This window comes from Oncorhynchus kisutch, unplaced genomic scaffold (assembly GCF_002021735.2).
Source record: "Oncorhynchus kisutch isolate 150728-3 unplaced genomic scaffold, Okis_V2 scaffold3655, whole genome shotgun sequence".
Classification (NCBI taxonomy): Eukaryota; Metazoa; Chordata; class Actinopteri; order Salmoniformes; family Salmonidae; genus Oncorhynchus; species Oncorhynchus kisutch.
The window spans coordinates 346,154-407,101 of record NW_022265600.1 but is presented as its reverse complement, the minus strand read 5'-3'; the positions used below and the strand labels follow the sequence as shown (position 1 = coordinate 407,101).

Genomic DNA, 60,948 nt, shown 5'->3' with positions numbered 1-60,948 from the left:
ATGTAAACAAGATGCAGTAGATGGTATAGAGTACAGTATATACATATGAGATGAGTAATGTAGGGTATGTAAACAAGATGCAGTAGATGGTATAGAGTACAGTATATACATATGAGATGAGTAATGTAGGGTATGTAAACAAGATGCAGTAGATGGTATAGAGTACAGTATATACATATGAGATGAGTAATGTAGGGTATGTAAACAAGATGCAGTAGATGGTATAGAGTACAGTATATACATATGAGATGAGTAATGTAGGGTATGTAAACAAGATGCAGTAGATGGTATAGAGTACAGTATATACATATGAGATGAGTAATGTAGGGTATGTAAACAAGATGCAGTAGATGGTATAGAGTACAGTATATACATATGAGATGAGTAATGTAGGGTATGTAAACAAGATGCAGTAGATGGTATAGAGTACAGTATCTACATATGAGATGAGTAATGTAGGGTATGTAAACAAGATGCAGTAGATGGTATAGAGTACAGTATATACATATGAGATGAGTAATGTAGGGTATGTAAACAAGATGCAGTAGATGGTATAGAGTACACTATATACATATGAGATGAGTAATGTAGGGTATGTAAACAAGATGCAGTAGATGGTATAGAGTACAGTATATACATATGAGATGAGTAATGTAGGGTATGTAAACAAGATGCAGTAGATGGTATAGAGTACAGTATATACATATGAGATGAGTAATGTAGGGTATGTAAACAAGATGCAGTAGATGGTATAGAGTACAGTATATACATATGAGATGAGTAATGTAGGGTATGTAAACAAGATGCAGTAGATGGTATAGAGTACAGTATATACATATGAGATGAGTAATGTAGGGTATGTAAACAAGATGCAGTAGATGGTATAGAGTACAGTATATACATATGAGATGAGTAATGTAGGGTATGTAAACAAGATGCAGTAGATGGTATAGAGTACAGTATATACATATGAGATGAGTAATGTAGGGTATGTAAACAAGATGCAGTAGATGGTATAGAGTACAGTATATACATATGAGATGAGTAATGTAGGGTATGTAAACAAGATGCAGTAGATGGTATAGAGTACAGTATATACATATGAGATGAGTAATGTAGGGTATGTAAACAAGATGCAGTAGATGGTATAGAGTACAGTATATGCATATGAGATGAGTAATGTAGGGTATGTAAACAAGATGCAGTAGATGGTATAGAGTACAGTATATACATATGAGATGAGTAATGTAGGGTATGTAAACAAGATGCAGTAGATGGTATAGAGTACAGTATATACATATGAGATGAGTAATGTAGGGTATGTAAACAAGATGCAGTAGATGGTATAGAGTACAGTATATACATATGAGATGAGTAATGTAGGGTATGTAAACAAGATGCAGTAGATGGTATAGAGTACAGTATATACATATGAGATGAGTAATGTAGGGTATGTAAACAAGATGCAGTAGATGGTATAGAGTACAGTATAAACATATGAGATGAGTAATGTAGGGTATGTAAACAAGATGCAGTAGATGGTATAGAGTACCGTATATACATATGAGATGAGTAATGTAGGGTATGTAAACAAGATGCAGTAGATGGTATAGAGTACCGTATATACATATGAGATGAGTAATGTAGGGTATGTAAACAAGATGCAGTAGATGGTATAGAGTACCGTATATACATATGAGATGAGTAATGTAGGGTATGTAAACAAGATGCAGTAGATGGTATAGAGTACCGTATATACATATGAGATGAGTAATGTAGGGTATGTAAACAAGATGCAGTAGATGGTATAGAGTACAGTATATACATATGAGATGAGTAATGTAGGGTATGTAAACAAGATGCAGTAGATGGTATAGAGTACAGTATATACATATGAGATGAGTAATGTAGGGTATGTAAACAAGATGCAGTAGATGGTATAGAGTACAGTATATACATATGAGATGAGTAATGTAGGGTATGTAAACAAGATGCAGTAGATGGTATAGAGTACAGTATCTACATATGAGATGAGTAATGTAGGGTATGTAAACAAGATGCAGTAGATGGTATAGAGTACAGTATATACATATGAGATGAGTAATGTAGGGTATGTAAACAAGATGCAGTAGATGGTATAGAGTACAGTATCTACATATGAGATGAGTAATGTAGGGTATGTAAACAAGATGCAGTAGATGGTATAGAGTACAGTATATACATATGAGATGAGTAATGTAGGGTATGTAAACAAGATGCAGTAGATGGTATAGAGTACAGTATATACATATGAGATGAGTAATGTAGGGTATGTAAACAAGATGCAGTAGATGGTATAGAGTACAGTATATACATATGAGATGAGTAATGTAGGGTATGTAAACAAGATGCAGTAGATGGTATAGAGTACAGTATATACATATGAGATGAGTAATGTAGGGTATGTAAACAAGATGCAGTAGATGGTATAGAGTACAGTATATACATATGAGATGAGTAATGTAGGGTATGTAAACAAGATGCAGTAGATGGTATAGAGTACAGTATATACATATGAGATGAGTAATGTAGGGTATGTAAACAAGATGCAGTAGATGGTATAGAGTACAGTATATACATATGAGATGAGTAATGTAGGGTATGTAAACAAGATGCAGTAGATGGTATAGAGTACAGTATATACATATGAGATGAGTAATGTAGGGTATGTAAACATTATTAAAGTGACTAGTGATACCTTTATTAAATCCATTTATTAAAGTGGAGATTTGAGTCTTTAAGTTGACAGCAGCCTCTCTATGTTAGTGATGGCTGTTTAACAGTCTAATGGCCTTGAGATATAAGTTGTTTTTCATTCTCTCGGTCCCTGCTTTGATGCACCTGTACTGACCTCGCCTTCTGGATGATAGCGGGGTGAACAGGCAGTGGCTCGGGTGGTTGTTGTCCTTGATGATCTTTTTGGCCTTCCTGTGACATCGGGTGGTGTAGGTGTCCTGGAGGGCAGGTAGTTTGCCCCCGATGACACATTGTGCAGACCGCACTACGCTCTGGAGAGCCTTGTGGTTGAGGGTGGTGCAGTTACTGTCCCAGGCAGTGATACAGCCCGACAGGATGCTCTCGATTGTGCATCTGTAAAGATTTTAAGGGTTTTAGGTGACAAGTTAAATGTCTTCAGTCTCCTGAGTTTGAAGAGGCGCTGTTGCGCCTTCGTCACCATGCTGTCTGTGAGGGTGGACCATTTCAGTTCACCCTTGTGGGGCCACAGTGTTGAGGATCAGTGAAGTAGAGATGTTGTTTCCTACCTTCACCGCCTGGGGGCGACCTGTCAGAATGTCCAGGACCCAATTGCACAGGGCGGGGTTGAGACCCAGGGCCTTAAGCTTAGTGATGAGCTTGGAGGGTACTATAGTGTTGAATGCTGAGCTGTAGTCAATGAACAGCAGTCTTACATGGGTATTCCTCTTGTCCAGATGGGACAGGGCATGTGCAGTGTGATGGCGATTGCATAGTCTGTGGACCTGTTGGGGCGGTATGGAAACTGAAGTGGGTCTAGGGTGGAAGGTAAGGTGGAGGTGATATAATCCTTAACTAGTCTCTCAAAGCACTTCATGATGACAGAAGTGAGTGCTACGGGGCGATAGTCATTTAGTTCAGTTACCTTAGCTTTCTTGGGAACAGGAACAATGGTGGCTATCTTGAAGCACGTGGGGACAGCAGACTGGGATAGGGATTGATTGAATGTATCCGTAAACCCCCAGCCAGCTGGTCTGTCCATGCTCTGAGGACGCGGCTGGGGATGCCGTCTGGGCCAGCAGCCTAGCGAGGGTTAACCCGTTTAAATGTCTTACTCATGTTGGCCAAGGAGAAGGAGAGGGGGGGGCCCGCAGTCCTTGGTAACGAGCCGCATAAGTGGCATTGTATTATCCTCAAAGCGGGCGAAGAAGGTGTTTAGCTTGTCTGGAAGCAAGACGTCGGTGTCTCAAGATGTCGGTGTCTGTGATGTGGCTGGTTTTCTTTTTGTAATCCGTGATGGCCTGAAGACCCTGCCACAGACGTCTCGTGTCTGGGCCGTTCAATTGCAACTATACCGACATTTAGCTAACATATAACATATACATATACATTAACATATACCGTTCTTGACTGACTTGCCGAGTTAAATATAATAAAAATGTTTTTTTAAATATACCACCGCAGACAGATGCTGCCACTTAAACCACTCAGTGAGCTGAATACCACCACAGACAGATGCTGGCACTTAAACCACTCAGTGAGCTGAATACCACCACAGACAGATGCTGGCACTTAAACCACTCTGTGAGCTGAATACCACCGCAGACAGATGCTGGCACTTAAACCACTCAGTGAGCTGAATACCACCACAGACAGATGCTGGCACTTAAACCACTCAGTGAGCTGAATACCACCACAGACAGATGCTGGCACTTAAACCACTCAGTGAGCTGAATACCACCACAGACAGATGCTGGCACTTAAACCACTCAGTGAGCTGAATACCACCACAGACAGATGCTGGCACTTAAACCACTCAGTGAGCTGAATACCACCGTAGACAGATGCTGGCACTTAAACCACTCAGTGAGCTGAATACCACCACAGACAGATGCTGGCACCTAAACCACTCAGTGAGCTGAATACCACCACAGACAGATGCTGGCACTTAAACCACTCAGTGAGCTGAATACCACCACAGACAGATGCTGGCACTTAAACCACTCAGTGAGCTGAATACCACCGTAGACAGATGCTGGCACTTAAACCACACAGTGAGCTGAATACCACCACAGACAGATGCTGGCACTTAAACCACTCAGTGAGCTGAATACCACCACAGACAGATGCTGGCACTTAAACCACTCAGTGAGCTGAATACCACCACAGACAGGTGCTGGCACTTAAACCACTCAGTGAGCTGAATACCACCACAGACAGATGCTGGCACTTAAACCACTCAGTGAGCTGAATACCACCACAGACAGATGCTGGCACTTAAACCACTCAGTGAGCTGAATACCACCGTAGACAGATGCTGGCACTTAAACCACACAGTGAGCTGAATACCACCACAGACAGATGCTGGCACTTAAACCACTCAGTGAGCTGAATACCACCACAGACAGATGCTGGTACTTAAACCACTCAGTGAGCTGAATACCACCGTAAGCAAACAGGAAACCGCTCATCCAGAGGTGTTCCTAATGGCCGGGGATGCAGGGAAACTCAAATCACTTTTACCTCATTTCTACCAGCATGTTAAAAACTGTAGACCCCCTTTCCTCCACACACAGAGACGCGTACAAAGCTCTCCCTCTAGACCCCCTTTCCTCCACACACAGAGACGTCTACAAAGCTCTCCCTCTAGACCCCCTTTCCTCCACACACAGAGACGCGCACAAAGCTCTCCCTCTAGACCCCCTTTCCTCCACACACAGAGACGCGTACAAAGCTCTCCCTCTAGACCCCATTTCCTCCACACACAGAGACGCGTACAAAGCTCTCCCTCTAGACCCCCTTTCCTCCACACACAGAGACGTCTACAAAGCTCTCCCTCTAGACCCCCTTTCCTCCACACACAGAGATGCGTACAAAGCTCTCCCTCTAGACCCCCTTTCCTCCACACACAGAGACGCGTACAAAGCTCTCCCTCTAGACCCCCTTTCCTCCACACACAGAGACGCGTACAAAGCTCTCCCTCTAGACCCCCTTTCCTCCACACACAGAGACGCGCACAAAGCTCTCCCTCTAGACCCCCTTTCCTCCACACACAGAGACGCGTACAAAGCTCTCCCTCTAGACCCCCTTTCCTCCACACACAGAGACGCGTACAAAGCTCTCCCTCTAGACCCCCTTTCCTCCACACACAGAGACGCGTACAAAGCTCTCCCTCCAGACCCCCTTTCCTCCACACACAGAGACGCGTACAAAGCTCTCCCTCTAGACCCCCTTTCCTCCACACACAGAGACGCGTACAAAGCTCTCCCTCTAGACCCCCTTTCCTCCACACACAGAGACGCGTACAAAGCTCTCCCTCTAGACCCCCTTTCCTCCACACACAGAGACGCGTACAAAGCTCTCCCTCTAGACCCCCTTTCCTCCACACACAGAGACGCGTACAAAGCTCTCCCTCTAGACCCCCTTTCCTCCACACACAGAGACGTCTACAAAGCTCTCCCTCTAGACCCCCTTTCCTCCACACACAGAGACGCGTACAAAGCTCTCCCTCTAGACCCCCTTTCCTCCACACACAGAGACGCGTACAAAGCTCTCCCTCTAGACCCCCTTTCCTCCACACACAGAGACGCGTACAAAGCTCTCCCTCTAGACCCCCTTTCCTCCACACACAGAGACGCGTACAAAGCTCTCCCTCTAGACCCCCCTTTCCTCCACACACAGAGACGCGTACAAAGCTCTCCCTCTAGACCCCCTTTCCTCCACACACAGAGACGCGTACAAAGCTCTCCCTCTAGACCCCCTTTCCTCCACACACAGAGACGTCTACAAAGCTCTCCCTCTAGACCCCCTTTCCTCCACACACAGAGACGCGTACAAAGCTCTCCCTCTAGACCCCCTTTCCTCCACACACAGAGACGCGTACAAAGCTCTCCCTCTAGACCCCCTTTCCTCCACACACAGAGACGCGTACAAAGCTCTCCCTCTAGACCCCCTTTCCTCCACACACAGAGACGTCTACAAAGCTCTCCCTCTAGACCCCCTTTCCTCCACACACAGAGACGTCTACAAAGCTCTCCCTCTAGACCCCCTTTCCTCCACACACAGAGATGTCTACAAAGCTCTCCCTCTAGACCCCCTTTCCTCCACACACAGAGACGCGTACAAAGCTCTCCCTCGCCCTCCATTTGGCAAATCTGACCATCATTCTAACCTCCTGTTTGCTGCTTACAAGCAGGAAGCACAAGTGACTGGGTCAGTACAGAACATCACTGGGGCCAAGCTTCCTGCCATCCAGGACCTCTATATCTGGCGGTATCAGAGGAAGCTCCTAAATATTGTCAAAGACTCCAGCCACCCTAGTCATAGACTGTTCTCTCTGCTTACTGAAGGGTTCAAGTTGATTCTGGGGGTCTTCTAAAGACCCCCACCATGATTATGTTGTTATTCATTTGCTTACGAGTCATTGTACTTATACTCACTGTATAGCTGAATACTGAGGACTCTCTGTGTGTAGCTCTCTGCCAAAACCGCAGACCCGTGTCTGTGAGAAGAGAAAAGGGCCTGTGGATGACAGCGAGACACAGAGAGACAGTGCCTGTTTTTCTCTGAAACCAGGGCAGATTTACATCCCGCTGAGACAGGTTCTCAGAAACCTTGTGTTTAGAATAACCGGGTCTTTAAACTGCACATGCAGGGTTTGACACCATGAGGTTTCATCTATAGAAGATCCTGTCTTTCTTTTGTTCACATCTTAGGAGAGACATCAGTTGTATGTTGATCGTTGACTTCTATCTACGGCTGTATTCTAATTAAAATATCAGAATTTTATATATTCACATTTTGATTATTCCTTATTTGTTAAGTAAGCAACAAACCAACACTACCACTCACCAAGCGGTACCGGAGCGCCAAGTCGAGGTCCAAAAGGCAGCTCAACAGCATAAGACTCCTGAACAGCTAATCAAAGGGCTTCCCAGACCTCTTTTACACTACCAGTACCCCCTGTATAAAGCTTCCACATTGACTCTGTACCGGTACCCCCTGCATAAAGCCTCCACATTTACTCTGTACCGGTACCCCTGTTTAAAGCCTCCACATTGACTCTGTACTGGTACCCCCTGTATATAGCCTCCACATTGACTCTGTACCAGTACCCCTGTATATAGCCTCCACATTGACTCTGTACCGGTACCCCCTGTATATAGCCTCCACATTGACTCTGTACCGGTACCCCCTGTATATAGCCTCCACATTGACTCTGTACTGTTACCCCTGTATAAAGCCTCCACATTGACTCTGTACCAGTACCCCCTGTATATAGCCTCCACATTGACTCTGTACCAGTACCCCCTGAATATAGCCTCCACATTGACTCTGTACCAGTACCCCCTGTATATAGCCTCCACATTGACTCTGTACCAGTACCCCTGTATATAGCCTCCACATTGACTCTGTACCCCCTGTATAAAGCCTCCACATTGACTCTGTACTGGTACCCCCTGTATATAGCCTCCACATTGACTCTGTACCAGTACCCCCTGTATAAAGCCTCCACATTGACTCTGTACCTGTACCCCCCTGTATATAGCCTCCACATTGACTCTGTACCGGTACCCCCTGTATATAGCCTCCACATTGACTCTGTACCGGTACCCCCTGTATATAGCCTCCACATTGACTCTGTACTGTTACCCCTGTATAAAGCCTCCACATTGACTCTGTACCTGTACCCCCCTGTATATAGCCTCCACATTGACTCTGTACCGGTACCCCCTGTATATAGCCTCCACATTGACTCTGTACCGGTACCCCCTGTATATAGCCTCCACATTGACTCTGTACCGGTACCCCTGTATATAGCCTCCACATTGACTCTGTACCAGTACCCCCTGTATATAGCCTCCACATTGACTCTGTACTGTTACCCCTGTATAAAGCCTCCACATTGACTCTGTACCTGTACCCCCCTGTATATAGCCTCCACATTGACTCTGTACCGGTACCCCCTGTATATAGCCTCCACATTGACTCTGTACCGGTACCCCCTGTATATAGCCTCCACATTGACTCTGTACCGGTACCCCTGTATATAGCCTCCACATTGACTCTGTACCAGTACCCCCTGTATATAGCCTCCACATTGACTCTGTACCAGTACCCCCTGTATAAAGCCTCCACATTGACTCTGTACCAGTACCCCCTGTATAAAGCCTCCACATTGACTCTGTACCAGTACCCCCTGTATATAGCCTCCACATTGACTCTGTACCAGTACCCCTGTATATAGCCTCCACATTGACTCTGTACCAGTACCCCTGTATATAGCCTCCACATTGACTCTGTACCAGTACCCCCTGTATATAGCCTCCACATTGACTCTGTACCAGTACCCCCTGTATATAGCCTCCACATTGACTCTGTACCAGTACCCCCTGTATATAGCCTCCACATTGACTCTGTACCGGTACCCCTGTATAAAGCCTCCACATTGACTCTGTACCGGTACCCCTGTATATAGCCTCCACATTGACTCTGTACCAGTACCCCCTGTATAAAGCCTCCACATTGACTCTGTACCAGTACCCCCTGTATATAGCCTCCACATTGACTCTGTACCGGTACCCCTGTATATAGCCTCCACATTGACTCTGTACCAGTACCCCCTGTATATAGCCTTCACATTCTCCTGCTCTAACATGAGACCTCATCAGTACTCATTTTGGGTGCTGGTACTGTTTATATTTAGGTGCTGGAACATTAAGCCAATATTCTATAAGAGGTGAACTCAATCAGTAGAAAGTTAGAGGTGATATTATAGGACACACAAAGTATGATCTTTGTCCCTTTTGGAGCAGTGGCTTCTTCCTTGCTGAGCGGCCTTTCAGGTTATGTCGATATAGGACTCATTTTTACTGTGGATATAGATACTTTTGTACCTGTTTCCTCCAGCATCTTCACAAGGTAATTTGCTGTTATTCTGGGATTGATTCGCACTTCTCGCACCAAAGTACGTTTATCTCTAGGAGACACGTCTCCTTCCTGAGCAGTATGACGGCTGCGTGGTCCCATGGTGTTTATACTTGCGTACTATTGTTTGTACAGATGAACGTGGTACCTTCAGGCGTTTGGAAATTGCTTCCAAGGATGAACCAGACTTGTGGAGGTCTACATTTTCCCATTATGTCAAGCAAAGAAGGACTGAGGTTGAAGGTAGGCCTTGAAATACATCAACAGGTACACCTCCAATTGACTCAAATTATGTCAATTAGCCTATCAGAAGCTTCTAAAGCCATGACATCATTTTCTGGAAATGTCCAAGCTGTTTAAAGGCACAGTCAACTTAGTGTATGTAATCTTCTGACCCACTGGAATTGTGATACAGTGAATTATAAGTGAAATAATCTCCGTAAACAATTGTTGGAAGAATTACCTGTGTCATGCACAAAGTAGATGTACTTACCGACTTGCCAAAACTGTAGTTTGTTAACAAGAGATTTGTGGAGTGGTTGAAAAATGTGTTTTAATGACTTCAACCTAAGTGTATGTAAACTTCCAACTACAACTGTATGTGAAACTTTGCTGCTCTGCCAGCAGTTTCCTGTGGGGTTTTCAGAACAGATCAGTTTGCTGTATTTAGCTGAGTTCAACCACTGATCTGAGACAAGTTTTTCACACCATTGAAATAAGGAAGTAATGAGAGACGAGTCAAAAAGCCGAGCAGCTCGTTCCACTCTTCAGTCCTCTCTACATTACAGTAGACTGTACAGCTCAGTGGAGCTCCAGTTAGAGACAGATATGATACCTGCAGTGGTACTGATGACCCTGTTGTGGAGCACAGGTAGGATGCTGTTATGTTGATAGACACTTGTGACAGTTACTGAGATATGATTTGATATTGTAAGATATATTATAATTTGCAGGGTTAGTAAAATAACATGCAACTGGAAGCAGACAGTAAAAATGTGTCTCAAAGCAGGACAATGATGTGATCACCTGTAAATGTACTTTACTGTAGTCTAACTGTCCATCTGGGGACAGGCACTAATGTCAGTTAAGTTGTGATGGTGTCCTGCATCTGACTGTTGTATATTCAGTGTGTCAATGATTGATTGTATCTGTCTCTATGTAAATGAATGAGAGTATATATGATGTATTATATATTATATTGGTGTTATGTTAGAGTAGGAGAAGGGAGGGGTGTAGATGATAGAGGTCTATGAGCTGAGTCAAGCTCAACAGGCCTGATGCTACATGTCAGGAAGAGAGAGAGAATGAGAGATAGAGGAAGGAGGAGGGGAGGAGACAGAGTATAGCTGAGGGAAGGAGGGGGTGGGGAGGGCAGAGGAGAGAGAGAGGAGGGGGTGGGGAGGGCAGAGGAGAGAGAGAGAGGGGAGGAGACAGAGTATAGCTGAGGGAAGGAGGCATGATGAGGGTGCTGCAGCTCCCCCACAAAAATAAAACAAAACACAAATATGTCATTTATAATTTTTTGTAAACTTCCGGGAACATTTTTTCACCCTAGTGGTCCAGTACTGTATCAGCGGTTTGATACAGCCTTCTGTTGGGAGCCAAAAATACACTTTTTGCTTATAGGGGCGGCAGGTAGCCTAGTGGTTAAAGTGTTGGGCCAGTAACTGAAAGGTTGCTAGATAGAATCCCTGAGCTGACAAGGTAGAAATCTGTTGTTCTGCCCATGAATAAGGTAGTTAACCCACTGTTCCTAGTCTGTCAATGTAAATATGAATTTGTTCTTAGCTGACTTGCCTAGTTAAATAAAACAATAGGACGACATCATCATCCTCTGTCTACATCCTCATCCCTACCTGTAGTCTACCTACCTCTGGTATAATGCATTTCTACCTCTCACTCCATCAGTGTTGCTCTGTCTGCATCCTAATCCCTACCTGTAGTCTACCTACCTCTGGTATAATGCATTTCCACCTCTCACTCCATCAGTGTTGCTTGTCCAGATCAATATTGTTGGCATAACATCATTAAATATTGCTAAGTTATTTATCTATAGTGTGGATGTAGGGCTGTTTTTAGTATGTAATGAGCACCCAGATGCTGCGTATTCAACACAATAATATCAGACAGACCAGCTGGCCCGTGCTGCCTCCGTGTTGACTACTATGTTGCAATGTGATTATTATCAGAGTTGTCTTGTTGGTACTAAATGTTTCAGTTTCTCCGAGCCGCCTCGTTCATTTATACAATGTTTCAATATTATCAGAGCCACCTTGTTGATGCAATTCTTCAGTGTTCACAGAATGTTTCCTTTCCCTGGAGAATAATGCAGACAGGCAAATACAACATGATCTGGGTGCAGACATCATTAGGAACATCTCTGAATGCAGAGCAACAATGTAGGTGGGAAGAACATGAGACAATGACACTGTCATAGTCCACTATAGGAACCGCTCCACAAGGGTGACTTCATATACATTATAGCAGGGGGTCAACAACGTTTTTCATGAGTGACAATTTACAATTGATCCTACAATTTCTAAAGACCTGCGTGACTGTAATTATTTCCATATTATTTTATGATACTCAACCGAGCCCAAATTTTTTTAACTGCCCACAAACTGAATATTTCTAGCTGGCTACTACTTTCAGCTTTAACTTACAGTTAAATAATTAATGTCTGGGGACATTTCTGTTAGTTTTTGCTCTTCTCCAAATACTACTTTCGAGTTTATAGTAAATTAGCTTCAACTGGTGGAGGGATTCGACACACCCCATTTAGCCATACCCTAGGTTTAGCTGTATTTCTACACACCCCATTTAGCCATACCCTAGGTTTATCTGTATTTCTACACACCCCATTTAGCCATACCCTAGGTTTATCTGTATTTCTACACACCCCATTTAGCCATACCCTAGGTTTAGCTGTATTTCTACACACCCCATTTAGCCATACCCTAGGTGTATCTGTATTTATACAGCTAGGCAACTATACTGATGCAGGTACCCTTTACACAGCTAGGCAACTATACTGATGCAGGTACCTTTTACACAGCTAGGCAACTATACTGATGCAGGTACCTTTTACACAGCTAGGCAACTATACTGATGCAGGTCCCTTTTACACAGCTAGGCAACTATACTGATGCAGGTACCTTTTACACAGCTAGGCAACTATACTGATGCAGGTACCATTTTACACAGCTAGGCAACTATACTGATGCAGGTCCCTTTTACACAGCTAGGCAACTATACTGATGCAGGTACCTTTTACACAGCTAGGCAACTATACTGATGCAGGTACCTTTTACACAGCTAGGCAACTATACTGATGCAGGTACCTTTTACACAGCTAGGCAACTATACTGATGCAGGTACCCTTTACACAGCTAGGCAACTATACTGATGCAGGTACCTTTTACACAGCTAGGCAACTATACTGATGCAGGTACCTTTTACACAGCTAGGCAACTATACTGATGCAGGTACCTTTTACACAGCTAGGCAACTATACTGATGCAGGTCCCTTTTACACAGCTAGGCAACTATACTGATGCAGGTACCTTTTACACAGCTAGGCAACTATACTGATGCAGGTACCATTTTACACAGCTAGGCAACTATACTGATGCAGGTCCCTTTTACACAGCTAGGCAACTATACTGATGCAGGTACCTTTTACACAGCTAGGCAACTATACTGATGCAGGTACCATTTTACACAGCTAGGCAACTATACTGATGCAGGTACCTTTTACACAGCTAGGCAACTATACTGATGCAGGTACCCTTTACACAGCTAGGCAACTATACTGATGCAGGTACCTTTTACACAGCTAGGCAACTATACTGATGCAGGTACCTTTTACACAGCTAGGCAACTATACTGATGCAGGTACCATTTTACACAGCTAGGCAACTATACTGATGCAGGTACCTTTTACACAGCTAGGCAACTATACTGATGCAGGTACCTTTTACACAGCTAGGCAACTATACTGATGCAGGTACCTTTTACACAGCTAGGCAACTATACTGATGCAGGTCCCTTTTACACAGCTAGGCAACTATACTGATGCAGGTACCTTTTACACAGCTAGGCAACTATACTGATGCAGGTACCATTTTACACAGCTAGGCAACTATACTGATGCAGGTCACTTTTACACAGCTAGGCAACTATACTGATGCAGGTACCTTTTACACAGCTAGGCAACTATACTGATGCAGGTACCTTTTACACAGCTAGGCAACTATACTGATGCAGGTACCTTTTACACAGCTAGGCAACTATACTGATGCAGGTACCCTTTACACAGCTAGGCAACTATACTGATGCAGGTACCTTTTACACAGCTAGGCAACTATACTGATGCAGGTACCTTTTACACAGCTAGGCAACTGTACTGATGCAGGTACCTTTTACACAGCTAGGCAACTATACTGATGCAGGTACCTTTTTACACAGCTAGGCAACTATACTGATGCAGGTCCCTTTTACACAGCTAGGCAACTATACTGATGCAGGTACCTTTTACACAGCTAGGCAACTATACTGATGCAGGTACCTTTTGCAGGTGGTCGCATGCGGTTGGACACATGAAGGAGAGAATCATTTTCTCAGTTTCCTCAAAACCGTGTCTTTTTGAAACAACTGCTGACAGCTACAGGGACATAAACACAAACAATGCTGCCTGGAGACAAGTGTCCATGATAGTAGGATTGCCAGGTCAGTTTAGTCGTGAGCTTGTGCTAAATGTGGCTAGTTAGCTAGCTTGCTATCCTAGCCAATGAGGTGTGTGTGAAATACATTTTCAAATAGGTTATGCTAGTTACTACTAGTTAAATGTGGCTAGTTAGCTAGCTTGCTAACCTAGCCAATGAGGTGTGTGTGAAATACATTTTCAAATAGGTTATGCTAGTTACTACTAGTTAAATGTGGCTAGTTAGCTAGCTTGCTAACCTAGCCAATGAGGTGTGTGTGAAATACATTTTCAAATAGGTTATGCTAGTTACTACTAGTTAAATGTGGCTAGTTAGCTAGCTTGCTAACCTAGCCAATGAGGTGTGTGTGAAATACATTTTCAAATAGGTTATGCTAGTTACTACTAGTTAAATGTGGCTAGTTAGCTAGCTAGCTAACCTAGCCAATGAGGTGTGTGTGAAAGATGCTAGTTACTACCCCTGATAACTTTCCCAAATAATAATGTTTAAAAGAGTGTGAGTGTGTATGCTAGATAAATAGTAATGGAAATGGTAGATACTACTTTATACATTTTTCACTGAGACATCATGGCGTGTCCATCAATTTAAATCCCAACTTGTAATGAAAGTATAAATATGAAAAAAATCCACAATGTATTGGACAGAACTATGAGGTCTAAAGGTCTGGCTTTCCAAGACATTCTGTTCATCTGCAAGCAGACCTGATGATTGTAGATGGAGGGAGAACCTGTTATTTAAAATGGAAGAATATAACTTACTGTAGCCTATATAATGTAACAATGACAATAATCCCTTCATATATACTGTAGTTGAAGGTTAATTTAGTGTCGTAAAAAGTGTTCATTAAAACAAATCAGGATGTTTGGTGGATGGATTCAGTGTAGATGTTCTGCTGTGTATCGAGGTGTTTATATGAAAGTGGTAGATTTGTAATTCTTTACCAGAGAAAGTTCTGGATTACTTGTCTTTGGGTGACCTCAGTCTTTGACAATTCAGCTACTTTGTTAACAGTCCTACTGTAATGGTCTGGGTGTAGCTGGTGCAGAGGAGTCAGGACAGTAGAGATGAGTAACACATGTAACTTACTCAAATATTCCAATAACGTGTCGTAAATACCGAGCCCACAGTAACAGACCAAACATACATAAAACAATCCCGCACAAAAACCATGGGGAAAACAGAGGGTTAAATAATGAACATGTCATTTGGAATTGGAACCAGGCATGTAAACGAAAGACAAAACAAATGGAAAATGAAAAGTGGATTGGCGATGGCTAGAAGGCCGGTGGCGATGGCTAGAAGGCCGGTGACGTCGCTGCCCGAACAAGGAATGGGACCGACTTCTGTGGAAGTTGTAACAGTACCCCCCCCTTGACGCGCAGGGCGATCCGGATGGAGACGGTGGAACTCCCACAGCAACAAAGGGTCCAAAACGTCCTCCACCGACACCCAGCATCTCTCCTCCGGACCGTACCCCTCCCACTCCATGAGGTACTGAAGGCCTTTCGCCCGATGCCTCGAGTCCATTATGGCTCAAACAGCATACGCCGGGCCCCCCTCGATGTCCAGAGGGGGTGGAGGAACCACCTGCACCTCAGACTCCTGGAGTGGACCAGCCACCACCAGCCTGAGGAGAGACACATGGAACGAGGGGTTAATACGGTAATCGGGGGGAAGCTGTAACCTGTAGCAAACCTCGTTCAGTCTCCTCAGGACTTTGAATGGCCCCACAATCCGCGGGCCCAGCTTCCCTCAGGGCAGGCGGAGGGGCAGGTTCAGTCTCCTCAGGACTTTGAACCGCAGTCCCAGCTTTCGGAGCCAAACCGGGGCCTCACTGCGGTGGCGGAGGTGAAAACCAGAGGTAAGGCTGACCGAGACCCCCAGACGTTCCATAAACGCCCTCCAGACCCTTGACGTGAACTGGGGACCTCGATCAGACACTATAACCTCTGGCACCCCATAGTGCCGGAAGACGTGTGTAAACAGGGCCTCCTCAGTCTGTAGGGCCGTAGGGAGACTGGGAAAAGGAAGGCGACGGCAGGACTTAGAGAACTGATCCACAACGACCAGGACCGTGAGGGAGGAAGATCCTTGAGGAAGTCCACCGACAGGTGAGACCACGGTCGTTGTGGAATTGCTAAGGACTGTAACATCCCTCTGGGCAGGTTGAGGGGAGTGGGCTCTGTACGTAACGCCCGCTCGATGGCCGCGTCCAGCTCCCACACTACCGGTGCCACCAGGCAAGAGGCCGGAAGTTCGGGAGTGTGATCTATGGACCGCTCCTCTGATCTATGATCAGTGATCTATGGACCGCTCCGTCTCCTCGCTGCCCGGATGTACTCCAGATTGCGGTGGTCAGTCCAGATGAGAAAAGGGTGTTTAGCCCTCTCAAGCCAATGTCTCCACACCTTCAGAGCCTTGACAACAGCCAACAGCTCCCGTTCCCCACATCATAGTTTCGCTCCGCCGGGCTGAGCTTCTTCGAAAAGAAAGTACAGGGGCAGAGCTTTAGTGGCGTACCCGAGCGCTGAGGGAGCACGGCTCCTATCCCAGATCCGGATGAGCCAGCAGGGGAGCCGAGGTAAATAGAGCCCTCAGGTGACCAAAAGCCCTGTCCGCCTCAGCCGTCCACTGCAGTCACACCGGTCCCCCCTTCAGCAGTGAGGTAATGGGAGTCGGTACCTGAACAAAACCCTGGATAAACCTCCGGTAGTAGTTGGCTACCTGATTAAAGCCCTGGATAAACCTCCGGTAGTAGTTGGCTACCTGACCAAAGCCCTGGATAAACCTCCGGTAGTAGTTGGCTACCTGACCAAAACCCTGGATAAACCTGAGGTGGTACTAAATGACGTCTTCCACTCGTCCCCCTCCCGGATACTCACCAGGTTGTAAGCGCTCCTGAGATCCAATTTTGTGAAGAAGCCCTGTGCATTGCCTCTATCGCACTGGATATGAGAGGCAGCAGGTAGCTGTACCTCACAGTGATTTGGTTGATACCTCGATAGTCAAGGCACGGGCGCAGACCGCCATCCTTCTTCACCGCCAGAACAAGGACAGGGACCGACTTCGGCGGAAGTCGTGACACCTACAACTGTCACCTTATGTAACAACTGATTTACTTAACTAAAGGCACATCTCAATATGTGGTCCAGGTGTCTTAGTGTTCCTATAGAAACCTGTGTCCAAACACAGCATTAAATAGCATCTAATCAGAATAGTGTACAGAGCTAAGTTATTACAGCTATTTAAATGTAATGTGTTTTTTAGTGTTTATTCTGTGTCATTAATAAAATCACTGTTGCCTATTAGATCAATATCAGTGTGAACACATCTGATTGGACTAGATCCATGTTGAGGTGAGACACGTCTGATTGGACTAGATCCATGTTGAGGTGAGACACGTCTGATTGGACTAGATCCATGTTGAGGTGAGACATGTCTGATTGGACTAGATCCATGTTGAGGTGAGACCATTCCATGTCTTTATTGGTTTGTGTGAGAAGGCAGTTTGGGAGAAGGTGGTGGACCGTTTGAGGAGGCTACAGTTCCCCTGGTGGAGGTTCTTGGAACACTGATATTTAAGTCTGAGGTTGAAGAAAACAAATTTGGTGCTGCAATGTTGTGTGTTATCTTGAATACCAGGCAGATGTTGGAGTACAGAATGAAATGGAGAGGAGAGGGGAGGGGAGGAGAAGAGAGGGGGAGAAGAGGAGAAGAGAGGAAAGGAGAGGAGAAGGAGAAGCGAGGGGGAGTAGAGGAGAGGAGAAGGGGAGGAGAGGAGAAGCGAGGGGGAGTAGAGGAGAGGAGAAGCGAGGGGGAGTAGAGGAGAAGAGAGGAGAGGGGGAGAAGGGCAGAGGGGGATAAGAGGGGGGAGAAGAGGAGAGGGGGAGATGAGGGGGAAGAGAGGGGGAGATGAGGGGGAAGAGAGGGGGAGAAGAGGACAAGAGAGGGGGATAAGAGGAGAAGTGGAGAGAGAGGAGGGGAAGGATGGGAGGGGAGGGGAAGAAGAGGAGAGGGGGAGGAGAGGAGAAGGGGGAGAAGAGGAGAGGAGAAGAGAGGGGGAGAAGAGAGATTGGGAGAAGAGGAGAAGAGAGAGGAGAAGAGAGAAGGGGAGAGAAGAGGAAAGGGGGAGAAGAGTAGAGGGGGAGAAGAGTAGAGGGGGAGAAGAGTAGAGGGGGGGAAGAGTAGAGGGGGGAGAAGAGAGGGGGAGAATAGGACAGGGGGAGGGCAGGGGAAGAAGAGTAGAGGGGGGAAGAGTAGAGGGGGGAGAAGAGGACAGGGGAAGAAGAGGAGAAGAGGGAGGGGAAGATGAAGAGAGGGGGGGAGGAGAGGAGAGGGGGAGAATAGGGGAGGGGTAGGAGAAGAGAGACTGGTAAATGAGTAGAGGAGAATAGAGGGACAGAAGAGGAGAGGGGGAGAAGAGGAGAGGAGAAAAGGGGGGTGAAGAGGAGAATAGAGACTGGGAGACGAAGAAAGGAGAGGAAACGAGGGGAAGAAGAGGAGAGGGGAGAAGAGGAGAGGGGAGGAGAGGGGGAGGAGAAGAGAGGGGGGGATAAGGCGAGTGGGGAGGAGAGAGGAGAGGAGGAGAAAAGGAGAGAGGAGAGGAGAAGAGGAAAGGGGGAGAGGAGGAGAGGGGTGAAAAGGAGAAGAGAGGGGAGAGGAGGAGAAGATCAGAGGTGGGAGGGGAGGGGAAGAAGAGGAGAGGGGGGAGGGGGGAAGAGGAGAAGAGAGGTTGAGAAGAGAAGAGGAGAGGGGGAGAAGAGAAGAGAGTGGGAGAAGAGGAGAGGGAGGGGTAGAATTGGGGAGAAGAGGAGAAGAGAGGAGGAGAGAAGAGGGGGGAAGAGAGGAGAAGAGTAGAAGAGAGGGGGTTAAGAGGGGGAAAAGAGTAGAGGGGGAAAAAGAGGAGAGGGGGAGAAGATGAAGAGAGAGGGGGGAGAAGAGGAGAGGGGGGAGAAGGGGGAGAAGAGGAAAGGGGGGAGAAGATGAAGAGAGAGGGGGGAGAAGAGGAGAGGGGGGAGAAGATGAAGAGAGAAGGGGAGAAGGGGGAGAAGAGGAAAGGGGGGGATAAGATGAAGAGGAGAGGGGAGAAGAGGGGGAGAAGGGGAGAAGAGAGGGGGAGAAGGGGGAGAAGAGAAGAGAGGGGTTGAAGAGGAGTAGAGAAGGGAGGAGAGGGGAGAAGAGGAGGAGAGAGGGGTTGAAGCGGAGGAGAGAGGAGGAGAGGGGCGAGGAGTGGAGAGGGGAAGAGAGAAGAAGAGTAGAGGTGGGAGGAGAGGGGAGAAGAGGAGAAGAGTAGAGGAGAGGGGCGAAGAGGAGAGGAGAGGGGAGAAGAGGAGAAGAGAGGGGGAGAAGAGTAGAGGTGGGAGGAGAGGGGAGGAGAGGGGGAGTTTATTAACTCAATTCTACTGACAATGTTTGTCTATGGAGATTGCATGGCTGAGTGCTTGATTTTATACATCTGTCAGGAAGGGGTGTGGCTGAAATAGAGTCCACTAATTTGAAGGGGTGTCCACATACCTTTGTATATATAGTGTATGTACACATGGGTGTTGTTGCACCATACCAACGATAAGCCTGTCTTCCCCATCACATCATGAAAGGTCATGTTGATGTTCATTTAACCTCTGTCTCTCTCTTCCTCTGACTCCTCCCTTTCTCCTTTGTTTCTCTCTGTCTCTCTGTCTCTTTCTCCTCTGTCTCTCTCTTTCTCCTCTGTCTCTCTCTCCTCTGTCTCTCTCTTTCTCCTCTGTCTCTCTCTTTCTCCTCAGATCTCCAGACTCAAAGTGTCAGTCCACCAGGTAGGTAGAGTATAAATCTACAGTGATTATAGCAGTTCAATATTAGTCAACTTTATTATCCCACATGGAGAAATTCATGTGTCCATACAAACCATTCTAAACCCCAATAACAAGTAGTGTTTTATGGAACTACTAATACTTGTCAACCACAAAGCATCACTGCTGTTAGAATAACAGAATCACTGTCATCATCTGTCCTCACCACTGTGTTTTCCTCTCTGCTGTTTACAGCTGAACTCTCAGTCAGACTGGTGGATGGGACCACTTCCTGTTCTGGGACAGTGGAAGTCTTCTACAGAGGAGAGTGGTTGGGTCTATGTACTACCTGGTGGAGCATGATAAAAGAGACTACGATTATGTGTAGAGAGATGGACTGTGGGAATGTTGTAGCTGAATCTAGAGGACCTCTGATTGAAGATGGAAGAAGAGGAGTCAGACTATATAGTTGCAGGGGAAATGAGTCTTCTATTAGGCAGTGTGACATCAGAAGAGGACCTGGTTTCTGTAATGGTGTATATTATCATCATGTGACCTGTTCAGGTAAGAGACTGGTCATATTGAGAGATTTATTTATACATTATACAATATTACCATGTATCATGTTTTATGTGTTTTTATTTCATTTAAATAGAGGGAGAGATGTCAGATGTATTTAAACATTATATTTGTGTTTGTCATATTGGTTTATGGGAGATGTTCATGGGCAGATCATTGTAGATCAGATGTTACTGAAGTGAAGCTGCCTGATGGATGTCCAGCTGTTTATTTTCTATAAAGTGAAGTGAACTTATTCCTGTCTCCTGCCTGCATTATTCCCAACCCTATCCTGAGTGACTAAGAACCCATTTCTACCTCTTACAGTATCAAACATAGCAAACTACTATCTTTTATCCAACATATTTGTGTTTAGTCCTTGACAGTGTCATCAACAAAACTGATTGAATGTTCAACCAACTCTTTTTCTCCAGAGTCTGTGCGTCTTGTTGATGGAGCTGGTCTCTGCTCTGGGAGAGTGGAGGTGAAGTCCAATCAGTCCTGGGCCTCAGTGTGTGACGCTGACTTTGACCGGCAGGATGCAGAGGTAGTCTGTGGGGAGCTTGGCTGTGGGGCTCCTGCAGCTCTACAGGGGGGGCTCTATGGAGAAGGTGAGGGTCAGACCTGGGATAAAGAGTTCCAGTGTAAAGGCAAAGAGTCCCTTCTCCTGGACTGTGACACCTCAGACAGAGAGAACAACACCTGCCTACCTGGTAATGCTGTTGGACTCACCTGCTCAGGTAAGAAACAGTTTGTCAGTCAGTCAACATTGTTTCTCACCTGGAGTGAAGAATATGAGAGACAATATACAGTGGGGCAAAAAAGTACTTAGTCAGCCACCAATTGTGCAAGTTCTCCCACTTAAAAGATGAGAGAGGCCTCTAATTTTCATCATAGGTACACTTCAACTATTACAGACAAAATTAGATTTTTTTTTTCTCCAGAAAAACACATTGTAGGATTTTTATTGAATTTATTTGCAAATTATGGTGGAAAATAAGTATTTGGTCACCTACAATCAAGCAAGATTTCTGGCTCTCACAGACCTGTAACTTCTTCTTTAAGAGGCTCCCCTGTCCTCCACTCGTTACCTGTATTAATGGCACCTGTTTGAACTTGTTATCAGTATAAAAGACACCTGTCTACAACCTCAAATAGTCACACTCCAAACTCCGCTATGGCCAAGACCAAAGAGCTGTCAAAGGACACCAGAAACAAAATTGTAGACCTGCACCAGGCTGGGAAGACTGAATCTGCAATAGGTAAGCAGATTGGTTTGAAGAAATCAACTGTGGGAGCAATTATTAGGAAATGGAAGACATACAAGACCCCTGATAATGTCCCTCAATCTGGGGCTCCATGCAAAATCTCACCCCGTGGGGTCAAAATGATCACAAGAACGGTGAGCAAAAATCCCAGAACCACATGTGGGGACCTAGTGAATGACCTGCAGAGAGCTGGGACCAAATGAACAAAGCCTACCATCAGTAACACACTACGCCGCCAGGGACTCAAATCCTGCAGTGCCAGATGTGTCCCCCTGCTTAAGCCAGTACATGTCCAGGCCCGTCTGAAGTTTGCTAGAGAGCATTTGGATGATCCAGAACAAGATTGGGAGAATGTCATATGGTCAGATGAAACCAAAATATTTGTAAAAACTCAACTCGTCGTGTTTGGAGGACAAAGAATGCTGAGTTGCATCCAAAGAACACCATACCTACTGTGAAGCATGGGGGTAGAAACATCATGCTTTGGGGCTGTTTTTCTGCAAAGGGACCAGGACGACTGATCCATGTAAAGGAAAGAATGAATGGGCCATGTATCGTGAGATTTTGAGTGAAAAGCTCCTTCCATCAGCAAGGGCATTGAAGATGAAACGTGGCTGGGTCTTTCAGCATGACAATGATCCCAAACACACCGCCCGGGCAACGAAGGAGTGGCTTCGTAAGAAGCATTTCAAGGTCCTGGAGTGGCCTAGCCAGTCTCCAGATCTCAACCCCATAGAAAATCTTTGGAGGGTGTTGAAAGTCCCCGTTGCCCAGCAACAGCCCCAAAACATCACTGCTCTAGAAGAGATCTGCATGGAGGAATGGGCCAAAATACCAGCAACAGTGTGTGAAAACCTTGTGAAGACTTACAGAAAATGTTTGACCTCTGTCATTGCCAACAAAGGGTATATAACAAAGTATTGAGATAAACTTTTGTTATTTACCAAATACTTATTTTCCACCATATTTTGCAAATAAATACATTTAAAATCCTGTGATTATGTGATGTTCTGGATTTTTTTTCCTCATTTTGTCTGTAATAGTTTAAGTGTATCTATGATGAAAATTACAGGCCTCTCTCGTATTTTTAAGTGGGAGAACTTGCACAATTGGTGGCTGACTAAATACTTTTTTGCCCCACTGTAGGTGTGTTTTAGTGAGAAAATAGTAAGATTACTGTCTCTCTCTCTTCTTTTCTCAGAGCCTGATGATGTGAGGCTGGTGGGAGGAGGCAGTCGCTGTGCTGGTGGAGTGGAGTGGTACGACCAGGGAGAGTGGAGGATTGTGGGATCTTTCTCTGACGTGAAGGCTGTAGCTGCAGTCGTGTGTAGACAGCTGGGTTGTGGCTCCACTGTTTCAGTACTATCTGGATACACCACTAAAGGGTTCAGAGTTCACTGTTCTGGGTCTGAGCGTGCACTGAGAGAGTGTTCCAGAAGCTATGATCACCTTCCTGGACTAACAGTGATCTGCTCAGGTAATAACAAGATACACTATATGGCCAAATGTATGTGGACATTATTTTATTTGGCTATTTCAGCCACACCTTTTGCTGACAGGTGTATAAAATCGAGCACACAGCCATGCAATCTCCATAGACAAACACTGTCAGTAAAATGTTCTTACTGAAGATCTCAGTTCTTCCGATTAGGGGGCAGCATTTTCACTTTGGATAAATAGCGTGCCCAAATTCAACTCCCTGCTGCTCATCCCCAGAATATACGATATGCATATTATTAGTAGATTTGGATAGAAAACACTCTGAAGTTTCTAAAACTGTTTGAATCATATCTTTGAGTATAACAGAACTTATGTAGCAGGAAAAACCCAGAGGACAAAGCATTCAGAATTCCTTTTTTTTTGAGGCCACTGTCTATTCAATGACTTTTCATTGGGACACTCGATTTCTAAGGAACTTGTTTGCAGTTCCTACCGCTTCCACTGGATGTCACCAGTCTATAGAAATTGGTTGAGGTTATTCCTTTGTGTAATGAAGAAGTACGGCCATCTTGAATTTGGGTCATTTGAAGTGTACTTTTTGAGAAGGCGCATGACTCGAAAAGTTGTGTGAGTTTATTGTCTTCCTGTATTGAACACAGATTGTCCCGTCTACAATTTGATCGATTATTAACGTTTAAAATACCTAAAGTTGTATTACAAAAGTAGTTTGAAATATTTTGGCAAAGTTTACAGGTAACTTTTGAGATATTTTGTAGTGATGTTGCGCAAATTGGAAGCTGTTTTTTTCTGGATCAAACGCGCCAAATAAATGGACATTTTGGAAATATATCGTAGAGGGGGGGAAGAGTAGAGGGGGGAGAAGAGAGGGGGAGAATAGGACAGGGGGAGGGCAGGGGAAGAAGAGTAGAGGGGGGAAGAGTAGAGGGGGGAGAAGAGGACAGGGGAAGAAGAGGAGAAGAGGGAGGGGAAGATGAAGAGAGGGGGGGAGGAGAGGAGAGGGGGAGAATAGGGGAGGGGTAGGAGAAGAGAGACTGGTAAATGAGTAGAGGAGAATAGAGGGACAGAAGAGGAGAGGGGGAGAAGAGGAGAGAAGAAAAGGGGGGTGAAGAGGAGAATAGAGACTGGGAGACGAAGAAAGGAGAGGAAACGAGGGGAAGAAGAGGAGAGGGGAGAAGAGGAGAGGGGAGGAGAGGGGGAGGAGAAGAGAGGGGGGGATAAGGCGAGTGGGGAGGAGAGAGGAGAGGAGGAGAAAAGGAGAGAGGAGAGGAGAAGAGGAAAGGGGGAGAGGAGGAGAGGGGTGAAAAGGAGAAGAGAGGGAGAGGAGGAGAAGATCAGAGGTGGGAGGGGAGGGGAAGAAGAGGAGAGGGGGGAGGGGGGAAGAGGAGAAGAGAGGTTGAGAAGAGAAGAGGAGAGGGGGAGAAGAGAAGAGAGTGGGAGAAGAGGAGAGGGAGGGGTAGAATTGGGGAGAAGAGGAGAAGAGAGGAGGAGAGAAGAGGGGGGAAGAGAGGAGAAGAGTAGAAGAGAGGGGGTTAAGAGGGGGAAAAGAGTAGAGGGGGAAAAAGAGGAGAGGGGGGAGAAGATGAAGAGAGAGGGGGGAGAAGGGGGAGAAGAGGAGAGGGGGGAGAAGGGGGAGAAGAGGAAAGGGGGGAGAAGATGAAGAGAGAGGGGGAGAGAAGAGGAGAGGGGGTGGGTTGTGGCTCCACTGTTTCAGTACTACCTGGAAACACCACTAGAGGGTTTGCAGTTTACTGTGATGGGGATGAATCTGCACTGAGGGAGTGTAGAAGAACGTATGATCTCCTTCCTGGACTCACAGTGATCTGCTCAGGTAACAACAACATGTCCTACTTCAGCCTGATATCAACATATGTTGTCTCAGTGACTGTAGGCCCACTACTCATGTTGCCCTGTGAGGGAGGGTGGCTGGCACTGTTACATGCTGATGTTATTGTCATATCTATAGGAAACTAGTTGAAGAGGTTTATCTTGTTCTCTTTTATTGTTACAGATCTCCTGGTCCAGCCTGATATCTTCCTGACTGACCCAATGGGAGGGGTCTCCAGGAGCCACCAGGGGCCTGAGATGTTCAGGGGCTACAACTTCACCATCACCTGCTCCACTCAGCCACAGTACCCAGGAGGCTCCTTCCTCCTCACGTTCACCGGCTCCAACAGAACCCAGACCCAGCCAGCTGTCAATCACTCTGCTGCCTTCCTCTTCCCTGCTGCAGATGACTCCCACCAAGGGAACTACAGCTGTGTTTATGACAATTATGTTTTCTCTCATAACTTCTCCTCTGAGAGTGAGCTCCTCTCCCTCACCATCACAGGTAACTGAACATGAACCAGACTTATGACTTTGTCATTGACAGATTTCCCACAGATCTATCTGGTGATGATCAGTCCCCTCATCAAATGTATTTCTGATTGCAGCCTCTCCTCTGCCAGCCTTCATCATCAGACACGTTGTAGTGCTGCTGATCCTACTGACATCCATCACCACCTCCTACCTGTACTACAAGGTAAAGACATTTACTCAGACGTTACAAGTCATTTAAACTAGAGGGAGAGGGTGAGGGGGAGAGGGAGGGAGAGAGAATGGAGATACTAGAGAGTAAATGTCTGACTGTTGGTGCTGTGTCTCCCTAGCCCACCAGGAGGCAGAAGAGAGTGAACAGGGTGAGCAGCATGGATCTTTATGTCAATGCCATGGAGATGGTCTCTCTGAGCTCCAGAGCTGAAGCTGGACCGGGAGAGGAGAGAGCAGCCCAGGGGACGGAGTAGGAGTAGAATGAAGCTGACCCTACATGCTGATCTTAGATCAGTTGTGTGTTTTAAATCGATTGTCAGCAGTGGACTGGTGTTTAAAATGTGGTGACAAACCTGAAGTGGTTCTAATTTTAATAACAAGTTCAGAATTAGTTTATCTTTCTAGAACCTTGGAAGAAATCTAAAAGGAGTGACTGAAATTGATTGATAAAATAAATGTAGTTTGGTTTTTACCACCAGAGAAACATGGATTTGGGTAACATGGGGGTTTGGGTAACATGGGGTTTTGGGTAACATGGGGTTTTGGGTAACATGGGGATTTGGGTAACATGGGGATTTGGGTAACATGGGTTTTGGTAACATGGTGTTTTCGGTAACATGGGGTTTTGGGTAACATGGGGTTTTGGGTAACATGGGGATTTAATTATTTTAAGAGAGAAGCTCAATTACATTACGTCTGTTTTTTGTTCCAGAATGTATTGATTTTGTCTTTATCTTATTTAGTGTCTCTTAGATTCTTCATCTTATTTAGTGTCTCTTATATTCTTTATCTTATTTAGTGTCTCTTAGATTCTTTATCTTATTTAGTGTCTCATAGATTCTTTATCTTATTTAGTGTCTCTTATAATCTTTATCTTATTTAGTGTCTCTTAGATTCTTTATCTTATTTAGTGTCTCATAGATTCTTTATCTTATTTAGTGTCTCATAGATTCTTTATCTTATTTAGTGTCTTAGATCCTTTATCTTATTTAGTGTCTCTTAGATTCTTTATCTTATTTAGTGTCTCTTAGATTCTTTATCTTATTTAGTGTCTCTTATATTCTTTATCTTATTTAGTGTCTCTTAGATTCTTTATCTTATTTAGTGTCTCTAAGATTCTTTATCTTATTTAGTGTCTCTTAGATTCTTTATCTTATTTAGTGTCTCTTAGATTCTTTATCTTATTTAGTGTCTCTTAGATTCTTTGTCTTATTTAGTGTCTCTTAGATTCTTTGTCTTATTTAGTGTCTCTAAGATTCTTTATCTTATTTAGTGTCTCTTAGATTCTTTATCTTATTTAGTGTCTCTTAGATTCTTTGTCTTATTTAGTGTCTCTAAGATTCTTTATCTTATTTAGTGTCTCTTAGATTCTTTATCTTATTTAGTGTCTCTTAGATTCTTTGTCTTATTTAGTCTCTTAGATTCTTTATCTTATTTAGTGTCTCTTAGATTCTTTATCTTATTTAGTGTCTCTTAGATTCTTTATCTTATTTAGTGTCTCTTAGATCCTTTATCTTATTTAGTGTCTCTTAGATTCTTTATCTCGAAGTGTTTCCATTATTAGTCCAGGTATTATTATAATCATCTGTTCATTCTTTGTATTTTGAAACATCTTTTAATAAAGGGGTTTGTTGTTGTTTACCTCATGATGTTATTGATTATAAATGTTATGATATTGATTATGATGTAGATTAGTGTTATGTTGTTAGTAGTATAGAGATAATGATGTTATTGATTATAAATGTTATGATATTGATTATGAAGTAGATTATTGTTATGATGTTGGTCTCTAAACTGCCATGTAATCAACTGAATGCTTTTAATAAAATTACAGGCTGTCAGTCTTGTGTGATTTAATTATTAGACAGACTACAACATACAGTATGAATTAACTGAGATCAGTCTGTGTGATTTAATTATTAGACAGACTACAACATACAGTATGAATTAACTGAGATCAGTCTGTGTGATTCCCCTCTTGGACAGACTACAACATACAGTATGAATTAACTGAGATCAGTCTGTGTGATTCCCCTCTTGGACAGACTACAACATACAGTATGAATTAACTGAGATCAGTCTGTGTGATTCCCCTCTTGGACAGACTACAACATACAGTATGAATTAACTGAGATCAGTCTGTGTGATTCCCCTCTTGGACAGACTACAACATACAGTATGAATTAACTGAGATCAGTCTGTGTGATTCCCCTCTTGGACAGACTACAACATACAGTATGAATTAACCGAGATCAGTCTGTGTGATTCCCCTCTTGGACAGACTACAACATACAGTATGAATTAACTGAGATCAGTCTGTGTGATTATCCATTTGGACAGACTACAACATATATGATTTAGCTGTGTACATCCAAGGGCCAGCCGTGCTGCTCTGTTCTTAGCCAATTGCAATTTTCCTGAGTCCTTTGTGACACCTGACCACACGACTGAACAGTAGTCAAGGTGCGACAAAACCAGGGCCTGTAGGACCTGCTTGTTGATAGTGTTGCTGTAGTAGATGACGTGTATAGTGTTGAGTCATCCGCATACATAGACACTCTGGCTTTACTCAAAGTCAGTGGCATGTCGTTAGTAAAAATGTAAAAAAGCAAGGGGCCTAAACAGCTACTCTGGGGAATTCCTGTTTCTAACTGGATTATATTTGAGAGGCGTCCATTAAAGAACACCCTCTCTCTTCTGTTAGACAAGTAACTCTTTATCCACATTATAACAGGGGGTGTAGAGCCATAATACATACGTTTTTCCAGCAGCACAGTATGATCGATAATGTCAAAAGCTACACTGAAGTCTAACAAGATAGCACCCACAATCATTTTTATCATCAATTTCTCTCAGCCAATCATCAGTCATTTGTGTTAGTGCTGTGCTTGTTGAGTGTCCTTCCCTATAAGCATGCTGAAATGCTGTTTTCATTTAGTTTACTGTGAAATAGCATTGTATCTGGTCAAACACAATTTTTACTATTTACTATTCTTGGGTAGCAGAATGACTGAAGCTTCCCTCCAGGACTGAGGGCACATGCTTTCTAGTAGGCTTAAATTGAAAATGTGTCAAATTGGAGTAGCAATATTGTCTGCTTTTATCCTAAGTAATTTAAGTTGTTATAATATAACATATGTGTGTTGTATAGTATAGTAATCTGAGTTGGGGATGTGTGTTGTATAGTAATCTGAGTTGGGGATGTGTGTTGTATAGTATAGTAATCTGAGTTGGGGATGTGTGTTGTATTGTATAGTAATCTGAGTTGGGGATGTGTGTTGTATAGTATAGTAATCTGAGTTGGGGATGTGTGTTGTATAGTGTAGTAATCTGAGTTGGGGATGTGTGTTGTATAGTATAGTAATCTGAGTTGGGGATGTGTGTTGTATAGTATAGTAATCTGAGTTGGGGATGTGTGTTGTATAGTATAGTAATCTGAGTTGGAGATGTGTGTTGTATAGTATAGTAATCTGAGTTGGGGATGTGTGTTGTATAGTATAGTAATCTGAGTTGGGGATGTGTGTTGTATAGTAATCTGAGTTGGGGATGTGTGTTGTATAGTATAGTAATCTGAGTTGGGGATGTGTGTTGTATAGTATAGTAATCTGAGTTGGGGATGTGTGTTGTATAGTATAGTAATCTGAGTTGGGGATGTGTGTTGTATAGTATAGTAATCTGAGTTGGGGATGTGTGTTGTATAGTATAGTAATCTGAGTTAGGGATGTGTGTTGTATAGTATAGTAATGTGAGTTGGGGATGTGTGTTGTATAGTATAGTAATGTGAGTTGGGGATGTGTGTTGTATAGTATAGTAATCTGAGTTGGGGATGTGTGTTGTATAGCATAGTAATCTGAGTTGGGGATGTGTGGTGTATAGTATAGTAATCTGAGTTGGGGATGTGTGTTGTATAGTATAGTAATCTGAGTTGGGGATGTGTGTTGTATAGTAATCTGAGTTGGGGATGTGTGTTGTATAGTATAGTAATCTGAGTTGGGGATGTGTGTTGTATAGTAATCTGAGTTGGGGATGTGTGTTGTATAGTATAGTAATCTGAGTTGGGGATGTGTGTTGTATAGTAATGTGAGTTGGGGATGTGTGTTGTATAGTATAGTAATCTGAGTTGGGGATGTGTGTTGTATAGTATAGTAATCTGAGTTGGGGATTGTGTGGTGTATAGTATAGTAATCTGAGTTGGGGATGTGTGTTGTATAGTATAGTAATCTGAGTTAGGGATGTGTGTTGTATAGTAATCTGAGTTGGGGATGTGTGTTGTATAGTATAGTAATCTGAGTTGGGGATGTGTGTTGTATAGTATAGTAATCTGAGTTGGGGATGTGTGTTGTATAGTAATCTGAGTTGGGGATGTGTGTTGTATAGTATAGTAATCTGAGTTGGGGATGTGTGTTGTATAGTATAGTAATCTGAGTTGGGGATGTGTGTTGTATAGTAATCTGAGTTGGGGATGTGTGTTGTATAGTAATGTGAGTTGGGGATGTGTGTTGTATAGTAATGTGAGTTGGGGATGTGTGTTGTATAGTGTAGTAATGTGAGTTGGGGATGTGTGTTGTATAGTAATGTGAGTTGGGGATGTGTGTTGTATAGTAATCTGAGTTGGGGATGTGTGTTGTATAGTAATCTGAGTTGGGGATGTGTGTTGTATAGTGTAGTAATCTGAGTTGGGGATGTGTGTTGTATAGTATAGTAATCTGAGTTGGGGATGTGTGTTGTATAGTATAGTAATGTGAGTTGGGGATGTGTGTTGTATAGTATAGTAATCTGAGTTGGGGATGTGTGTTGTATAGTATAGTAATCTGAGTTGGGGATGTGTGTTGTATAGTATAGTAATCTGAGTTGGGGATGTGTGTTGTATAGTATAGTAATCTGAGTTGGGTATGTGTGTTGTATAGTAATCTGAGTTGGGGATGTGTGTTGTATAGTATAGTAATCTGAGTTGGGGATGTGTGTTGTATAGTATAGTAATCTGAGTTGGGGATGTGTGTTGTATAGTAATCTGAGTTGGGGATGTGTGTTGTATAGTAATGTGAGTTGGGGATGTGTGTTGTATAGTAATGTGAGTTGGGGATGTGTGTTGTATAGTGTAGTAATGTGAGTTGGGGATGTGTGTTGTATAGTAATCTGAGTTGGGGATGTGTGTTGTATAGTAATCTGAGTTGGGGATGTGTGTTGTATAGTGTAGTAATGTGAGTTGGGGATGTGTGTTGTATAGTAATCTGAGTTGGGGATGTGTGTTGTATAGTATAGTAATCTGAGTTGGGGATGTGTGTTGTATAGTAATCTGAGTTGGGGATGTGTGTTGTATAGTAATCTGAGTTGGGGATGTGTGTTGTATAGTATAGTAATCTGAGTTGGGGATGTGTGTTGTATAGTAATCTGAGTTGGGTATGTGTGTTGTATAGTATAGTAATCTGAGTTGGGGATGTGTGTTGTATAGTATAGTAATCTGAGTTGGGGATGTGTGTTGTATAGTATAGTAATCTGAGTTGGATATGTGTGTTGTATAGTATAGTAATCTGTTTTGGGGATGTGTGTTGTATAGTATAGTAATCTGAGTTGGGGATGTGTGTTGTATAGTAATCTGAGTTGGGGATGTGTGTTGTATAGTGTAGTAATCTGAGTTGGGGATGTGTGTTGTATCTGAGTTGGGGATGTGTGTTGTATAGTATAGTAATCTGAGTTGGGGATGTGTGTTGTATAGTATAGTAATCTGAGTTGGGGATGTGTGTTGTATAGTATAGTAATCTGAGTTGGGGATGTGTGTTGTATCTGAGTTGGGGATGTGTGTTGTATAGTATAGTAATCTGAGTTGGGGATGTGTGTTGTATAGTATAGTAATCTGAGTTGGGGATGTGTGTTGTATAGTATAGTAATCTGAGTTGGGGATGTGTGTTGTATAGTCATCTGAGTTGGGGATGTGTGTTGTATAGTATAGTAATCTGAGTTGGGGATGTGTGTTGTATAGTATAGTAATCTGAGTTGGGGATGTGTGTTGTATAGTAATCTGAGTTGGGGATGTGTGTTGTATAGTATAGTAATCTGAGTTGGGGATGTGTGTTGTATAGTAATCTGAGTTGGGGATGTGTGTTGTATAGTAATCTGAGTTGGGGATGTGTGTTGTATAGTAATCTGAGTTGGGGATGTGTGTTGTATAGTAATCTGAGTTGGGGATGTGTGTTGTATAGTGTATGTGTAGTGTAGGATGTGTGTCCACTCCAGTACATGTGTAGTGTAGGATGTGTGTCCACTCCAGTACATGTGTAGTGTAGGATGTGTGTCCACTCCAGTACATGTGTAGTGTAGGATGTGTGTCCACTCCAGTACATGTGTAGGGTAGGATGTGTGTCCCCTCCAGTACATGTGTAGTGTAGGATGTGTTTCCACTCCAGTACATGTGTAGTGTAGGATGTGTGTCCACTCCAGTACATGTGTAGTGTACTATGTGTGTTGATGCCTAAAGAGACTCTGTGTTTAACACACTTCAACCAGACGACTGTAGAAGCTTCTGTTTTATTGAAGAACAACCGTTGTCTCCATTGACTGATGTCTGTTGATTGGATAGCAGGTAGTTGTTTTATGATTGACTGATAGAGGGGATCTTTCTGAGTGAGACTGATGTCTGTTGGTTGGATAGTAGTTTGTTCAATGTCAGCTTGGTTGTCTATTGGTTATTTCTTGGTTGGTCAAACGTTGGTTGGCTGAATGTTGGGTCTAGTTGGTTGGTCATTGGCTTGATGGCTGAATGTCAGGTTTGTTGAACATAGATCCTTGTTGATAGCCAGTTAGTTCTCATTAGGTTGTATTTTGGTTGGTTTTTGGTTTGTTAGACTGGTTCCTAGGAGGAGGAAGAGGAAGAGGAGGCTGAGCTGTGACAGTTTGACAACAGTATCCTGTTACCTGCTGAGAGAGAGAGAGAAAGAGAGACAGAGAGAGAGACTTGGAGACAGAGAGACAGAGAGACAGAGAGAGAGAGCGAGATAGAGAAAGAGACAGAGAGACAGAGAGAGAGAGAGAGAGAGACAGAGACAGAGAGAGAGAGAGAGAGAGAGAGAGAGAGAGAGAGAGAGAGAGAGAGACAGAGAGACAGAGAGAGATTGAGATGTATGAGATATTTGCTGTACAAACTATATATACATACCATCCTCAGACACACTGTTCCCTATTTAGTGTACTACTTTTGACCAAGTCTCTGGCCAAAGTAGTGAACAATGTAGGGAATACTGGCCAAAGTAGTGCACAATGTAGGGAATACTGGTCAAAGTAGTGAACAATGTAGGGAATACTGGCCAAAGTAGTGAACAATGTAGGGAATACTGGCCAAAGTAGTGAACAATGTAGGGAATACTGGCCAAAGTAGTGAACAATGTAGGGAATACTGACCAAAGTAGTGAACAATGTAGGGAATACTGGCCAAAGTAGTGAACAATGTAGGGAATACTGGCCAAAGTAGTGAACAATGTAGGGAATACTGGCCAAAGTAGTGAACAATGTAGGGAATACTGACCAAAGTAGTGAACAATGTAGGAATACTGGCCAAAGTAGTGAACAATGTAGGGAATACTGGCCAAAGTAGTGAACAATGTAGGGAATACTGGCCAAAGTAGTGAACAATGTAGGGAATACTGACCAAAGTAGTGAACAATGTAGGAATACTGGCCAAAGTAGTGAACAATGTAGGGAATACTGGCCAAAGTAGTGAACAATGTAGGGAATACTGGCCAAAGTAGTGAACAATGTAGGGAATACTGGCCAAAGTAGTGCACAATGTAGGGAATACTGGCCAAAGTAGTGCACAATGTAGGGAATACTGGCCAAAGTAGTGAACAATGTAGGGAATACTGGCCAAAGTAGTGCACAATGTAGGGAATACTGGCCAAAGTAGTGAACAATGTAGGGAATACTGGCCAAAGTAGTGTACAATGTAGGGAACAGGCAGCAATTTAAACAAGTATCTACTTCTGGTACCAAACATCTACATGTATCAGTTGGTGTAGTAGGGTCTCTCTCTCTCTCTCTCTCTCTCTCTCTCTCTCTCTCTCTCTCTCTCTCTCTCTCTCTCTCTCTCACAAAGAAAAGTATGAATTAACTGAGATCAGTCTGTGTGATTCCCCTCTTGGACAGACTACAACATACAGTATGAATTAACTGAGATCAGTCTGTGTGATTTCCCTCTTGGACAGACTACAACATGCAGTATGAATTAACTGAGATCAGTCTGTGTAATTCCCCTCTTGGACAGACTACCTCTGGTACCAAACATCTACATGTATCAGTTGGTGTAGTAGGGTCTCTCTCTCTCTGCTCTGCTGTCTCTCTCTCTCTCTCTCTCTCTCTCTCTCTCTCTCTCTCTCTCTCTCTCTCTCTCTCAGGCTATGAAAAAAGACAACAGACATGGCATTGACTCAAATCAAATGTATTTATATAGCCCTTCGTACATCAGCTGATATCTCAAAGTGCTGTACAGAAACCCAGCCTAAAACCCCAAACAGCAAGCAATGCAGGTGTAGAAGCACGGTGGCTGGGGAAAAACTCCCTAGAAAGGCCAGAAACCTAAGAAGAAACCTAGAGAGGAACCAGAATTGACAGAATGAAAGGACCAGGGCTGAGCAGGGACTTCATTTGTACTTTGGTCCTTGGACCTTTAAAGTTAGAAAGTCCATCAAATTCACAAACTGTAGTGTACACATTCATTTATTTATGATTTCATGACTGTTTGATAGTAGATTATGAGAGACAATGACATCCCATTTTTAGGGAATGATTAATATAATGTGTTTTACATAGTGTGCATCTGTGATCACTTTATGTAATAGATCCTCTCTCTCTCAAGCTATGTGACCTTTTTAACCCCTCAAAACAGCACCTGTGACCCAAATCCCTCTCAGCCATCACAGATGAACACAAGTTCATGTAATAGATCCTCTCTGTCTCTCTCGGCATGAAACATGAAAATAATATTCATTACATAGTTAATAACTACTTTAAAATCGATTCATTCTAATTAAAATATGTTAATAACAGTTAAATGAAAGTCAAATCTCTGTACATTCCTCCTGTTTGAAATGGGGAATGTTGTTGTCGTCGCGGAGATATTTCCCAAATCCAGCCAGCAGATCACAATCCAGAGGGGGCTTTTGGTACAAACCACTGCATCCCCTTTCTCAGTGTGGTGTCCCATGACTGGTTCAATGGTCTGGAAAATATCTGGTATGCAGATTAGAATGAATAAAATACATCCATGTTTGTTTCTATACTTATACGTACTACTTGTTAATGAGATGATTTCTATTTGCATTTACTTACGGTTGGTACAACGCCGACTGGTCCATGTTGACGTCTGAGTCTCCATCTATATGTTCATCTGTAGTTGGTGCCAACACTTGAGCCACTTCCACTTGGCTGAAATATCCCACAGATTAACAGAAACGTTTATATTATTTTACAATCCAACATAACTGGACAACAGTTCAAATGAGTTCCAATGTAACTTGCACATATATTATTTTATCAGTGTAAAATAGTAGCTTTTACCCAGTTGTTTGATTGTCTTCTGGCTTGTTCGTAACAAAATGACCCATTTGTTCACGATTCTTAATCAGAGGTTGGAGTGCGTCCTGTTGTGTCACAATACAGCTGAGTATTCTGTAGTCAATGATCCTGCCGTGCCAAAGATGCTCTATCATGGAATCGCGCGAATTATGAACTTCCTGATCAATCTTTGGTTTTGATTCTGTCTTCATGCACACTCTGCGGAGATGTATAGATGATGTTTTCCTGGTTCTTCATGCACACTCTGCGGAGATGTATAGATGATGTTTTCCTGGTTCTTCATGCACACTCTGCGGAGATGTATAGATGATGTTTTCCTGGTTCTTCATGCACACTCTGTGGAGATGTATAGATGATGTTTTCCTGGTTCTTCATGCACACTCTGCGGAGATGTATAGATGATGTTTTCCTGGTTCTTCATGCACTCTCTGTGGAGATGTATAGATGATGTTTTCCTGGTTCTTCATGCACACTCTGCGGAGATGTATAGATGATGTTTTCCTGGTTCTTCATGCACACTCTGCGGAGATGTATAGATGAAGATTCCCTTCATTTAGAGAGAACTTACCTTGACCCAGTAGCAGTTGCAGATGCCATCTTGCTCCAAGGAGAAGGAAGTCAATTCTCAATGAAATGTTTTCAGAATATGGGAAAAAGGCAACAATCCAACTCCAGCTCCTTCTAAGTGTCTCACAGTATAACGTTCTGTAGTGATTGAGTTCAGACTCTGGAAAGGTCTTTATATTTACAATCAGATAGGCCCAACCCCTTTACACATTTAAATATTCTATTCAGGGAAAAATGTTTGAAGGGAGGGAATATCATACCTCTGATTGGGGGTTTTCTCACAAGTTGAATTTGCATTAATTCCATTTGAAAACAAAAGGTTGGCAGTTTGGAAAAACTCTCTCCAAAGGTCACTATCTCAAACTCTCATAAATGTTCTGAAGGGGATCAAAAAAATGCAGGGACAATTTAAGGTTGCTCCAGGTGTTATAAATCATTTAATGTATTCAATAGCAGAAGCCTTTATCCAGTAGTATTTACAGCTGTAGTTATGTGACTAAATAAAGTACATTTTCGTTATACCTAAAATACGACATAATATGTCATGTGTATAGTCCTGAAAGCCTATGAAAGTACCAGGGCATATGGGCCTTTGGGCCTGTGGCATGTGAGCAAATGGGCCTTTGGGCCTGTGACATGTGGCATGTGAGCATATGGGCCTGTGGCATGTGAGCCGATCGAAAGGGTTCAGATCCCCAAATCCGGAGTGGCGGAGATGGGAGCCGCGAGGTGTCCAGTGCGGTAACACGAACGATCCCGGAGGAGCTGGCGGGAGCCCCAGGGAGAGTTCTCTTTTCTTTGTGAAGTGCTGCGCGCCCTGGAATGGGTTCGCCCCGAGAGAGGGGCCAAAGTCCTGGAAAGCGTTGCGGTTCCGGCGGCGTCCGGTGAGCTCTCGCTGGCCCTTGAAATTCTGGGGAAGAGGGTGTAAATGTCTGGGGGTGTTTTAAAAATCGAAAAAACCTCAAAACTTTGCCAAAATGCTCAAATTATAGGTGGAACAGAGCATTGATACATCACTGTGGTGATCTAGTTACACTGGAACAGAGCATTGATACATCACTGTGGAGATCTAGTTACACTGGAACAGAGCATTGATACATCACTGTGGAGATCTAGTCACACTGGAACAGAGCATTGATACATCACTGTGGAGATCTAGTCACACTGGAACAGAGCATTGATACATCACTGTGGAGATCTAGTCACACTGGAACAGAGCATTGATACATCACTGTGGAGATCTAGTCACACTGGAACAGAGCATTGATACATCACTGTGGAGATCTAGTCACACTGGAACAGAGCATTGATACATCACTGTGGAGATCTAGTCACACTGGAACAGAGCATTGATACATCACTGTGGAGATCTAGTCACACTGGAACAGAGCATTGATACATCACTGTGGAGATCTAGTCACACTGGAACAGAGCATTGATACATCACTGTGGAGATCTAGTCACACTGGAACAGAGCATTGATACATCACTGTGGAGATCTAGTCACACTGGAACAGAGCATGTGATACATCACTGTGGAGATCTAGTCACACTGGAACAGAGCATGTATGATACATCACTGTGGAGATCTAGTCACACTGGAACAGAGCATGTATGATACATCACTGTGACTCTCCTACTCTGGGATCTATGCAGCCTCAAAACAGGCTTGTTTTGCTGTATGTTCAAATCATGGCCTGTTTATATAAATTGTCTGGGGGTGTTTAAAAATCGATAAAAAGCTCCAATGTTTACGAAAATGGTCTCAAATTGGAGATCTAGTCACACTGGAACAGGGCATGTGTGCTCCAACCACCTGATTACATTGCACTCCAGGAGGAGTCTGCCTGTTACGCGAATGCAGTAAGCTACATAAGTTGCTAGCTAGCATTACACTTATCTTACAAAAAAACAATCAATTAATGACTGTCATTGCTCCAATGTGTACTTAACCATAAACATCAATGCCTTTCTTAAAATCAATACACAAGTATATATTTTTAAACCTGCATATTTAGCTAAAAGAAATCCAGGTTAGCAGGCAATATTAACCAGGTGAAATTGTGTCATTTCTCTTGCGTTCATTGCACGCAGAGTCAGGGTATATGCAACAGTTTGGGCCGCCTGGCTCTTTGCAAACTAATTTGCCAGAATGTTACGTAATTATGACATAACATTGAAGGTTGTACAATGTAACAGGAATATTTAGACTCATGGACCCGTTAGATAAAATACGGAACGGAACAAACGTCTTGTTTTCGAGGTGATAGTTTCCGGATCAGTCAAAGGTATATGGTTTAGAGAGAAATAGTCGACTCGTTATAATTCCTGTAATAACTTGCGGCTGAATTTGAAAGGGGTTCCTTTGTTATTTTACTGTTCATGTCTTCCATAGAGAATGTCTTGATCTACTTCAGATAAGGTCTGTGTTTCGTGCAGGTTAGGGTACAGGTTAGGGTGCAGGTTAGGGTACAGGTTAGGGTGCAGGTTAGGGTACAGGTTAGGGTGCAGGTTAGGGTTCATGTTAGGGTGCAGGTTAGGGTGCAGGTTAGGGTACAGGTTAGGGTACAGGTTAGGGTACAGGTTAGGTACAGGTTAGTGTGCAGTTTAGGGTTCACGTTAGGGTGCAGGTTAGGGTGCAGGTTAGGGTACAGGTTAGGGTACAGGTTAGGGTGCAGGTTAGGGTTCACGTTAGGGTACAGGTTAGGGTACAGGTTAGGGTACAGGTTAGGGTGCAGGTTAGGGTGCAGGTTAGGGTTCACGTTAGGGTACAGGTTAGGGTACAGGTTAGGGTGCAGGTTAGGGTGCAGGTTAGGGTTCACGTTAGGGTACAGGTTAGGGTACAGGTTAGGGTGCAGGTTAGGGTTCACGTTAGGGTACAGGTTAGGGTACAGGTTAGGGTACAGGTTAAGGTGCAGGTTAGGGTGCAGGTTAGGGTACAGGTTAGGGTACAGGTTGGGGTACAGGTTAGGGTGCAGGTTAGGGTACAGGTTAGGGTGCAGGTTAAGGTGCAGGTTAGGGTACAGGTTAGGGTGCAGGTTAGGGTTCAGGTTAGGGTGCAGGTTTGGGTGCAGGTTAGGGTGCAGGTTAGGGTGCAGGTTAGGGTACAGGTTAGGGTGCAGGTTAGGGTTCACATTGGGGTGCAGGTTGGGGTGCAGGTTAGGGTGCAGGTTAGGGTGCAGGTTAGGGTACAGGTTAGGGTGCAGGTTAGGGTTCAGGTTAGGGTGCAGGTTAGGGTGCAGGTTAGGGTTCAGGTTAGGGTACAGGTTAGGGTGCAGGTTAGGGTGCAGGTTAGGGTGCAGGTTAGGGTACAGGTTAGGGTACAGGTTAGGGTGCAGGTTAGGGTACAGGTTAGGGTGCAGGTTAGGGTGCAGGTTAGGGTTCAGGCTTAAACCACCTCTGCGTTTTGATACCCGTGTAAATCTCACCAGGATAAGGTATAAGATATAAGGTATAAGATAAGGTATAAGGTATAAGGTATAAGGTATGAGATAAGGTATAAGGTATAAGATAAGGTAACGTTTGTCAACATATTTTCATAAATGATCTTTGCTTATATTTAGCCAACATTGACCAGAGTTACCTTGTCCTGTGGATATCTACACAGTTATACAATTGGCAAGGTGGTGTAAGCCTACACTCAACACAGACCTTATTTTAAGTGAATCTAAAAATATCCTATGGAATAAATGAAGGAATCGCTTTTCAGATTTTGCTAGAAGGTGTCATGGGAATTATGACTCGCACTTTGGTCGTCAATTCTTACCATGTCCATTATTAAAATAGGATTTCCTGCACATAGAAACAGTTACAGTTTCTCTTCAGTATCAGACTCTTCAGTATCATTGTCACTTCAGAGGTGTGTGTGTGTGTGTGTGTGTGTGTGTGTGTGTGTGTGTGTGTGTGTGTGTGTGTGTGTGTGTGTGTGTGTGTGTGTGTGTGTGTGTGTGTGTGTGTGTGTGTGTGTGTATTATATTAAGTTAAAATAAAAGTGTTCATTGTTCATTCAGTATTGTTGCAATTGTCATTATTACAAAAATGTGTGTGTGTGTGTGTATGATATATATACAGTGGGGCAAAAAGGTATTTAGTCATTCACCAATTGTGCAAGTTCTCCCACTTAAAAAGATGAGAGAGGCCTGTAATTTTCTTCATAGGTACACTTCAACTATGACAGACAAAATGAGAAAAAAAATCCAGAAAATCACATTGTAGGATTTTTAATGAATTTATTTGCAAATTATGGTGGAAAATAAGTATTTGGTCACCTACAAACAAGCAATATTTCTGGCTCTCACAGACCTGTAACTTCTTCTTTAAGAGGCTCCTCTGTCCTCCACTCGTTACCTGTATTAATGGCACCTGTTTGAACTTGTTATCAGTATAAAAGACACCCGTCCACAACCTCAAACAGTCACACTCCAAACTCTATGCTGGATTATACTATAGCTGAGATCCCAATACCCATCTAAACATAGCTAAACATAGCTTACTGATAGATCAATGAGGTTAGATCCCAATACCCATGTAAACATAGCTAAACATAGCTTACTGATAGATCAATGAGGTCAGATCCCAATACCCATGTAAACATAGCTTACTGACAGATCAATGAGGTCAGATCCCAATACCAACGTGTTGCGAACAGGTCGATTGTAGCGGGAGTCATTTCGATGGCGACTTACTTTAGTTATTTTGACCGCGGTGGTTATTGAAGTCGTGGTTTCGTGGAAGAAACCTTTGTTGTGCATCATCTTTCAACGCTCCAATACCTGATAATGACCAAACCTGTTTAGGCTTTTTGGGAATTTAACTTCAATGAACCTGAAAGTGAGAAAGTGTTCATAGTAGAAACATCTGTTGGGTTGGTAGAATGTGTAAAGACCCACCTCATTGGTTAATATTCCCTGTAGTAGAAACATCTGTTGGTTGGTAGAATGTGGAAGTAGGTTTTAAATTCATACTTATTACAAATCTGCAGTTGTCTGACTATTATATTATTATTTAATGAAAGAAATTTAAAAATGCACTTTTTGTCTGGGAATAAAATAAACATTTATCTGCGTTAACCACTCCAGTCAACAGATGGCGATATGCGTTTTTCAGGCGATGCTATCAGAGTGACGTATAATGTAGTGGACGGGACGCTTCTTCAACAACATCTCGTCAGCCACCTCGGTAGCTTCCTAGCGGAAACGTTCAAGCTGTTCAGACTGCTTCGGTCTATATTTACTTCTGTATTTGGAACATAATTCTGTCTTTTAACTAGTTTCCCCATTTCATGTCATATTTCCGTTTAGTCAGGTAACGGTAGCTGGCTTGATAAATGAGCCTATCACTAGGCTAGTCGCTAACTAGCTAGGTTAGCTGGCTAACATCCCCGACCATGAGCTCAGCAAGCTGCTGCCCTCCTGCTAAAAAAGAGGTCTGCTGGAAGGAGAAAGAAGGTATTTGGCTGAACGTTGTCGTGAAAGAGGAGAATGAAGAGGAGGATGTCACAGTAAACGAAGAAGTAGAGGGTGAGGCTGTTACACAGAAAGAAGAGGAAGAAAACGATTATACTTTATTTGGAGTGAATGAAGGAGAGATAACTGTCATATTGAAGGAGGAGGAGACAGAAGATCTGAGTAACACCAGTAAGTCCTGTCTTGAAAATAGTTGTTGAACTGATACGTGGTTTTAAAACGGCATTCTACTCTAGTTCTGATCTTAAATGCCGTTTTTTAATGTAGGAATTGATAAAGCTACACTGTAAGATGTGAATAGCATCAAGAAGCTGGTCAACAACAAAACTTTAACAATGGATTTGCACCCATCACAAACCCATCACAACTAAAATGTCTCACGGAATGGACTTGCCTTCATGCAATACTGCAGTTCCACTGTACTAAACTGGAGGCGATTTCCAGCCCACCGTTGACTGCGGTCAAGTGAGCCGACAGTCGCAAAACGCGGTCAGGCCATCTGCTCTTCAGTTTCTTCCTGAATTTGCGTGCGCGAATACACTTTACGGAATGGCGTTTTTTCAGGTAGGGAAACTGAGTTGAATGGACTCTCATGCACAGGTAGTCGAGACGATGGCTACAAATCATTACAAGCAAACCGTTTGAAGCACACTTATTCAATCTTCCATCATAAAAATGATACCAAATCGTTTATTTAATTTCCGCGTTATCATAAAGTTCTTAATCATTGCTAGAGTGTCAAGCGTAGGCTGGACTGGTGTAAACGCTACAACATACAATGACATTCTAGACCATTCTATAGGCCTCTCTGACTAAGAACCACACAGAGACCTGCATTTTGTAGTGGCTTTAATAACACTTGTGAAAAGTGACTTTAGGTGATTGAGGGATCTAGTCTAGATTAAACATCATAGGAAGTTTTATCGTGTGGAGGTTTCATTCAGGTCTCTGTATAATTAAATCATCTGTTTGTCTTTGACAGGAGAGAGACCAGACTCTCCTTCTGACAGCAGGAAGAGTCCTTCAGGGAAACCAGACCCCGAGACGTCCAAACCAGCAGGACGACATCACTGTTCCCAGTGTGGAAAGAGTTTTACTCAGTTAGGGAGCCTGAGAACACATAAGAGAATACACACTGGAGAGAAACCTTACCACTGTTCCCAATGTGGAATGTCGTTTACCCAGTTAGGGAGCCTGCAAACACATGAGAGGGGACACACAGGGGAAAAGCTTTTCCAATGTTCCCATTGTGGAAAGAGTTTTGGCCAGGTAGGAAACCTGAACAAGCATGAGAGGACACACACAGGTAAGAAGATGTACCGCTGCTCCCAGTGTGGAGAGAGATTTACCCGGTTAAGGTACCTGAAAGAGCATGAAGGAATACATACAAATACACAGGAGGAGAAGACATACCACTGCTCTCATTGTGGAAAGACATTTTCCCAGTCAGAGAACCTGAAAACACATGAGAGAATCGAGAGGCTGTGTTCTGACTTGTGTTTTTGACTGAGAATGTGTGTGTTTGTTTGGGCTGTCAGACTTGAGTTCACTTTGTGTAATGTTAGTGCACTATTTTTAATTGTGATTAATCCATTGTCTGAAAGGGTTAAAAACACACTGAAAACATCCAGAATACATCCTATATACAGCTACAATCTACAATGCCATGTAAACACAAGATGACATTGAGGTTAAATAAAGTGTGATTTATCAATGGAACATATTTTGACACGTCCACTGTGTGTCTCTGTAGAGTCATAATATCCATAACAACTAGAGGTCAAACAGGGAGATGGTTCCATTCATTTTCCCCACAGGGCTGTGTTTTGTTTAGACTCACCCTGGTGTGATGTTTTGATAACCATGTAAACCTCTCTGGGACAAGGTGACTGAGGACACAGTGTGTTGTCAATTTATTGTCATGTTTTTAAAATGGTACAAATGCCTTTATTTTAGCTGGACCCCAGGAAGAGTAGCTGCTGCCTTGGCAGGAACTAATGGGGATCCATATTAAACCCCAGGAAGAGTAGCTGCTGCCTTGGCAGGAACTAATGGGGATCCATAATAAACCCCAGGAAGAGTAGCTGCTGCCTTGGCAGGAACTAATGGGGATCCATATTAAACCCCAGGAAGAGTAGCTGCTGCCTTGGCAGGAACTAATGGGGATCCATAATAAACCCCAGGAAGAGTAGCTGCTACCTTGGCAGGAACTAATGGGGATCTATAATAAACCCCAGGAAGAGTAGCTGCTGCCTTGGCAGGAACTAATGGGGATGTCTCTCTCTACTCTCGGATTTGAAAATGCTAATTAGCATCAAAGTAGACAACATGCAAGCTCCTGCAATTCATCTCTAGCAACACATTTCACAGAACAGTTCATAGAATTGTCCATTTGAAATAAATGTTGACAATTTAATCGTTGCTACTTTAATGTATAATAATCAACTTTCATGAAATTAATGAAAAATAAACTTTTGGTTCCTCAACTGCGTTGCCCCTCCAGTCAGCAGATGGCGATGTGCGTCTTTTAGGTTCAGGCGACGCTGCCAGTGTGAGGTATAATCCTCGGTAGCTTTATAGCAAACATAGCTACAACATTCACTCTCTTTACACTGTTTTGGTGTATATTAGTCGCTGTGTATTAAACACACTTCTGTCGTATGTACGTGTTGGCCCATTTAATTATATATTTACGTTGTTTGTCAGCTAGCTGGTTTGCTAAATTAGCTTAGAACTAGGCTAGTCGCTAATGCTAGCTAGCGAACATCTCCGACCATGAGTTCACTAAGCTACTCTCCTCCTGCTAAAGAAGAAGAGAAAGACGTTTCAGTGAAAGAAAAGGAAGACTCGTTCAGAGTGAAAGAGGAGGAGGATGTTACAGTAAAAGAAGAGGAAGCGGAGAGAGAGGAGGATGCAGTTTATGGAGTGAAAGAGGAGGAGGGGGAGATGACTGTCACATCGATAAAGGAGGAGGAGGACGAAGAGGAGGCAACTGGATATCTGGGCGCGGTTTCCCCAACGCTTCTTAAGGCATCCTATGGTTAACGGTGAACTCAGCCGTAAGATGGTTCTGAGAAACCGGGCCGTGATTAACACTAGTAAGTACTGTCTTAAAAACAGAGGCACAAACTCTGCAGTTGTTGAACTGATGTGTGGTGTTAAAGGGGAAATATGCAATTACTACATTTATATTAATTATAGCTATTGATTCTTGAAGAATATAACACAACCACCTGTTGTACCCCATCAGAACCCCAAATAAGATTTTTTACTCCAATGTTTAGAAACAATGTAAATCAACACTGTTTAGCCTCAACATGGTTAAAACTATCATGTTGATTTCATGGATGGTCAGTCCTTGCATCCGTAGGTCTGTCTATGAATTTGAGAGTAGTTACATTTCTTCAGACCAATCCATCATCTTATTACCAAAACAGGTGGAATGACATCTTTGTTATTGTTTGAACTGCAGATTGGTTGATCGATTGATTTGGCTTTTTAAAAGGGACAACCTAGGATTTAAACAGCAACAAAATGGCTGCCCTGAGACTTGGTTTGGTAAACAGCTGAGGGATGGGGGCTGGAGAAATGTAACCACTCTCACATTCAATTCATTGCCCTCGTGCGCCTATTTTAGCAAACACAGAAAGGGGCCTATATTGGTGACCAAAGGTTGTCTGGCACACTGCTTAGGGGTTCAGCAACTGTAATAACTTATTTATAGTCTACAATCATCGATGTTACTACTAATGTGAAAACAAGACAAAATATGACTATTGTTGCTCACTTGACTGTCTTTAGACAATTATCAAATCATTTTAACATTCATTACAGACGTCAATTGTTGTACAATATCATGGCTACGCTGTTGGCATCACCTTTTACAGTGGATTTCTGCTGTTGTGGGCCTTTAACCATCTGTCTGCCTTTGTTGTTCACACAGGAGAGAGACGTGACTATCGTGGATCCTCTGGGGAGCCTCAACAACATCATGAAGCTGACGAGGCAGAGAAGAGTCCCTCCCGATCAGAACACCTCAAGAAACACCAGTGGAGACCAACAGGGAAGAAATCTCACTGCTGCTCTGACTGTTGATGATGGAGTTGTTTCATGATAGATTCAGATTCCATGTGGTTTTTGAGCTGTTAGTTTTAACAGGACAAACTCATCTCCAGACTCTCACACAAATGATTTCAACATGATATCGATGAGGGATGAAAAATAAGTGTTGTGTTCCTTTGTTTAACGACCTCTAAATGTAAATGCATCTCTCCAAAATGTAGCTGTCTGTCTTCTGCAGGTTGTCCTCTAACCAGGGAGGTAAAATATATCTCCCATTTCCATGTGTTTTTTTAGTTGTGTTAGTTTCAACAGCACCAACAACCTGATTTGTCCGCTAACCAGTGATACTTATTACTTATTACTTAATACTTATTTTCCACCATAATTTGCAAATAAATTCATTAAAAATCCTACAATGTGATTTTCTGGATTTTTTTTCTCATTTTGTCTGTCATAGTTGAAGTGTACCTATGATGGAAATTACAGGCCTCTCTCATCTTTTTAAGTGGGAGAACTTGCACAATTGGTGGCTGACTAAATACTTTTTTGCCCCACTGTACACTAAATACATGTAATATAGCCTATACAGTCTGACCCTTACATAACATTCTAACCACTAGGCTGCTGCCCCAATAATACACTATATACATGTAATATAGCCTATACAGTCTGACCCTTACATAACATTCTAACCACTAGGCTGCTGCCCCAATAATACACTATATACATGTAATATAGCCTATACAGTCTGATCCTTACATAACATTCTAACCACTAGGCTGCTGCCCCAATAATACACTATATACATGTAATATAGCCTATACAGTCTGACCCTTACATAACATTCTAACCACTAGGCTGCTGCCCCAATAATACACTATATACATGTAATATAGCCTATACAGTCTGACCCTTACATAACATTATAACCACTAGGCTGCTGCCCCAATAATACACTATATACATGTAATATAGCCTATACAGTCTGACCCTTACATAACATTATAACCACTAGGCTGCTGCCCCAATAATACACTATATACATGTAATATAGCCTATACAGTCTGACCCTTACATAACATTCTAACCACTAGGCTGCTGCCCCAATAATACACTATATACATGTAATATAGCCTATACAGTCTGATCCTTACATAACATTCTAACCACTAGGCTGCTGCCCCAATAATACACTATATACATGTAATATAGCCTATACAGTCTGATCCTTACATAACATTCTAACCACTAGGCTGCTGCCCCAATAATACACTATATACATGTAATATAGCCTATACAGTCTGATCCTTACATAACATTATAACCACTAGGCTGCTGCCCCAATAATACACTATATACATGTAATATAGCCTATACAGTCTGATCCTTACATAACATTCTAACCACTACCCTGCTGCCCCAATAATACACTATATACATGTAATATAGCCTATACAGTCTGACCCTTACATAACATTCTAACCACTAGGCTACTGCCCCAATAATACACTATATACATGTAATATAGCCTATACAGTCTGATCCTTACATAACATTCTAACCACTAGGCTGCTGCCCCAATACTACACTATATACATGTAATATAGCCTATACAGTCTGATCCTTACATAACATTCTAACCACTAGGCTGCTGCCCCAATAATACACTATATACATGTAATATAGCCTATACAGTCTGATCCTTACATAACATTCTAACCACTACCCTGCTGCCCCAATAATACACTATATACATGTAATATAGCCTATACAGTCTGACCCTTACATAACATTCTAACCACTAGGCTGCTGCCCCAATAATACACTATATACATGTAATATAGCCTATACAGTCTGACCCTTACATAACATTCTAACCACTAGGCTGCTGCCCCAATAATACACTATATACATGTAATATAGCCTATACAGTCTGACCCTTACATAACATTCTAACCACTAGGCTGCTGCCCCAATAATACACTATATACATGTAATATAGCCTATACAGTCTGATCCTTACATAACATCATCACTCCACTTTATGAATCTACCCTGCCGTCCCAATATTGTGAGAGGTGATATTCTCCTGGACCAGACAGCATCACAGGTGGTATTCTCCTGGACCAGACAGCATCACAGGTGGTATTCTGGACCAGACAGCATCACAGGTGGTATTCTCCTGGACCAGACAGCATCACAGGTGATATTCTCCTGGACCAGACAGCATCACAGGAGGTATTCTCCTGGACCAGACAGCATCACAGGTGATATTCTCCTGGACCAGACAGCATCACAGGTGATATTCTCCTGGACCAGACAGCATCACAGGTGGTATTCTCCTGGACCAGACAGCATCACAGGTGATATTCTCCTGGACCAGACAGCATCACAGGTGATATTCTCCTGGACCAGACAGCATCACAGGTGATATTCTCCTGGACCAGACAGCATCACAGGTGATATTATCCTGGACCAGACAGCATCACAGGAGGTATTCTCCTGGACCAGACAGCATCACAGGTGATAGTCTCCTGGACCAAACAGCATCACAGGCGATATTCTCCTGGACCAGACAGCTGGGTGAATACACTATATATACAATAGTATGTGGACACCCCTTCAAATTAGTAGATTGGGCCATTTCAGCCACACCAGTTGCTGACAGGTGTTTAAAATTAAGCACACAGCCATGCAATCTCCATAGACAAACATTGGCAGTAGAATGGCCTCACTGAAGATCTCAGTAACATTCAACGTGGCACCGTCACATGATGGCACCTTTCCAACAAGTCAGTTTGTCAAATTCCTGTCCTGCTGGAGCTGCCTGGTCGACTGTAAGTGCTGTTATTGTGAAGTGGAAACATCTGGGACCAACAATGGCTCAGCCAAGAAGTAGTGGGCCACACAAGCTCACAGAACAGGACCGTCGAGTGCTGAAGAGTGTAACGTGTAAAAATCGTCTGTACCTGGTTGCAACACTCACTAACGAGATCCAAACTGCCTCTGGAAGCAACATCAGCACAAGAAACTGTTTGTCAGGAGCTTCCTGAAATGGGTTTCCACGGCCGAGCAGCTGCATACAAACCTAACATCAATATGGACAATGTCAAGCGTCGGCTTGAGTGGTGTAAAACTCACAGCCACTGGACTCTGGAGCAGTGGAAACGTATTCTCTGGAGTAATGAATCAACCCACTAATCTGGGTTTGGAGGATGCCAGGAGAACGCTACCTGCCCTAATGCATTGTGACAACTGTAAAGTTTGGTGGAGGAGGAATAATGGTCTGGGGCTGTTTTTCATGGTTTGGGCCCCTTAGTTTCAGTTAAGGGAAATCTTAATGCTACAGCATAGAATGACATTCTAGAGGAATCTGTGCTTCCAACTTTGTGGCAACAGTTTGGGGAAGGCCCTTTCCTGTTTCAGCATGACAACGCCCCTGTACACAAAGTGAGTTCCATACATGAATGGTTAGTTGAGATTGGTGTGGAAGAACTTCACAAAGCTCTGACCTCAATGACGTTGAACGCCTTTGGGATGAATTGGAACACCGACTGCGAGCCAGGCCTCATCGCCCAACATCAGTTTCCGACCTCACTAATGCTCTTGTGGCTGAATGGAAGCAAGTCCTCACAGCTATGTTCCATCATCTAGTGGAAAGCCTTCCCAGAAGAGTGGAGGCTGTTATAGCAGCAATGTTCCAACATCTAGTGGAAAGCCTTCCCAGAAGAGTGGAGGCTGTTATAGCAGCAAAGGGGGGACAAACTCCATGCAAATGCCCATGATTTTGGAATGAGATGTTAGATGAGCAGGTGTCCACATACTTTTGGTGATTAAGTGTACATACTCCACTCTCTCCCTGAGTCCATGCCCCAGACAGACAGACGGATGGACGGACAGACAGACAGAACTACTGGTCACCCCTCCACTCTCTCCCTGAGCCCAGGCGACCGACCGACCGACAGACCGACAGACAGACAGACAGAACTACTAGTCACCCCTCCACTCTCTCCCTGAGTCCAGGCCCCAGACAGACAGAACAGCAACACCATCAGAACTATAGCAGTCTTCATTCTGAAATGACTCTGGTCTTCTTCAGAGGTAGTGCAGTCGTCTACAGGGTTCAGAACTCACCTTTTTAAACACTTCTTATCACTCATATCATGAGGTTTCACATGTGTTTGGTTACATAGTGTCCAATGTTCTTCTGAGTGATAAAACAGCAAACATTAAGAGTGTTTACTGATCAGACCCACATATATAATAAATATACTATAATATACTATATTCATATACTTTTAGTACTCACACATGAATCATATCCTGTTTGCAGGTCATGTGTTGTTTTGAGCCAGCAGTAAAAACACACTGACAGGACAGTTCCTCTTATGGCCACTAGGTGGTAATCTGGTGTCACAGACGCAGGACTGGAGACTAGAAAGAAGCATTGTCCCAATTATCTCTCCTTTCTCCTGAAGTGTGCACTTGTTCACTTCCCTTCACTGAAATGACTGGTTTACTAAATATGGTGGAAAACCCCACTTGAAAACAAAAGGTAGAGTCCTCTGAGTGGAACGGTGTGACAAACAGTACCTCCTCTCACCTTCTCCCCTCTCCCTCTCCTCTTCTCCCCCTCTCCTCTTCTCCCCTCTCCCTCTCCTCTTCTCCCCCTCTCCTCTTCTCTCCTCTTCTCTCCCCTCTCCCTCTCCTCTTCTCCCCTCTCCCTCTCCTCTTCTCCCCCCTCTCCTCTTCTCTCCTCCCCCCTCTCCTATTCTCTCCTCTCCCCTCCCCTCTCCCTCTCCTCTTCTCCCCTCTCCCTCTCCTCTTCTCCCCTCTCCCTCTCCTCTTCTCCCCCTCTCCCTCTCCTCTTCTCCCCTCTCCTCTTCTCTCCTCTTCTCCCCCCTCTCCTCTCCTCTTTCTCTCCCCTCTCCCTCACTCTTCTCCCCCCTCTCCCCTCTCCTCTTCTCCCCTCTCCCCTTCTCTATATTCTCTCCTTTATTCTCGTCTCCTCTTCATCTTTTTTGTCACTGACTTCTCACCAGTGATGTCATCATGACCAGTAACCTGTTCCTCTCTTGGCCCAGCCCAGCCTGACCCTGACATACAGCATCAGGCCTGTTGAGTTGACTTGGGTAACAGACCTCTAGCTTCTACACCACATCCCCCCTTCTCCTGCTCTAACATGAGACCTCATCAGTACTCATTTTGGGTGCTGGTACTGTTTATATTTAGGTGCTGGAACATTAAGCCAATATTCGATAAGAGGTGAACTCAAGCAGTAGAAAGTTAGAGGTGATATTATAGGACACTATGTGAAATGTTGCTGCTCTGTCAGCAGTTTCCTGTGGACTTTTTCAGTTTGCTGCAGTGTGTTCAACCACTGATCCAAGATAAGTTGCTAAGAAGTTTATCTCACATCAAAGACTCAACGAACGAATGACATAGAAGTGATATAGCCGAGCAGCACATTCCAGTCTTCAGTCCTCTCTACATGACAGTGACTTGTGTATGTCAGTGGAGCCCCAGTTAGAGACAGACATGATACCTGCAGTGGTACTGATGACCCTGTTGTGGAGCACAGGTAGGATGCTGTTATACTGATATACACTTGTGACAGTTACTGAGATATGATTTGATATTGTTAGATACATTATAATTTGCAGGGTTAGTAAAATAACATGCAACTGGAAGCAGACAGTAAACATCTGTCTCAAAGCAGGACAATGATGTGATCACCTGTAAATGTACTTTACTGTAGTCTAACTGTCCATCTGGGGACAGGCACTAATGTCAGTTAAGTTGTGATGGTGTCATGCATCTGACTGTTGTATATTCAGTGTGTCAATGATTGATTGTATCTGTCTCTATGTAAATGAATGAGAGTATATATGATGTATTATATATTATATTGGTGTTATGTTAGAATAGGAGAAGGGAGGGGTGTAGATGACAGAGGTCTATGAGCTGAGTCAAGATCAACAGGTTCAACACTATAAGTCACGAAGAGAGTGAGAACTAGAGTGAGAGAGAGATGAGAAGAGAGGAGGGGTGGGGAGAGAGATTTGAGGAGGAGAAGAGAGAGAGGGTAGGGAGAGAGGAGGGTTGGGGAGAGAGAGGGTAGGGAGAGAGGAGGGTTGGGGAGAGAGAGGGTAGGGAGAGAGGAGGGTTGGGGAGAGAGAGGGTAGGGAGAGAGGAGGGTTGGGGAGAGAGAGGGTAGGGAGAGAGGAGGGTTGGGGAGAGAGAGGGTAGGGAGAGAGGAGGGGTGGGGAGAGAGAGGGGAGGGAGAGAGAAAGGGAGGGGAGAGAGAACGGGAGGGCATAGAGCAAGATAGGAGGGGTGGGGAGAGAGATTTGAGGAGGAGAAGAGAGAGAGGGTAGGGAGAGAGGAGGGTTGGGGAGAGAGAAAGGGAGGGGAGAGAGAACGGGAGGGGTGATGGGAAAGGAGGGCATAGAGCAAGATAGGTGAGAGAGACGAGGGGTGGGGAGAGAGATTTGAGAAGTAGAAAAGAGGGAAGGGTAGAGGAGAGAGGAGGGTAGATATGAGAGATGGGTAGAGGAGAGAGGAGGGTAGGGGATAGAGGGTAGGGTAGAGAGAAGGGGAGGGGAGAAAGGAGGGAAGGGGAGAGTGGAGGATAGGAGAGAGAAGGGTAGAGTAGAGATGATGGGAGGGAGGGGATAGAGAGATTTGCAGAGGAGAGAAGAGGGTAGGTGAGAGAGGAGGGTAGGGGAGAGAGGAGGGTGGAGGAGAGATGGGGAATGTGTTTACACATGGGTGTTGTTGCACCATACCACTGTCATCCCAATCATATCATGAAAGGTCATGTTATGTTGATTTAACCTCTGCCTCTCTCTTCCTCTGACTCCTCCCTTTCTCTCTATCACTCTGTCTCTCTCTTTCTCCTCAGATCTCCAGGCTCAAAGTGTCAGTCCACCAGGTAGGTAGAGTATAAATATACAGTGATTACAGCAGTTCAATATTAGTCAACTTTATTATCCCACATGGAGAAATTCATGTGTCCATACAAACCATTCTAAAACCCAATAACAAGTAGTCTTTTATGGAACTACTTATACTTGACATATTATATATTATATTGGTCTGATGTTAGAGTAGGAGTAGGGGGGTGTAGATGATAGAGGTCTGTTACCAAGGCAACAGGTCTGATGCTATCTGTCAGGAAGAGAGAGAGAGGAACAGAGAGAGAGAGCGAAGGCGTGGAGAGAAAGTGAGATGTCAACAGAGATAGGGCTGACAGACTAACATGCAGCCAACTGAATATCTTGTCTTTACTGACTTCTCACCCGAAATGTCATCATAACCAGCAACCTTTTCCACTCTTGGTCCGTCTCAGCTTGACGCCTGACCTCTGATATTAATTATTTAAAAAATGACAACAAAAAAAATTCAATTAGATTTAATCTCATCTGCAAAGAGAATTTCACATTTGCATGGAAGGGGAATGTACACTACATGACCAAAAGTATGTGGACACCTGCTCATCTAACATCTCATTCCAAAATCATGGGCATTAATATGGAGTTGGTCCCCCTTTGTTGCTATAACAGCCTCCACTGTTCTGCGAAGACTTTCCACTAGATGATGGAACATTGCTGCTATAACAGCCTCCAGTCTTCTGGGAAGACTTTCCACTAGATGATGGAACATTGCTGCGCGGACTTGCTTCCATTCAGCCACAACAGCATTAGTGAGGTTGGGCGATTAGGCCTGGCTCAGTCGACGTTTCAATTCATCCCTAAAGGTATTCAATGGGGTTTAGGTCAGGGCTCTGTGAAGGCCAGTAAAGTTCTTCCACATCGATCTCAACAAACTATTTCTGTATGGACCTCACTTTGTGTACAGGGGCATTGTCATGCTGAAACAGGAAAGGGCCTTCCCCAAACTGTTGCCACAAAGGTGGAAGCACAGAATAGTCTAGAATGTCATTGTATGCTGTAGCGATTAGATTTCCCTTCAATGAAACTAAGGGGCCCAACCCGATCCATTAAAAACAACCCCAGACCATTATTCCTCCTCCACCAAACTTTACAGTTGGCACTATGTCTTGGGGCAGGTAGTGTTCTCCTGGCATCTGCCAAACCCAGGTTTGTGGTACGGTCTGCCAGATGGGGAAACGTGATTCAACACTCCAGAGAAAGTGTTTCCATTCCAGCAGACGCTTGGCATTGCACATGGTGATCTTAGGCTTGTGTGCTGCTGCTCTGCTGTAGAAACACATTTCATGAAGCTCCAGACGAACAGTTCTTGTGCTGAAGTTTCTTCCAGAGGAAGTTTGGAATTCGGAAGTGAGTGTTGCAACCGAGGACAGATGATTTTTACACGCAACAAACTTCAGCACTCACGGTCCCGTTCTGTGAGCTTGTGTGAGCTACCACTTCGAGGCTAAGCCACTGCTGCTCCTAGACGTTTCCACGTCACAATAACAGCACTTACAGTTGACCGGGGCAGCTAAAGCAGGGTAGAAATTAGACCAACAGACATGTTGGAAAGGTAGCTTACTATGATGGTGACGTGTTGATTGTCACTGAGTTCTTCAGTAAGGCCTTTGTACTGCCATTGTTTGTCTATGGAGATTGCATGGCGGTGTGCAATTTTTTTTCCCACAGGTCAGGAAGGGGTGTGCCTGAAATAGCCAAATCCACTAATTTTAAGGGGTGTCCACATACTTTTGTACATACTGTAAGGTGTAGCTGGGTCGGCCCGTCCTCCACCACCCCAACCCAACACATCCCACTCAGCTTTAGGATCTTAGTGAAACATTCACTATTGGTTTCAGGTGTATTAGGTCAAGGCCAGAGTGACAACCCACAGGACAGCAGACCCCCAAGGCAGGACGGAACAACCCAGCAGCTATTGAAAACAGGAAGTGGGCATCTTTTCAATACAGACTCCTTTTGTCGTACAGTATTCCATATAAGTCATCCAGACCTTATTCAAGTTGTCCAGTAAACCCTTATAAGAGGTGAACTCAGGCAGTAGAAAGTTAGAGGTGATATTATAGCAGACACTATGAAACGTTGCTGCCCTGTGAGCAGTTTCCTGTGGGGGTTTTCAGAACAGATGAGTTTGCTGTTGGTAGCTTGTTTCAACCACTGATCAAAGATAAGTTGCTGAGAAGTTTATCTCACATCATTGAAGTAAAGAACTAATGAGATTATAGTCATGTAGCCTAGAAGTATTTTCCACTCTTCAGTCTCTCCCCGACACCCCCCCCCCAGTCTAGTACATAACTCAACTCTCTCCCTGACCCCCCCCAGTCTAGTACATAACTCAACTCTCTCCCTGACCCCCACCAGTCTAGTATATAACCCAACTCTCTCCCTGACCTCCACCAGTCTAGTACATAATTCAACTCTCTCCCTGACCCCCACCAGTCTAGTACATAACTCAACTCTCTCCCTGACCCCCACCTGTCTTATTACATAACTACTTTTGTTCCCACACTTGGGACTCTGATTCTCTATTGTTTACCAACACATCTGGATTGGAGCTATGAACCCACACTTTCAATTGATCTATTTTAGGTAATAAGCTTCTAGTGTTAACGTGCAGAAAACCCAGGCTTTTACGTGAGCAGAAATCAGTGAAGCAGATATAAGAGCACAAGTCAGAATTGGGGCTAGCAACAGTAGATGGGCCAGGGTGTACATGCATATTTCCAGATATCATCAACAGTAATACAATCAGGGCACGGCAGAGGACAGGGAGAGCTCTGCAGTGCTGATTTATGACATCTGAATGTGCATCAGATGGCAACAAGATCCTATTGTACAGCGATTTCCTCAGGTAACATGAATACAAAGCCAGCGGGAGGTGGTGGGAAAAGGATGGGAGGCCAAAAGTCCATGTAACCAATAGAGAGTCAGAGTCCCAAGTGTGGGAACAAACATAGTTGGTAAATAACGTTTGTAGTCAACAAAGTATGGAGTCATGAGGCAAATAGCAAAATGCGCAATAAAAAAATGCAGTCTATAACAATGTAAGTTCAGAGTCAAATCAAATCAAATGTTATTGGTCACATGCGCCGAATACAACAGTTTCCTTACAGTGAAATGTTTACATACCAGGGTGAAACAAACAAGGTTCTAAAGACTGTTGACATCTAGTGGAAGCCTTAGGAAGTGCAATATGACCCCATAGACACTGTATATTCGATAGGCAATGATGTTGGAACATTGCTGCACGGACTTGCTTCCATTCAGCCATAAGAGCATTAATGAGCTCAGGTACAGATGTTGGGCGATTTGGCCTGGATTGCAGTCTGCATTTCAAATCATCACAAAGGTATTCGATGGGGCTTAGGTTAGCCTCTGTACAGGCCAGTCAAGTTCCTCCACACCGATCTCGACAAACTATTTCTGTATGGACCTTGCTTTGTGTACAGGGGCATTGTCATGCTGAAACAGGAAAGGGCCTTCCCCAAACTGTTGCCACAAAGTTGGAGCACAGAATAGTCTAGAATGCGATTAGATTTCCCTTCACTGGAACTAAGGGGCCTAACCCGAACAATGAAAACATCCCCAGACCATTATTCCTCCTACACCAAACTTTACAGTTGGCACTACGCATTAGGACAGGTAGTGTTCTCATGTTATCTGAGTTTTACACCACTCCAGCCAACGCTTGGCATTGACCATGGTGATCTTAGGCTTGTGTGTGGCTGCTCCGTCATGGAAAATTCATCCTGAAGCTCCCAACGGCAGGGTAGCCTAGTGGTTAGAGCGTTGGACTAGTAACCGGAAGGTTCCAAGTTCAAACCCCCGAGCTGACAAGGTACAAATCTGACGTTCTGCCCCCGAACAGGCAGTTAACCCACTGTTCCTAGGCCGTCATTGAAAATAAGAATTTGTTCTTAACTGACATGCCTAGTTAAATCAAGGTAAAATAAAACTGGTGCCATGTTGAAAGTCACTGAGCTTTTCAGTAAGGCCATTCTACAGCCAGTGTTTGTCTATTGAGATTGTATTACTGTGTGGAAGGGGTGTGGCTGAAATAGAATCCACTCATTTGAAGGGGTGTCCACATACTTTCGTATATATAGTGTATGTACACATGGGTGTTTTTGCACCATACCAACGATAAGCCTGTCTTCCCCATCACATCATGAAAGGTCATGTTGATGTTCATTTAACCTCTGTCTCTCTCTTCCTCTGACTCCTCCCTTTCTCCTTGGTTTCTCTCTGTCTCTTTCTCTCTCTTTCTCCTCTGTCTCTCTGTCTCTTTCTCCTCTGTCTCTCTCTCCTCTGTCTTTCTCTTTCTCCTCTGTCTCTCTCTTTCTCTTTCTCTCTCTTTCTCCTCTGTCTCTCTGTCTCTTTCTCCTCTGTCTCTCTCTCCTCTGTCTTTCTCTTTCTCCTCTGTTTCTCTCTATCTCCCTGTCTCTCTTTCTCTCTCTTTCTCCTCAGATCTCCAGGCTCAAAGCGTCAGTCCACCAGGTAGGTAGAGTATAAATCTCCAGTGATTATAGCAGTTCAATATTAGTCAACTTTATTATCCCACATGGAGAAATTCATGTGTCCATACAAACCATTCTAAACCCCAATAACAAGTAGTGTTTTATGGAACTACTAATACTTGTCAACCACAAAGCATCACTGCTGTTAGAATAACAGAATCACTGTCATCATCTGTCCTCACCACTGTGTTTTCCTCTCTGCTGTTTACAGCTGAACACTCAGTCAGACTGGTGAATGGAACCACTTCCTGTTCTGGGACAGTGGAAGTCTTCAATGAAGGAGAGTGGTTAGGTCTTTGTACTAGTTGGTGGAGCATGATGAAAGAGGTCAGGTTTGTGTGTAGAGAGCTGGACTGTGGGAATCCTGTAGCTGAATCTGGAATGCCTCTGCTTGAAGATGGAAAACGAAGAGTCATACTAGGTGGTTGCTATGGAAATGAGTCTTCTGTTAGACAGTGTGACATTGTAAGAGGAGGACCTGGTGGCTGTAATGGTAGAACTTATCATCATGTGACCTGTTCAGGTAAGAGACTGGTCATATTGAGAGATTTATTTATACATTATACAATATTACCATGTATCATGTTTTATGTGTTTTTATTTCATTTAAATAGAGGGAGAGATGTCAGATGTATTTAAACATTATATTTGTGTTTGTCATATTGGTTTATGGGAGATGTTCATGGGCAGATCATTGTAGTTCAGATGTTACTGAAGTGAAGCTGCCTGATGGATGTCCAGCTGTTTATTATCTATAAAGTGAAGTGAACTTATTCCTGTCTCCTGCCTGCATTATTCCCAACCCTATTCTGAGTGACTAAGAACCCATTTCTACCTCTTACAGTATCAAACATAGCAAACTACAATCTTTTATCCAACATATTTGTGTTTCGTCCTTGACAGATTCATCAACAAAACTGATTGAATGTTCAACCAACTCTTTTTCTCCAGAGTCTGTGCGGCTTGTGGGTGGAGCTGGTCTCTGCTCTGGGAGAGTGGAGGTGAAGTCCAATCAGTCCTGGGCCTCAGTGTGTGAAGCTGACTTTGACCGGCAGGATGCAGAGGTAGTCTGTGGGGAGCTTGGCTGTGGAGCTCCTGCGGCTCTACAGGGGGGGCTCTATGGAGAAGGTGAGGGTCAGACCTGGGATAAAGAGTTCCAGTGTAAAGGCAAAGAGTCCCTTCTCTTGGACTGTGACACCTCAGACAGAGAGAACAACACCTGCCTACCTGGTAATGCTGTTGGACTCACCTGCTCAGGTAAGAAACAGTTTGTCACTCAGTCAACATTGTTTCTCACCTGGAGTGAAGAATATGAGAGACAATATAGGTGTGTTTTAGTGAGAGAATAGTAAGATTACTGTCTCTCTCTTTTCTTTTCTCAGAGCCTGATGATGTGAGGCTGGTGGGAGGAGGCAGTCGCTGTGCTGGTGGAGTGGAGTGGTACGACCAGGGAGAGTGGAGGACTGTGGGAGCTGAAGACTGGGATGTAGCTGCAGTAGTGTGTAGACAGCTGGGTTGTGGCTCCACAGTTTCAGTACTACCTGGAAACACCACTAGAGGGAAAAACATTATCTGTTCTGGATCTGAGCCTTCACTGAGGGATTGTTATAGAATGTATGATCTACTTCCTGGACTCACAGTGATCTGCTCAGGTAATAACAATAGATTATAATTACATTCAACTGATTTCCTTCATTCATACAACTTCCTCTGCACCTCTCATGATGACTGTTTAACTTGTCAGTCTGCTTTACTAAATAGATCACTCAGTCAAGTAGGAATCAAATACAACTTAAATATCCCAGAATGCTTTTGTATTTGAGTGTTACCTCGGTGAACGTCTCTACTCACTACCACTGTCACATGTTATGTTATTGTCACATCTAAATGAGGAAAGTAGTTGAGGAGCTACGTTTTCTTTTTCTCTCCTCTTGTTCCAGATGTCCTGCTTCAGCCTGATATCAACATATGTTGTCTCAGTGACTGTAGGCCCACTACTCATGTTGCCCTGTGAGGGAGGGTGGCTGGCACTGTTACATGCTGATGTTGTTGTCATATCTATAGGAAACTAGTTGAAGAGGTTTTTCTTGTTCTCTTTTATTGTTACAGATCTCCTGGTCCAGCCTGATATCTTCCTGACTGACCCAATGGGAGGGGTCTCCAGATGCCACCAGGGGCCTGAGATGTTCAGGGGCTACAACTTCACCATCACCTGCTCCACTCAGCCACAGTACCCAGGAGGCTCTTTCCTCCTCACGTTCACCGGCTCCAACAGAACCCAGACCCAGCCAGCTGTCAATCACTCTGCTGCCTTCCTCTTCCCTGCTGCAGATGACTCCCACCAAGGGAACTACAGATGTGTTTATGAGACTTATGTTTTCTCTCATAACTTCTCCTCTGAGAGTGAGCTCCTCCCCCTCACCATCACAGGTGAACATGACCCAGACTTATAACTTTGTCATTGACAGATTTCCCACAGATCTATGTGATGATGATCAGTCCCCTCATCAAAGGTGTTTCTGTTTGCAGCCTCTCCTCTGCCAGCCTTCATCATCAGACACGTTGTAGTGCTGCTGATCCTACTGACAACAATCACCACCTCCTACCTGTACTACAAGGTAAAGATATTTACTCAGACGTTATACAAGTCATTTAAACTAGAGGGAGAGGGGGAGAGAGAATGGAGATACCAGAGAGTAAATGTCTGACTGTTGGTGCTGTGTCTCCCTAGCCCACCAGCAGGCAGAAGAGAGTGAACAGGGTGAGCAGCATGGATCTTTATGTCAATGCCATGGAGATGGTCTCTCTGAGCTCCAGAGCTGAAGATGGACTGGGAGAGGAGAGAGCAGCCCAGGGGACGGAGTAGGAGGAGAATGAAGCTGACCCTACATGCTGATCTTAGGTCAGTTTTGTGTTTTAAATCGATGGTCAGCAGTGGACTGATGTTTAAAATGTGGTGACAAACCTGAAGTGGTTTTAATTTTAATCACAAGTTCAGAATTAGTTTATCTTTCTAGTACCTTGGAAGAAATCTAAAAGTAGTGACTGCAACCACCATTATTCATTTAGTTTGGTTTTTACCACCAGAGTAACATGGGGTTTTGGGTAACATGGGGTTTTGGTAACATGGGGTTCTGGGTAACATGGGGTTTTGGTAACATGGGGTTTGGGTGACATGGGGTTTTTGGGTAACATGGGGTTTTTGGGTAACATGGGGTTTGGGTAACATGGGATTTTGGGTAACATGGCGATTTGGATAACATGAGATTTGGGTAACATGGGGTTTCGGGTAACATGGGGTTTTGAGTAACATGGGGTTTGGGGCAACATGGGGTTTGGGTAACATGGGGTTTTGGTAACATGGGGTTTGGGGCAACATGGGGTTTGGGTAACATGGGGTTTGGGGCAACATGGGGTTTGGGTAACATGGGGTTTTGGTACCATGGGGTTTGGGGCAACATGGGGTTTGGGTAACATGGGGTTTTGGTAACATGGGGTTTTTGGGTAACTTGGGGTTTGGGTATCATGGGGGTTTGGGTAACATGGGGTTTTGGGTAACATGGGGTTTGGTAACATGGGGTTTTGGGGAACATGGGGTTTTGGGTAACATGGGGTGTGGGGTAACATGGGGTTTTGGTAACTGGGGTTTGGGGCAACATGGGGTTTGGGTAACATGGGGGTTTTGGTAACATGGGGTTTTTGGGTAACATGGGGGTTTGGGTAACATGGGGGTTTTGGTAACGTGGGGTTTTTGGGTAACATGGGTTTTGGGTAACATGAGGTTTGGGTAACATGGGGTTTTGGTAACATGGGGTTTGGGTGACATGGGTTTTTTGGGTAACATGGGGT

At 43.8% G+C, this 60,948-nt stretch overlaps 2 protein-coding genes and 1 pseudogene across 2 annotated transcripts; all 3 read left to right on the top strand.

Annotated features, from left to right (window-relative positions):
• The first annotated feature begins 20,133 nt into the window (after window positions 1-20,133).
• Window positions 20,134-26,785, top strand: LOC116371773 (scavenger receptor cysteine-rich type 1 protein M130-like; annotated as a pseudogene).
• Window positions 26,786-41,190: 14,405 nt separating this feature from the next.
• LOC116371777 (gastrula zinc finger protein XlCGF7.1-like) lies at window positions 41,191-43,296 on the top strand. The gene is made up of 2 exons (XM_031820787.1): window positions 41,191-41,738; window positions 42,550-43,296. The coding sequence occupies exons 1-2, from the start codon at window positions 41,489-41,491 to the stop codon at window positions 43,071-43,073; spliced, it is 774 nt and encodes a 257-aa protein (XP_031676647.1). The 5' UTR covers window positions 41,191-41,488; the 3' UTR covers window positions 43,074-43,296.
• A 13,745-nt stretch (window positions 43,297-57,041) lies between these two features.
• Window positions 57,042-58,575, top strand: LOC116371796 (scavenger receptor cysteine-rich type 1 protein M130-like). Its single transcript, XM_031820797.1, has 4 exons — window positions 57,042-57,079; window positions 57,311-57,622; window positions 58,051-58,296; window positions 58,550-58,575. The coding sequence occupies exons 2-4, from the start codon at window positions 57,415-57,417 to the stop codon at window positions 58,573-58,575; spliced, it is 480 nt and encodes a 159-aa protein (XP_031676657.1). The 5' UTR covers window positions 57,042-57,079; window positions 57,311-57,414.
• The last annotated feature ends 2,373 nt before the right edge of the window (window positions 58,576-60,948 follow it).

What these genes read in the sequence shown, in the direction of transcription:
- LOC116371777 (XM_031820787.1), top strand. Translation starts at nt 41,489, where the DNA reads ATGAGCTCAGCAAGCTGCTGCCCTCCTGCTAAAAAAGAGGTCTGCTGG. An exon ending in AGAAGATCTGAGTAACACCA is followed by an intron (nt 41,739 to 42,549) that starts GTAAGTCCTGTC and finishes TGTCTTTGACAG; the next exon opens with GAGAGAGACCAGACTCTCCT.
- LOC116371796 (XM_031820797.1), top strand. Translation starts at nt 57,415, where the DNA reads ATGATGAAAGAGGTCAGGTTTGTGTGTAGAGAGCTGGACTGTGGGAAT. An exon ending in TCATCATGTGACCTGTTCAG is followed by an intron (nt 57,623 to 58,050) that starts GTAAGAGACTGG and finishes CTTTTTCTCCAG; the next exon opens with AGTCTGTGCGGCTTGTGGGT. An exon ending in CCTTCTCTTGGACTGTGACA is followed by an intron (nt 58,297 to 58,549) that starts CCTCAGACAGAG and finishes TGGTACGACCAG; the next exon opens with GGAGAGTGGAGGACTGTGGG.